Source organism: Rhinolophus sinicus, chromosome 17, assembly GCF_057876585.1.
Source record: "Rhinolophus sinicus isolate RSI-liver-muscle chromosome 17, RSI-T2T, whole genome shotgun sequence".
In the NCBI taxonomy this organism is placed as follows: Eukaryota; Metazoa; Chordata; class Mammalia; order Chiroptera; family Rhinolophidae; genus Rhinolophus; species Rhinolophus sinicus.
Genome location: NC_142517.1, coordinates 122967414 through 123038099, shown reverse-complemented (window position 1 = coordinate 123038099; position 70686 = coordinate 122967414). Strand labels below are relative to the sequence as shown.

Below are 70686 nucleotides of genomic sequence, written 5' to 3'. Positions count from 1 at the left end.
CTCCATCACTGGCTTGCTCATTCCACTTCCATCTCTAGCTTCCAGTAAATTGTCTTGCTCTCAATGTGCACCAAAACAAATCCTTGCATATCTTATTTGGAGAATTTTGAAGTTTTTACTTTTTGTAAAACTAAGGACCATTTTGTAACTTTTTTTTCATGTAGCTGTTTCATGTAGGGGAGTCTGTCCTTATGTGGGGACGCTGCACTCTAAACAGAGACATTTCCCTTCAATTCAAGCATCTAGTTCTTTAAAAACAATTCTGATGCTGGGGTTCTGTTTCTGTGGCTCTGGGGTGAGGCCCAGGAATCGGTATTTTGAACAAGTGCAAGAAGTGAGCCTGGTGGTACAGACGTCCGAGAACCTTAGAACACACTGTTCTAATCCACCAGAGAAAAATTCACGTACAGTCCTGCATGTTTGACTGAAGTTGGGAAGCTCCGTTTGCGGCTGCTCCTGAATTGCTTTTAGAGGGAGTGCGGGAAAACGTTTTAAACACCAGTGGGTGCCTGATACAGCACTTGCTGCCATGAAAGCACAACAGAATGAAAGAACACCGTTTCTGCTTTGGCACATTTAACAATCCAAAGCGGGAGGCGTGCGGAATGGGACTGTAGGCTGTGAGCCCCCGATTACGGGGTGGGACTGCAGTCCTAGGCCAGGTCTGAAGCAGCGGACCGACATATCAGAGTGGCATTTCGATACAACACTGAGTTCTTTGGAAAGGCTTGGGGGGCTATGAGAAAGCGGGGGTTCACATCCACCCTCTTCACACTGCCTCACCAGAAAACCAGTTCTCCCTCCCAGGGCTGTGTCTTGGATAACCATACCCCAACTTTCTGTCCCCTGGCACCCAAAGAGGAGCTCTGGTTTGGTGGGTGTGCTGCGGGTCTGGCATGAGGACGAGAGTTGCGGGGGCCAAGAAAAGACAGATGAGTTGACTTGCAGACAAAAGCACGGGCTCCCCACACAGACCACCTCCTCCACCCTCCCGCAGCCTAAGTGCCCCCCCCATCCGAGCCCCCCCCCCCCCCCCCCCCCCGGGCCACTACCAGGTGGGCTGTGAGCACTGCCCTCACTAGGGAAGGCACTGCGTTTGGCTTTAACATTCAGAGACTCATTGGGACTGTGCTCCTTCCTTCCTTCCCTCTCCTGCCACTCCCTGGGGATACTTGGGGTCTTTTTCCTCCTCCAGTTCAGGAGACAAAGGCTCTTCCACCGTCATGGGTAATTTCGGTCTCTTTTCAAGGCAGTTTCTCCAAGTGCCTAAGCCTGACATCCTTACTAGCCCAGCTCCAAAGATTATTCTGGGACAGGGTACGGAACAGCACAGGGAGCAATTCTACTCCTTCTGGGCAGGGATCCATTTTCCAATTATTTCTTTATCCCATTTACTTAATGACTACATCCAACATCATCCCATATTTTATGGCCATGAGCAGACCCATGATGAGGGGAAATGGCTTCACGCCACTGCCAACGACTCAGGGATGCTTCCGGGCTCCCCCCTCTCTGCTCCTGTGCACCGGCCACACCTCCAAGATCAGCTACCCCTTCCCACATTTGAATCTTCAGTTCTGCCCACTCCTGGACCCCTCCCCTTGGCAGGAAACCCAACCTCAGCCTTACAAACCGTTCTCACCTGGGCCCCTCTTAAGTAGCCTCACCTCCCAAGCCTACTGTGGGGACAGAACCCCAAAAAGCAGTTTCCAGGCTCTCGGCCTCACATAGACAGGTGCCTGGCTCAGGTAGTAAATGGCCATCAACTGTGATTGCATGGCCATCAGCTGTAACCAGTGAGACATTGGCCACTAATATAACTGCTGTGGCTACGCTAGCAGAGAGACAAAAAGAATGGGGGCTAGCAAGAAGATGGGGGCTGGGCTGGCAAGCGTGGATGGCGGTTTGCGGACAGTGTGGATCCAGCCTCCAGTGAGAGTATAGTGCCGCCAGAGAGAATATAGTGGTATGACTCCCCTACTTATGGCTCCGTGGGTGTTCCTTTTTGGTCTCACCATATCCTGCGTTCTTATGTGGGGAGAGGGAGCAGAGACCCCACAGGCCGCCCTGCACGACACCTACCCTCCACAGAAGCCACTCTACCTGGCAGTAATGCCAGCTGCCGGTGACTGGCACTCCCCACAGCAAGGCATTGTGCCAAGCGCTTTCCCAACTATTGTGTCCTTTCGTCCCTGTGACAATCACATTTTACAAATCTAGACACAGAAACCAGAGAGGTTAAGTGATTTGCCCAAGGACACACGGGCAGAAAGTAAAAGAGCTACAACCTGACCCCAGCTCTGATTCTAAAACCCATGCTCTCAATTACCAAAGGCCACCCACCAGGGGCACCCCAAACCAGACCCATGGCTGCCCTTGATCTCAAACTCCTTGACATCGAAGCAACATTTGAGCTTTTTGACTTCTGAGACCTCATGGGTTCTCTTCCTCTGTCTCTCTTCCCCTTGACCTCCCATCTTGGCCATCAGTGCCCACCTCTATTCCTCTCTTACCCCAGGGATCTTCCGCCTTCTCCACTTACTCTACTTTATCCACGTGGTTTCCTGAGTTTCGGCTCTTATCGCTAAACCTATGCCTGTCCAATCTGTGTGTACAACTCTCCCCAATCTTCTCAGCTCCTCTCCACACTCCCACCACCAGAAGTTGTTTCGGAGATAACTGTGCCCCAACCTTCCTGCCCACTCAGGCTGGAGACTCCAGGGTCAGCTTTGCCTCCTCCCACCTTGCTGTTCTCTGCACTGATGCAATTGGCTGCCCACACTCCCCTCTCTGTGAATTCTTGTTCTACACATGGCAGCTATGCCACGTGTTCCTTATAGAGCATTGGGAGCTTGTAATTGCGACCCTCTTCAGGAACCTGCAGCCTCCTGGTGGGTACCTCATCTGAGCCCAGCTCTCTGTGCTTAGCTGGCCAGTGAAGTGGGCACACCTAAGGCGAACACTGGACTCGGCTCAGAAGCCACCTCCACCTGGAAGCCACTCCTCTTATCTGGGCACTTTCTCCTCTGGGCTCTGACAGCACCTGAGCTAACCTTCATGCTGTGTCTTTCTGTACTAGGTGCTGGAGACACTGGTGACGAGAACATCCGGACCCTGCCATCCCCAAATTCCCCGGTTTTATTGGAGGAAACAGACAGACATGGAGTAAATGCGGAGGGTGTGTCCTAAGTTGGGTTTGCATGTAGGAGGTTGGCGCTTGTAAGGGAATGAAAGAAGCAAGACTGGGCAGAAGGCAAAGATAAACTGAAATGCAATCACAGCAGAGTCCTCAGCCGACCCTAGGAGGAACTCAGAGCTGGATGGCCCTTCAGAGTTATTGCAAACAGGCAAGAAGACTGGCCTGTCCCCCGTCCCGTCCTCTATAATGTGGGCTGCTCCCAGCAAGGATGTGGGTTTGGACAAGGCGTCTGCCTTCAGCTGAAGGTGATTCCCAGAGAGGGCTTGCAGCCATTCCACCATTGCAGCCACTACTCTAGGGGGACACGAGTGCCTCTGTCTAGAAGGAGGGTGTGGGTGGCCCATCATATCATCCAGTCTAGGGTACACACAGGAATGCCTAACGAGGGGCTGGCCAATTCCAAGTTGCAGGGAAAGGAAATAAGAGGACAGTCAAGAGATCTTCCCATTTGGTCTGAGTCTTGAAATACACCTATAGGTGTTTGTCAAGTAGACAATCCAAACATTTTCATTTCCGTCAGCTCCTCCTTATATAAATATAACGATAATGTCTAACATTTTCTCGGCATTTACTATGCACCAGGCCCTGTGCTAAGCTCTTCACTTGCATAGCTTACTTAATCTTTGCAAGACTCTGGGAATTAAGTACAGCAGGTCCTCAAATAACATTGTTGAGTTCAGTGTTGTTTTGTTATAATGTTGATGAGGTGCTGTAGGAACTTAACTTGTTTATATCAATTAGCCTGCGGCAAAATTGATTCATTACCCATCATTTCGCCACAGTTGCAAGAAAGTATCAATGACATTACATGAGGACTTACTGTACGGTTAATGGCCTCGTCTTACATAAAAGGAAAGCAAGGCTTAGGGAGGTAAAATGACTTATCCAAGGTCTCAGGGCAAGTCCGAGGCAAGCTCCCTCTGTCTCCCACGCCCGCCCTTTCATCCTTCACAGCTCCATCCCCACGTGCTCTATCCAGATTTCTTCATCCTTCGTAGGAAGACCATCCCTGCCCTTGGTCTTGAGAGAGCAAGCAGCCCTGGCCACACGCCTTGGTTTCTAGCTCCTTCACTGTCTAGGACAAGGCCATCTGGGAGGTTCCACCCAGATGCTGAATGTCCCTCTTTAACTGCACCCTCCAGTTGAGCCCACAACTTCAAGAACATGTGGCTTTGCTGGTTTCAGTGGGATTTCACTTCCCTAATTCTGGACTCCCGGCTTTGCTAGCACTGCATTCATCAGGGTAGGGCAGCTAAACTGTACTAGGGATGCCCTGAGCTTGTGGTGAGTACACAATCACGTCGTTCTCAGCTGTGCCCTGGAAAGCCACCGCTCCTGGCTGGTCCTGGTCATTTGGTCTACCCAACTGAAACAAAGGAGACCTGATGGGTTGCCGGGTCCCGTCTGCTGTGACACTCACCTTTGAAACAACACACTCACTGGGTTTGTTAGGGAAGCGTGAGGAATGGTCATAATTTGTGTTTTGTCCTCACTGGTTGTCAGAGGATAGGTTCCTCAGAAGCAGACGCTGAGATGAGGATTCAGGAAGTGGTCCCGGGAGCAACGGATGAGGAGTGGGGGTCAGGACAGAGAAAGGGACGGAACCAAGAAGATGGTCTGACAGGCAAGGGACAGGACGCTGTGGCCATCAGTGTGGACACCAGACACCACCACTGGCTGCTGGGAGCAGCAGTGCCACCTCAGCCAGCACAACTTCTGCTTCTGGATGTCCCTCCCTCTAGACCCAAGTCTATGGTGGGAATCTCCCGTCGCCTAAACTTAGGGCACCCGCAGACATCCAGCCGCCTGGGCCACGGAGAACAAGTCAAGGCCTTTTAAGCTTCCCTGGAAGAGGTAAGGCCTACTCGTCCCCACGACTCACCCAGTGGCCCATTCCTGAAACACGCGGAGGCTGTCTGGATACTGGGTCCATCTGCTGTGTGTTCTGTACTCGCTCGGCCTCCCCATGCCCTCCCTGTTTAGGACGTGGTTCGGGACTCAAAGAGCTCACAGCCCATGAGAAGGCAGCTGGAGACTGAGTCCCCAGGAGACAGACCCCAGCCTAGGCCGGGCCTGGTCTCTTTCATTCTGGGAGTGCTGGAGAGGTGAGGGTGACGCAGGGCCACCCGGCATCGCCAGAGAGCATCTCAGTGGGCGTTCTCATCTTAGTGCTCTGAGGCATCCCACAGAAATTCATCCAGAGAGGAGGACGTGGCTGCAAAGCGGCGGGGGCTCACTCCACCCTCAAACTCTGCACTGAGTGACTGAGGACCCCAAGACTACAAGGGGACCTGAGCAACAGTGCTGTCACTTCTGTCCCCTCTTCCTCCATAAGCAGTACCCAGTAAGTGACAACACAAGGCCGTCCCCTCCCTTCCCTCTGCGAGATACCACTATCACCAAGGAGAGCAACGATGCACAGATCTGCACCTTCCCCCCCACCACCCCCCAGCAAAGTGTCTGGAGATTGCCCCATGTCAGAGCATGCAGAACTCGCATTCTTGTGATGGCTGCAGAACATGCCCTATTAATTTATCTCCCTTCTAATGGAGAGTTCGATGGTTTCCATGCTTTGCTTTTACAAGCAGTGTTTACGGTTTGGGGTACATATATGTGACTGTATTTGCAGGTTAAACTCAGGAGTAGTGTGCCTGGATTGAATGGTAGGCCCGTTTAAAATGTTACCTGATATTGCCAAATTGCTGTTGAGTAGAGGCTATATCAGTGAGTGCTCCCCCAAGCGACGATGGGGATGAGAGGGCTTGCTCCACAGGCCAGGGTATTTGGAACGTGGGGGAGGCAGGAAAGGTAGAGTAAGTTGGGTCAGACCCACCAAGACAGCATTGCCCTATGCTTGGCTGGGGAGATATTTCCATAGTTCTCTGGCTGTGTTATAAATGTTAATTTTCTGAATGCAAAGTGGCTTTTTAGGGCTTTTCCTTTCTGATAGCAGAATTGGTCTGGAGGGCCTCTGTTAGCCCTCATGGCGGTGGCTGTCGGGGCCAAGTTGAGAGAGCAGAAACTTTCCTCTGGCCTCACGCTCCTCTGCAGTTAAAGCCGATTGGCCCTGTGGCATGCTCATGGCTCAGTCAACAGGAAGCGGCTGTGGCCCAAGAATGCCTTCACTTGCTCACTGGCCTCATCTGCCAGTTCATCCACACATCATCCATGCACCCATGCATCCATTTCTTCTTTCGTGAAACATTTATTCGCACCTGCTCTGCGTTAGGCACCGTTCTCCGTGGTTGGAAAGTTACAAGGTGATGAGAAAAGGAAGGGGATGTAGAAATGCAAATGACTAACAACACTGTGATGTCCTATGTGCTCAGGTAGGGGGAGGTTAGTTGTAATAGATCCCGCTCCTTGCGGACCTGCAGTGTGTTGGGCCCTTGCTGGGCACATGGGAGGCAGAAATGGTGAATAAAACATCTCTCCCCTGCGGAGACCAGAGCCTCCTAGGGAGGAAGGCCAGTCATGCAAAGAACCAACATTAGGGAAATGTGCTCCACACGGTAGAGGTACTGAGGAAAGGGATTAGTTCTTGCTGGGGGCGAAAGCATGTCACATTATTTTATTTGCTGTAAATCAACTTAAACTGGCTGCAAGCCCCCATTTGTCAAGATAGACGAGAAATCCATATCTTTCCTGTTTTGGGTACATTTCTCCCAGGGTGAACACTCAGGGAAAAGCCCTCTGGCCTTCTGCTCTCGGTGGTTACTCCGATACGGTGTGGTCCTTCTGCTTCCATGCCAGGCTCAAGCTGGGGGCCTTTGCTAAGGTTGGGAGCCTCAGGATGTACCGTCAGCCTCCGCAGGCACCTCCTACATGAAGTTTGCTATCTGGTTGGGCAGATGCTCAGATGAAGACACGGGACCCTGCCGTCTGCGAGACCCCACCCCCCGCACCTCTAACTGTGCATTTCTAGTCCCTGGGAAAGACTAAATCCTTCTTTCCTCCCTGGATTTCAACCTCTGCCAACATTGGTGTCCTTTCCTCCTAGAAAAACCCACTCTATCAACGGCAGGAGCCCAGACTTTGAAAACGAAAGCCTTGTCTTCCTATGGGCTGGACAGCTTCTGATGTTTGCTGGCTGGGCAACACAAAATCGTTAATGACCTAGGAACCAACGGCTTGTTATTGTCTCTGTAAAGGGGAGACAAAAATACCTTCCGTGGCTTAGGGGACACTGCTCTGATTCCCTAGATCCCCTTTACTGTGAGTGTGTGTGCACCCATGCCCTCATTTCTGAGAGCTTAATGTCGAATAGCCAGCACTTGTAACTTGCTTCAGCTGCTACGGCCACCTTGCTACACACATGCACAGCTGGCCCAGTGCCATGTGGCAGGTGGCACCCCCTAGGGCAGCCCTCAGGCAGTGACTGACTAGGGCTGGGACGGGTAGACCCTAACTCGCTCTCCTTGGCAGCTGGACGGCCACAGATGCCTGAAGTTCAGACGAGAGGGGACTCCCACCAGGACTTTGAGTCCAGAAGGAAGGACATCCAGAAGCAGGGCAGCTCAGAAGTCCTGCTGGCTGAGGTGGCACTGCTGCTCCCAGCAACAGAAGCAGCATGGCCAGTGGTGGCATCTGGTGTCTACACTGATGGCCACAGCGTCCTGTCACTTGCCCTCAGCTGTCTTTCTGGCAGCCTGTGGTTCCTGCCTGTTTTCCTTTGGCCTCCCTAGATTCTGTGAGGGCCCATACCCTGTCCCAAACAGGCAGAGCCCAGGTCTGCTGTGTTACAACCTGGAAGCTTGGTGGTCACAGAGGCGGATGTAGGGGGTCGGGGGGCGGAGGGGGGAAGGGAAGGAATAAGAAAATACAATGCTGGCAGACCCCTCTGTGGCACCTGGGGGCATTTAAGGCTGTTTCCAGTTCTGAAGCAGCCTAGACAGACTTCCTCACATCTCTCTGGTGAATGCGTGTGTTCCCAGCATTGCTCCAACATTTCTCACCGCGTATCGCTTAAACATCTGCCTTCTTCATCTGCGTCTGGGTGTTTGGAGGGCAATTCACACTTCCTCTCCCATTTAAACAAGGGCTTGGGTAAGATTGTCTCCAAGGCTGCTTCCGCTGATGATTCTATGGGTTGCTTCATGCATTCAAGTCAGTCCTCAAGCACGCCTTCCTGGAAGGCTCCAGCTGTGTTAAAAACAAGGGGAAACTGAGGCCCAGAGAGAGGAAAGATGACTTTCCTGAGGTTAGACAGAACCAGAAATGCCGAGAAGGGAAGGAGTATTCATTTGTGCAGGACTCCACATTCTACAAGAATGGACGCCCATTCTTTAAACAGAGCCCTCGTCTCCTGCATTTCAGCATTTGTTTGCAGATCAATACCCATTAACAATTGGGACAGATGAGCAAAGACTTTAGCAAACGCCCTGGTGCTCCTAGATGTGCGGAAAATGACAGGCAATCACCTCTAGGTGGTACCATGAGTCAGCACAAGTAGAAGCTGGCCCCGCCCACCCCTCCGCCTGTCCCATCCAGTCCTCTAGGACCCCTCACTGAAGCCCCCTAGGACCTAGTGGTGACATGGCTCACCTTTAGAAGTTACTGAACCTCTCTCCCTTTTGCTATAATAAAATGGGCATAGTTGCTAATGAATGAATAAATGAAACTCAGTTTTCTCATCTCTAAGTCAGAAGGTTGGACTAGCGTTAACAAGAGGCTCCTTCAAGTTTCTTCCAGCTTGGACATCTCCATCCATTGCTAAGTGGCTGTGACACCGGGTTGTGTAAGGTCCTCCAGCCTCACCCACTGTTTGATGTGGCCCTGTCTTTTCCTCACCTGGATAACGGTGTAGCTGATAGGAGGTCTTAGGCCCACACTCACTGGGGGTGTATGTGTGTCTGTCTGGAGTGTGTGGTGGGTCAGCTGTGTCTGTCCCTTGCTATATGAGATGTCCCTAGTGTCCCATCTCATACCCCCTCAGCCTCCCTTCTGACCACAGCTGTGCCTGGCCTGCCCCCTGCAGGCTTTCACTCCCTCTCCTGTCCCAGTGTCTCCAACACGGTGACATGGGTCACCTGGAGGGAGCAGCTGCTCTGCATGCAGGCATGCACAGCTCAGAGCAGCCCTCTGCCGCAGGACGGGGGTGGGGGGACAGAGACATTCCCTAGAAGCCTCTAGCGGGACAGAGATCACCTCTATAATATAGGCTGGATTTGCTGTTTCCGCATTGCAGTCCCCCAGCCCCTCACTCTGCTCCCTGAGCTCTCCTCCCAAACAAACCACACAGACACCCGCCTGAGGTTCTGCCCTTTAGTGGGTCTCCAGGCTGAGGCACAAGCCCCAGGGATCTGAGCTGGCTCCAGAGGCGGGAATGTGCAGAGCTCGGGCTGTGGTCTGTAGCCTAGGAGGGCTTCCTGGGCACTAAGTAGGATCTCGGGGAGGAGAAAAGCTGTCTAACGTGGAGCAAGGAGGAGAAACATCAAGGCAAAAACAACCAAACAAGAGATTTCTCTCAGACAGCTTTAGAGGGGCTTTGGTGAATCCAGGGTTTCTCAATCTACTAATGTTGTGGGCTGGATGCTCCTTAGTTTTAGAAGGGCTGTCCTGTGCACTGCAGCGTCTCTGGTCTCTACCCACCAGATGTCGGTAGCACCCTCCATATGCCACGATGACCCAAAAGGTCTCCAGATATTGCCACATGTCCCCTGGGGGGCAAAACTGGCCCAGATGAGGGCCACTGGGCTCATCAGAGACGATTCAAGAAACACACCCCCATGGGCAATTGGAAAGCTGTTCACTAGAGACAGAGTGATTAAGCCTATGGAATCTGGGAGTGCCTCAGTTTCCTCATCTATAAAATGGGGGTGATGATAATGGAACTCACCTCATGGGTTTGTCATAAGGGCTCGAGGAGATAATATATGTCAGGACATATATGACAGAGCCTGGCACCTGTAAGAGCCACGTAAGTGTGACCTCTCATTATTTGTCTCTCAAGAAGAAAGAACCCGAAGACAAAATAGGAGAATGGGTGATTCTTGTTAGGGGATGTTGGTTTTTCCTTACTGATTTTCCTTACAGCCTAAAGAAAAATATGTAGGCAGAGTTAGCCAACACTCAACAAAAAACAATGACGGGCTAGCCTGGGGTGGGGGGGGGGCTAAAATTCTGCCACCCAATTCTAACACGTGGTGGAGTTTCCCCCACACCACCAACAAGCAATTCTCGGACACCAGCTGGGTGTCCTACAAGTCAACTCAATTCTCACACCATCTACTTGGAAATCACATCGGATTCCTTAGGTTAAGTGTTCAGTTCTACAAGACTGCCCTTCACCAGCCAGTTAGCTCAGATGCTCGTAACACCAGGGTTGCCAGTTCGATCCCCGCATGAGCCAGTGTGAGCTGCGCCCTCCACAACTAGACTGAAACAACGACTTGGAGCTGATGGGTCCTGGAGAAACACACTTAAAATAAATAAAAGTTTTTAAAAAATTAAAAACACTGCCCTCCACTTCAGATGCCAATCACAAGTCCAGCTTGCTATCCGTATTTCTGACTGATTGGCTATAGTTTGGAGATTTGTAGTTAGGTCCTCCTTAGGTTTGATAAATTTGCAAAAATGGCTCCTCCAGCCTCTCTCTGCTCCCCAGAAATCAGGGGGTGGGACTGAAAGTTTCAAACCTCTGTTCAAAGTTGTTTACTCTGGCAATCAGTCCCCTTCCTTAGGATAAATCTCATTAACATAAACCCAGATGTGGTGGAAAGCGGCTTGTTATAAATAACAAGACGCCCACTTCACCTTTCGGGCTCTGAAGCATTTTCAGGAACTGAGAAGAGACCAAATGTTACAAGAAAAGATGCTTCCATTCCCCTTATCACTCAGGGAATTCCAAGTGTTTGGGGAACTCTGAACCAGAAACTGTGGACCAAGATCAAGTATACAAGATCTGACAATTAAGTTCTCGAACTCATCCTAGAAAAAGTGCTACAAACCTCAGTGCTGAATATCACTATGGTCACCTTTGAAGTGCTCCCCTTGGGAAGCTATGCACCGATGCCAGCGCTTAGTCCACCCTTCAAAGCAATTTTGGAACTCTTTCCTGGAATGGCCATCAGAGCTGTCATCGTATTACCCTTGATGTCCTGAATGTCATCAAAATGTCTTCCTTTCCGTATTTCCTTTATCTTCGGGTAAAGAAAGAAGTCATGGGGGCCAGATCAGGTGAGTAGGGAGGATGTTCCAATATACTTATTTGTTTACTGGCTAAAAACTACCTCACAGACAGTGCCGTGTGAGCTGGTGCATTGTCATGATGCAAGAGCCATGAATTCTTGGGGAAAAATTCAGGTCATCTAACTTTTTCAGCAGCCTTTTCAGCACTTCCAAATAGTAAACTTGGTTAACTGTCCAGTTGGTATAAATTCATAATGAAATATCTCTCTGATATCAAAAAATTTGGCAACATTGTTGCAACAAATTTTGTGAAATTAATTGCCAGACCTCATATATGAGAAATATATGTCATCTGAGTGACCAAATATATATTTCTTATAAATCACAATATTTCAGGGGCAGTAAGAGGCATGACCCCTCCTGCAAGCCTGGCTGGAGACATAGTCACAACATCCAATGGTGGGCCACCCAAATGTTCTGGTACCATAGCTTTTTGGATGTTCAGGGGCTCATGTTTTCTTGGCTGGTCCACACAGCAGCCTACTTTCAGCTGTCACTGGGGTCTCCATGTCCCCAGGACCCTGATACGGATAGGGCCTGCTCCCTTTTCCTTGACTCCTGAAGCATGCTAACTACAAGTGTTAAAAAAGGGGAAAAAAGGAACATACTAAAATGGAGTCATTTTTGCTAAGCCACCATCGCCAAACCAAAACTTAGAACCTAAACTAATTGCCATTGAATTTTAAACCAATCAGCCTGGAATTCCCTGGTCAGCACTAGTGATGTCATCTGCCTGATAAGACCCCCTGGCTTCCCCTAAGGGAAGGTGTCCTTGCCTAAAATAACCCACTTTTTTTTTTTTTTTTGGTTTATAAAAATTTATTTACATTGAAAGATGTTTGATCTCCTATCCATGAGCGTCCATCCAACTGCCTTTCAACAGGTCAGCTAGATGAGTGCCATCAGAAATGCCCTTGAAATCTTCCAAAGGTCTGCCTATTTGATGAAAAAAAGGACATTCACTGGATATTTGAATATCCAATACCCCCATTTTTGTAACTCATTTTCCATCTTTAACTTTTGGAAAAGTAATATTTAGGGCAGAGAACCTATTCTGAACCTTTCATGTATAATGGTGGATGCACTTCCTAATACCTTTGTCCAAACCCATAGAAAGCACACCACCATGAATGAGCCCTAATGTAAACTATGGACTTTGGGTGGTAATGATGTAGGATATTTTCTTTGTGCTGGGATCGTGTCTCGTGAAACTGAAGAATGGAAGCACGGACCAAGGAGAGGCAAGGAGTTGTAAAAGAGGATAGTTTATTAAAAGTAAAGAGTAAAGAGTTACAGCTCTCAGAACGAGAGGGGGTCCTGACCAAGTTGCCCAGAGACTGAGGCAAAAGTTCTTACTTTTATACCTTCCCTGCCTGCTTGGGGGAGGGGGCTGGCACCTTCTAATGGAATTCTGTCTATCAGGTTTGTCTTGTTTGCCCATCCTGAAGGAATTAACCAACCCATTCTTATCTATCAGATCTGCCCCTTTGTCCAGCCAAAAGGGATTTGAGATAATTTATTAACCTTAAGGCGCATTCTCATATCTTTGCCCTGGAGTGAAGGAGACATTCCAGAACCTGGCATTTCAGGATATGGCTGCCTTTTGTTTATTCCACCAGGGACCTCCCTGTTTACCTAACAACATGCTAACTAACCTGTCTCAGTAATGATGTCAACATAGGTTCATAATTTTAACAAAAGGTCCATTCTGGTGGCTGGGTATCAACAGTGAGGTGTGTAAATACAGGGTATATGGGAACTCAGCACTTCCTGTTCAATTTTGCTGTGAATCTAAGTGCAATATTCAATTTAATTAAAAATTAAAACAGCTGAATAACCTATTCTGGTATTATCTACAGCTTTACATATAAGCCACAAACATTTCCTCACAAACATGCAAACTGCGCTTCTCCAAATGTGACTTAATCCTGAACTGCAACAGAACGTTTGTATGAGATATGAGTTATCCAAACCCCTGAATGTTTCTCGTGGGACAATGGCTAATCCCCCTTTTTGAGGTTAGAAATGGGATTGTTGCAGCGGGCGACATCAGATAGGAGCAAAAGACAACATTGCTTCTGTTCATCACTGTTCATCTGCAGAACTGTTATCATCATTGTAATTAATCCATTCTTTTAACCTCTTAGTCCCACCCCGTTAAAAACCTCCCCTTTATACAATCCCTCAGGGCACCCTTCTGGTTGCTAGAAGGGAGGCTGCCCCATTCATAAATACTTAATAAAGCCAATTAGATCTTCAACTTTACTTCATTGAATCTTGTCTTTAACACAAGGCAAGTGCTAGAGACAAGTGCTTGCAAAAGTCTGGGAACACTGCATAACTGACATGTCAGGCTAGATACAACTGCTAGTAGCAGAATGTCCACAGCAGTTTCTAGAAAGAAGGTCCTATAACCCACATTGTTTCAGGGATCCCTTTCTTTCTAGATCTTCTTTCTGTTTGGCTTTGAACTCTGGCTCCTCTCACTTCTCTCCCAGGTTGCCTCAAAATTCAAATTCCTGTTATTTAAAATACCGGGCAATCTCTCTCATGTGTCTGGTCCCTCTGTACCAGGTCTGGGTGAGGGATTAGAGGAGAGTTTGCCTTTCATGGCAAAATGGGTACTCAAAGGTGGTGTCCTAAAGAAGCCTCTCTCTCTCTCTCTCTCTCTCTCTCTCTCTCTCTCTCTCTCTCTCTCTCTCTCTCTCTCTCTCCCTCCTTCCCTCTGAGGAATTCTGCCTTTCTCTTTGCCTAAGTGGCTCAAATTGTAGCCTATGTTTTAAAAATAATATGATTCCCCTCATTGAAGAAACATCCACATGTACCAATATGAAAGCGATGGAATGGCCCACTAAGTGGGGAAAAGCTCTGAGAAGAGCAGGGTGAGTTGGTCTGAGGATCAGGCCACCACTTACAGGTGTGTAACTGCAGCTTGGGCCAGGCCTCTACATCCCTGCATTCTGGATGCTAACGTCAGAAGGAATGGAGAAGGCCCAGCAAAGGGGCATAGCAGGCCACATGGGACCTGACCTCAGCAGCAAGGCTCTGTACCTACCAAGCTTCCCCCAGTGTCCGGATCACCAACAGGAAGCCTCACACCCTCCGGCCCCCTCTCCAGCTCTCCCCCACCATATTCCTTCCCCACTTCCTTCATTTGTCCAACATCTCCTACAAGGGCTGTCACCCCCACTCGGCCTGTGGTGGATCTTTCCCTCTGTGACTATCGCCTCTAACCCAGCAGGAAGTCAAGTTCAACTTGTAACAATCTCAGAATATCCAAGACGGAAAGGCCCACGGATGTGATCAGCTACTTCCTTCTTGGTGCTCAGATAAGGAACTAGGAACAGAGAGGGTGACCAAACCCAAAGCACCAGGCCCTTTAGGGAGCTCGGCATCCCTGAGGGTGCAGAGTGGATCCCTCTGATGTCAGTCACAGCCGGGGGAACTTGCTCAAAAAGGGCACACAGCTGGGACAGTCTTGCATCTGTTTCTCACAGAGGCCCCAGTTTATGGATCCCAGAAGGCGACAACACACCACCACAGCCACCATGACATGCAGGCGGTAACACATCCTGAGCCAGCCAGTGTTTGCAAAATTTAGTTTACAGCTTTATTAGAGCGTTCAGTCAACAAGCTTTTTCTTTAATAAGAAAGAATGAAGTGGAGTAGAATAAAACCTAAAATGTCACATTTAATCACATACCATAAGGGTAAGTTGGTCTCCTACCACTTCTGTTTCAGCTATGAATCTATAATCTATATTTGAGTATAAATGTACTGGGTCAGGGTGAAACAGCTTGAAAGCCATTGACTTATACCCGTTTGACAATTCAACCCCCTAACAAAAGCTTTCCAGTATGAGTATTTGCCAACTGAAAGGAGAGACGTTGAACCTGGGAGAAACTCCACAATTCAGATGCCGTCTCCCACAGCAACAAGAGTTGAGGCCTGATTTGCACTCAACACTGCACTGAGCTTAACTGTTCATAAGGCATAGTCTACCACAGGACTTCATTCGATTTTCTCTGGTAGAGGATCAGTGTTCTAAACTGAGAAATGGGCGTATGGAGGACCTTCCCTAGAAGACGTTAGAGAAAGTGAAAACGAGCACCAGGCAGATAAGAGCTGCCCGACAGCAGCAGGATGGTCAGTTGGCAAGTGAGGCAGACCAGTGTCAGGCAGAGGGAGAACCACAGCCCTTAGGCCCCTCAGCAATGTGTTTTCCTGGCCCCACTCATGTAGGACTTTTGACCAGGAGTGTTTGAGATGAGGCTTTTGTCTCAAGAAAGAGCCTTTGGGGGCTGACTGGAGAATGTCCTCAGAGCATGTGCCATGATGGGACAGCCTCAATGTGAGAGGGCAGAGCCTCAAAGGACAGCTTCCCAGACCTGAGAGTCAAGTGGGAACCACGCAAAAGATGCCCTATCTTCAGGGTCACTGCTTCAAATACACTCCTGAGAAAGGCTGTGTGGGGCAGATTCCATGTCTTTCTGCTCTCTCTTCTTTTCCAGAGACCAGACAGCCAGCCCTGCCCAACTCCCACGCACCTCTCGAGTCTGCATCACGCATTGGAGCACGTGAGGGGACGCTCCTCTCCAAAGTGCATTACCAAGGCCTATCGTTAATTTTTTAGCAGCCGCTCGCCTCGCTAATGGTCGGGGAAACAGACTGGGCCTCCACCCCGGCCTAAGTGCTCCCCCACCTCTGCCTGGCTTGGGCAAGAAGCCAGGTGCTACCCTGACAGCCAGGCTCACCACACTGCCACCGGTTCCTGCTTGCCCTCTGCCAAGGACTTGGGCTTGTGCTATGGGGTTTGTCGTCTTATTTCACCCAGAATTGTACCTGGTCCCTTTGTGATAAGACTGGGGAAGTGAAAAGTTGTGTGTGATTTCACTTGGGGAACCAGTCAAATTCCAAAGAAATCCCAGGACTCTGAGGTTGCAGGTAGAAAGCTTGGCTACTGGGGCTGGAGACCCTGCACTGCCGCCGGATTCTCCAACCCCCGCCAGCTCTGGCCATTCCTTCTGTCACCGTCACACCAGCCTCAGTGGGTATTGTCCCCCCACAAGGTGCATGGCCAGTCACTATGCCAGAGACCAGGCTGGGATATATGACTCTCTGACCCCAAAAAGCCTGTGACCCCAAAAAGAGAGTGCCTTTGCTTTTCAGGCTGAAATCATAACACAAGCCTCTACCACCACCTCCCCAGAAAGGTATTGCCTCTCAGAGTATACCTGCCCCACCCCCACTCCCATTATTTCTGAGTATTTCCCAGAAAACTCTCTCCAAGAGCTCCAAGTGAGGGCCTTCCTCCAGCCTCTGGTCTGGCCACCACACTACCAATAACTACATGAGACAGCCACATGTCCACTTGTGTGGGCATAGCTCTGTGAATGAAAAACAGGCCACATACTAAACCTGGCAAGCTCAGGGGAGACCAGCATGGTGGGCCCAACAAACCATCTCTGTGTGCTCTAAAAAGTGAGTTGTTAACTAGCCCGAGCCCACCAATGTGAAAGAAGTACCTGTCTCTCCATTTTACTGTTCACCCAATCCCAGAGATTTCCCCACTTTGCATTCTCCCAACCCCTTCACCTACCACCGATACAGTTCATGCAGCCCTCCTCAGGGCTCCTTCTCCGATTCTAATGCATAAAGTAAGCTGTGAAGCTACCATTTCCCAAAACGTTTTGTTACCCTTGAGATCTTGCTTCCCAGTAATTGTCCTCAGTTTAGCTCAGATAAACTCATTAAACTTCTCTGCAGGTTTGGATGTTTCTACGTGGACAGTTCTCTCCACTGGGGACCACGGACACCCCACTTGCTTTGGAGAGGGAATGGGATCCCTGACCGCCCACTGCATGAGCCGGCCCCACTGTGACCCTGAGTAAAATATCCTTCAAAGCCTATACTTAACCCCAGTCCAGCACTTTCAGCTCACACAGACCTCAGCCTGACCTTACAACTCCACTCAGTTCCTGCCTGTGCCTCTCTAACTCCCTGGAAGTGGAGAGTAGACCAAGGAGGGGAGGGGAAATGGAGGAGGAAGGAAGTTGCAGCTCAACTCCACCGTGAGCAAGAACTCTTGCTCCTGGGCAGTCAGCACCAGCGGGGACGTCCTTGCCTGAGTCTAAGGCCCCCTAACTCCCCATCCCAGAATTAGTGTCTTTCCCCATGACTGGCTAATAGAACATTCATTTCCTGAAACAAATCCCTACCCCCAGCTACCCACAGAGTGCGGTCTGGCCTAGACAAGGCCGGCTGAGGGGAAGAGCAACAAATAGCCCCAGTACCTCCCTTAAAGATGTGCTCTCATGCATTCATGGAAACATGCACCAGGCACCTCCAAGTGCCAGGTCCCAGGTCGGAATGGAGAGATGGCCCAGGGCTACCATGTTCGGTGGGCCTGAGTTCCACAGCAGGGCTCTGGAAGCTTTAAGCGACTCCATGCCCACATCATGCCCACATGTATACACATGGCATGGCAGTTAGTTGTTAGGTAGCAGAGCACTGCAGACGATGGTCATGGCTCAGGGGCATGGAATCAGGATCAGACAGCTCTGGACTAAATTCCAGTTCTGTCACTTCCAGCTGTGCGACAGAGAAATTGACCACACCTCTCTAAGTCTCACTGTCCTTTTCAATGGAATGAGGACATTATCCTGAAACAGAGGGTCTGTGCCTGGAATCTTCTCTGGTGTCCCATTGGTGCCCCTAGTGCCTTCCTATAGAATGGGACCTACCCACAGTGGGCCTTCCATCATTGCTTGTCTCCTGCCTAAGCCCCCTGAGGACAGTGCAGAGGGAAGGCAGCCCCAGGCCTCTCCCTGTGAAGTCCTTGGAAGTGGAGGAGGCATAAGGCAAAGTCAGAAGTGAAAGGGACAGGGGACACCCTATCCCCACCAGCTGCCATCCCAGGGCCCCTAGCCTAAGGCCAGCTTAATTTGCATAAATTTGCATGAACACCGTATTCCTGGGTCTTATAGCCAGTTATTTCATTTAGGCATGCTGCATCCAGAAAAAGGCACCAGCAGAGATGTGGCCCCCCCTGGGCTTTGTGTCAAGAGGACAACTAGAGCCCCTACCCCAGTGGGATACCCCCCTGGGCCTGTACCTCCCCTCCACCCCCACACACCAGCTGCCCCTAAAGCCCAACTAGGAACTACTGCCTTTGGATGCAAACACAAGAAGTTCCCATTACCGCCTGTCCTCCACTTCCCCCCCAAAGAGAAAGAAGTTCCCATTACCCCAGAAGGCAGAGGCTTGGCAGCCCCACACCTCCCCCACTCCTCAGCGCCCGTTAACCAGATTAGGGTCTTAGATTTGGAGGGTACTTTCAGGATGTCTAACTCAGGGGTGTTCAACCTGAACCCCCCCCATAGATAGGTAAGAGCCCCCCTGCTTTAGATAAGGGGTGGGTGGGCCCTGGAGTCCCACCCTTGGTCTAGGTCCTCCTTCCTCAAAGGCATCTGCAGGGAGCTCAGCCTCCTCAGAGCATGCGACGCCCCTCATCATTTTATACCTGAGGACACAGAGGCCCAGGGAGGGGAGGGAAGGGTCTCAGCTAAGGTCACAGTATCTGCAGCAGAGCTGGAACCAGAACCTAGAGGAGCTGGTGTGCCTGTGCATTCAGCAGGAGTGGAGGCCATGCCCAGGAGGCTCCAGCCTCACAGGGCAGCTTCCAGACTCAGAGTAGCCAGCTTGAGCTGTCAGGAGCAGAGGCCCAGCGAGAAGCAATCCCGCGATCAGCCTGAGGTAGGGCATCGCCAGGTCTCCTGATTCCCATGCAGGGTGCCCACAGAGCAAGCTGACCACTGGGACGGGGGAGGAGAGGGGAGAGGGGCGGCTGGCATTCTTGCCCAGCGGGGTTCTTGGCCACGGGGGCAAGGGGAGGCCAGAGGAGCCCTTGTTCCTGGGGGCTCTCAGAGTTTAAGTCAGGGCACAGGATGAGGAAGAAAATGTTTCCAAGGGGCAGGAAAGGGGCCTCTCTAGAGCTGTATTTCTGAGGAACTGGCTTTTTCAGTGTTCTCCCTTCCTCTCCCTGAACATCATTTCTTTTCCTCTCGGATTGGCTCACTGCCCCTTAAAAACACTTACTAAGTGCCCAGCACTTTCCTGGTAACGTCTCACTCAATTCTCACACTCACCTGAGGAGTTATAGACTCTCGTCTTACAGAAACCAAAGTTCAGTGGGGACACCACCTTTGACCCAGGTCAGTGTGTTTGTCCGACAGTGCCCTCCAGAGACCAAGGCCCGGCCCCGCCCCCGCCCTGCAGGCCTCACGCCTGCTCACTGTAACCCTGTGGCCTTGGCGCGTGCAGCAGGTCGCCTGACCTTGATCTCCCTTATCATTTCCTGCAGGGCCCTGGCATTTCACCTGCTGCCAGCGACCAGCAAACGCCTGAAGATGCCTCTGAGGATGATGGCCCACGTATGCATGTGTCAGTGACATCAGGCTGCACACCTGAAGGTAGAACCAGACTCTTACGGTAAAGACCTACCTGACATTCTGCAGAACTTCTTCCAGGCTATAAAATATCAGGTAGATAAACCCTGGAGATGCTGCGGACAGCTGGCAGTGTCTCCCCTAGGCGGGGCAGGGGTGCACTGAGAAGCATTTGGGGAAAAGGTCCCCGGTTCATCTGGTCAAGCACAGAGAGTGCTCCTCCTCTGCCGTTGCACAGAGCTAGCCCCAGTCCTTGGCTCTAACGGAAGGAGGGGGTGTCACGGAAGGTGTGTCAGCCTCTGCTCACAGGAGCCCCCAGCTAGTGAGGCAGAGGTAGTGGAAAGATCTGGGAGTCAGGTGAGCCTGGCTGAAATCCCAGCTCTGCCATGTTTATAAAAATTCAGAAGCAGATTAAATCAGGCTATTTGGCTCACAAAGACAATTGAGAAAGCAAAGGGTGTACATAATATTAAAGTGCAACCCAGTGAGGATGGGTGTGGTCCAGTATAGGTCATCTGCCTTGGCCCAGGTATTCAAGGAGTTGTGTGTTTCCTCATTTGTAGTGTACACCAGCGTTTCTCAAACTTTAATGTGCATACAATCTCTGGCAGGTCTTGTTAAAATGTGGTTCTAATTCAGGAGATCTGGAGTGAGCTTGAGAGTCTGCAATTTAAAAAACCTCCCAGGCCAGCTTAAGTAAACTCTTATAAATATTTTTCAAAAAATCCTCCCAGGCCATCCTGTGCACCACCTTTGGAACAAGGGGCCAAAGCCCAGACTTCTCTAGTTGTGTGCCTTTGCAATCTCCCCCAACCAAAAGGCAATGAAATGCTACAAAAAAGGACTAGACAAAAAGGACTTACTCCTGGGCTCACTAAACACTCCCTGGGCCGGCTTCCTACATCCCCATTAGCCACTGATGGCCTCGTCACAAGCCAAGACATTTGATCCTGCACAAAGACTTATTCTGTACTGTGGACAAAAAGGGAGTTCTATGGAAAGTAACCTTACAAGGTGATCTAACCATAAATTCCAAACGGAGCATCTCATGGGAGGTAGTCATGCCTGAGGCTTATAATTTCTTTAGTAAAAGGTTATTCTTGCCTTACAGGAGCCCTGTCCATTGTTTTGTGCATCTAGGCTAACACACCTTTGAAATGCCTCTTTTCTGACCCCTCAAGCAAGCTGCCAATCAACAAGAGAGCACAAAATCTTGTTAACTATCCTGTGATCCAATCCCCACCTTGCTTTCCCCTACCTTCAGGGAATCTTCCTTGTGTTCCGTCCTTAATTCGAAATGCATAAAACGAGCTGCAAACTATTATTCTAGGAAGCATTTTTCTCAGTCTGCTTAGATCTTACTTGCAGGATACACAGCTACTCATTTCACTGAGCTCAGAGAACTTTTCCTCTCAAGAGAGTTCATGTTTCAACAGAGGACTGGAAAGGGGGCAGCCTTATGCCAAAGTAGAGTACCAAGCTCTGGGGTGCAGGGAGATTTGGGGCAGGCATGAGGGATCTCAGTGCCTTGTCTGGAAAGAGAGTGCCATGTGAAAACAGAGTCTCTGAGCTTAAACCCCAAGCACCCTTTGGCCAGCTTACCTCCCCATTCAGTGCCCTGCCTTCACAGACCATTCTCTTCGTCCGTGCTGCCTCAGCTCTAGGTGGTTCTGACATGGCTTTACCCATCGGATCACACAGTGGCGGACACAATCCCTCCATTTTCCCGAATCACCCTCAGGAAACCCCACCTTGAATTTGTGGATGGAAAAAGGGGTCACACACTAAACCTGACAAGGTCAGGGGAGGCCTGCATGGTGGACCTTAAAAACTCAGAGACCGGAAGCAACCACTTAGGATGGTCTGAACATAAAAATTCCTAACTAAAAGCAAGTCATGGTGGATCGTGGTCATGTCCGAGGTCTGCAGCTTGCCGAAGGTCAATCTTTACTTAAATTAGTCTGTCTATTGTCTTTTTGCATCTAAGATAACATGCCCTTGGAATGTCACTCATCTCCTTTTCCAGACATGTCAGGGCACCCCCACCGCACCAGAACACGAGACCACAAAAGGCTTCCTGTTATCTTGTTCCTCAAATACCATCTCTAAGTGCTGTAAAGGTTAATTGTTAACTAGCTTGTACCCACCAGTGTAAAAGAAGTTATGTGTCTCTCTGTTTTACTTTTTTATCCAATCCCAGATGTTTCCCAGTTTGCTCTCTCCTGCCCCCCTTTATCTACCGCCAATGGCTCTCATGTAACCCTCCTTACATCTCCTTTTATTCTAATGTATAAAATAAGCTGCCGTTCTCTAGAGCATTTTCTCATCTGTTGAGGTTTTGCTTCCTGGCAATTGTCATCAGCTTGGCTCAAATTCATAAAAATTCTCTCTAGGTTTGGATGTTCTTAAGTCAACAAATTGCAGCCCCACTCCCTCCCTCACATCGGGGAGCAGCAACCTGTTCCCAAGCTTGGAGGAGTCTCACCACACCTGGGTGAGTGGAAAGGCAAGACAGGTGAGGGGCCCCTTCCCTGGGGCTGCTACCCCAGTCCAGGCAGGACTAGGGCTGGGTGGGCTGGCTCCCAGCCAGGGCTGTCAGAGCACATCGGGGCACGTGGCTTCTCCTGGCCATCTCGTTTTAATAGTCAATTAGAGTATTTATTTTGTGAAATGGATGTGCTGTGTCCCAGCCTATAAATGTTGCATCAATCTGAGGAGCTGAGACTGAACAACAGCCCTCTCCTCTAACCCAAGTAGAAGATGACCCTAGACTCTCATCCAAGATGCTCCTGTTCTCTTAACCAAAGAGCTAACCTTGTCGTCAGGGAAAAGGGCAATCTCAGGAGGCTGATAGCCAGGGCTCCGTAAAGAGAATACTCAGCCAGTCCAGGTGCAGACATCCGTCGGTGTATGCACTGAGCACCTCTGCTGTACCAGCAGCCTGCTAGCTCTGGGGCAGGCGACAGAGACCAGAGGTGGGTGGGAGCCATGCGGGAAGCTCCGCAGAGATGATGAAGGAGGTGAAGAAGGGTGAGAATGAGAGTGCATTCATCCAATAACTACTTACTGAGCACCTACTATGTGCCAGGCACTAGAAACACAGAAGTGAATGAGACAGCTAAAACTCCGTGCCCTGCAGCAACTCACATTTCTGTGAAGATAGTTAATAAACAGCAAACGGGGTGTCGACATAAGAAACCTCCAAACCTGGAGATAATTCTTATGAGTTTATTTGAGCCAAACTGATGACATATTCCCAGGAGCAAGACCTCAAATGCTCCTGAGAATCACCATCTGCAGCTTATTTTATGCATTTGGAATTAAAGAGAGAACGTAAGGAAGATTACAGTGGGAGAAAGCAACTGTGGGGATCAGGTCACAGGATAATTAACAAGATTATGTGCTCTCTGGAGGGTGGTTACAGCTTATTTCAAAGGTGTGTTAACCTAGATGCACAGAAACAATGGATAGGACTTGGCTTAAGGCAAAGATAAGCCTTTTACTAAAGAAGTTACATGCCTGGGGCGTGACTACCCACCATGAGCTGCCCAGTTAGGGATTTATGATCAGATCCCCTATGAGGTTAATTTCCATAGAACCCCCTTTCTTCCTCCCCAAGAGAAAGTGTGTTTTATAGTGTGTTAGGAGATAAAGGATATGCAAAAACATAAGAAAAAAAGTAGGGCAGGATACACAGGTGAGAGATGGGGATAATCAGGGCGGGTTTCATGGAGATGATGGTATTTCAGCAAGGACCTGAAGGAGGGAGGAGGGGAAGGCCATGGGGACGCGTAGGGTCCAGCAGAGGGAAAAGCAAGGGCTGCCTGAAGACCCTGCCTAATCTATATGAGGAGAAGGGGAGGCCAGCATGGCAGCAATGAGTGTGAGTAGAGAGAGGGGCCCTAATGAGAGACGAGGTAGGAGCGCAGGCAGATCACACTGGGCCTTGTCAGCCATTGCAAGGACTTTGCTTTGACTTAGAGACCAGATCGGCCAAGGGAGGGTTTTGAATGCAGGAGTAACACAGTCTGCCTAATGTCTGGGCAACATGGCTCTGACTGCTCTGTTCTTAGCTTGGCCATGGACATGAGTCTAGCAGAGGAGGTGTTCAAGCAACACTGCTCTCCCTCCTGAGTCAGAAAGTTCATCTGCTGGGAGTTTAGACCCAGAGGTACTGAGGAAACATCGGTCTCTCACCCACACCACACCCCATGTAGTTGAGACAAGCTCCACTCAAGGCACTCCCAGTCCAGAGAGAGACAGATGGGCAAAGTACCAAAGGCCAATAGTGTGGCTGGTGCTCTGTCCATCAAGGTGTCACACGGGGTGACCTGCGGGCCTCAGCTCCCGCTCCCCACATAAGAACGCAGGATATGGCTAGGCCAAAAAGGAATACCCACGGAGCCATAGATGGGGGAGTCATACCACTACATTCTCTCTGGCCGCCGGGTGAGACACACGCAGTAGTAGCCACCCGATCCGCAGTCCGCCATTCACTTCTCTGCCTGCCAACCAACCAACCAACCATTCAACGCAGCCCCGCAGTTACATCAGTAGCCAATTGGCTAACTGGTTACAGCTGATGGCCAACCAATCACAGTTGATGGTCATTCACTACCTGAGCCAGCACCTCCTCATGCGAGGCTGAGAGCCTGGAAACTGGTCTCTGGGACTCTGTCCCCACGGAAGGTGCTTGGGGCTTAGCAGGGTGTTCCCTTACCTACTTTCTGTACTTTTCAGGCCTCTCCATGTTCCCCTGCAGAAATTCATGCTCCACTTAGGACATTCCTTTGTACACCTGTCAATGTAAGAAACATCCAAACATGCAGATAAATTTTATAAGAGTTTATTTGAGCCAAAATTGACAACATATGCCGGGGAGCAAGGTTTCAAACGCTCTGAAGAATGACAGTTTTGCAGTTTCTTTTATGCATTTGGAATTAAGGAGGAAATGTAAGGAAGATCACCTGAAGGTGGGAGAAAGCAAGGCAGAGATTGGGTTACAGGACAGTTAACAAGATTGTGTGCTCTCTGGAGGGTGGTTACAGCTTATTTCAAAGGTGTGTTAACTTAGGTGCACAAGAACAATGGACAGAGCTTGCTTAAGGCAAAGATAAACCTTTTACTAAAGTTGCGTATATGCCAGGGGTGTGACTACCCACCATGACCTTCCCAGTTAGGAATTTATGACCAGATCACCCTGTGAGGTTATTTTCTATAGAAACCTTTTTTTGTCCACAGACCTCTGTCAGTCCAGCCTTTAGATCTCTCTCTCCAGCTCATGGGGAACCCCGCAAATATGCCCACCGAGCCTCTTTAGAAGAATGCTGGATAGGTCCAAGGATCCTCCCAAGAATGCTGCAAGATCTCTTATCACCTCCATTTCCCAAGCTTGATCTCTTTGCGCTGCCCATTGTAGATGCAGGAAGGATGCTCAGAGATCCCCATCAGCACAGAGCACATATCTGAAGAGCACCTACTATGTGCAGGGCACTATGCTAGGTGCACCAAAGGGGACAAGGAACTGGTTCCTGTCTTCCTAAAGTTTGCAACTCACTGCAAAGGAAACTCATCATCCAAGGGCAGGGGCCAGACAATGGACAACTGGGTCTGCAAGCAACTCTTGGAACACTGTGGCGTGGTGGAGCTCCCTGAGTGTTGAATGGTAAAAGACTTAGAGCTGCCACAGGAGCTCAGAGAGGGTGTTGCGCTGGGGAAGGAGGGTCCCTGAAGGAAGCAGGAGAGGATCTGGGTCACGGGGGCCAGGCAAAACAGGGAGCTAGGGAAAGAGGATATTTTAGACAGGAGGAAACCCATGGAGGTGAGAAAGCACAAGATACTCATGGGTGGGTCTCGGTGGGGGCATGGAGGAGAGGCCCCTCAAAGCAGCATTCCCACTACAAGGCTGTCAGAACCCTGCCTCTTCACCCCCCACCGTGCTCTTTGGGATCCAATTATGGGGCCATTCCTAAGGCGTACCCCCCACCCCCCACCCCCCAGTCTCTGGCCTCAGGGTTCAGATAACCCCTGTCAGGGTTTATCTCTCCAGCACCGAGTGGCTTCTTGAAGAAATTTTAAGCTTTTTATCAGGGGTTGGCAGAATACGCCCCCCAGGAATATTCCAGAAAAAGTCCCAGAGAACAAGTAACCCCCAGTCAGCCTCCTAAAACAGGAGTGACATTGGTGCCTAACTCAACCATCACAGCGCCCATGTCCTGACCTGTAAATGGAGGGGAGTAACTGTCGGTAAGTAAGTAGCACGTGATGTGAGGTCTTGGGTGAGACAGGGCTTCAGATGAACCCACACTCCTCTAGGAAGCTCCCAGAAGATATCCTACCCTCACTTCCTCAGCTGCCATATCTGTGATGCTGTGATGCCGTGATGCCATTCAGCATGGGGGAAGTGAGCGCAGCCAGCAGTGTCCGAGGCCATTTCTGAGGCGGGTGGTGGTTTGGAGTCCAGGAAGCCTAGACAGGGAAGCAAGTTCCAACATCCCCAGCAGCTCCTGGAGGCCCAAGAGCCTTGAAATCTGAGGACTACTGGGAAAGGTCAAAGGTCTGCCCTAAGGGTGGACAAGGGACAGAGAGGTGACAGGACCACAAAGGCCTGGATGCAAAGGCTTGTTGAGGAGACTCTGCTGCCTGCTTCCATTGCACCAAGGAAGGAAACCAGATCCAGTCTGACGCCTTGGCCTCTTACCATCTGTGCCTGTCACTTAACGTCACCGGCTATAAAATGGACGTGGATTGGCAGTGCCCCTCATATTAAGGGAGCGGATCTCAGAAGTCACGCTGGCCTCCATGCCTTCCTTGTCATGACCAAGAGGCGGTCCCGGAGCTCTGTACATGTTAACCAAGGGGTGGGGGTGACAGGCGCAGATCAGGGAGCTGCGGGACTGACTCCGAATCTTGGGCCAGGATAAAGGGTCGTGGGTTATTGATGCTGCCTCCGGCTGCAGGGCCCGGCCGGGATGGAGGACCCTGTGGCTTTGCGATTGCCGCCTGAGGGGAGGTGGCGGACCCGGATAAGCGGTAGCAGCAGCCTGGCGGGCGGCCACCTCCCCCGCAGGGCGGGCCCCGCGGGCAGCCTGGCAGGCGGGCGGGGCGCAGGGGCAGGAGGAGGAGCCTCGGAGCTGGCCGCTGCCTCCGACGCGGAACCTTCAGCCGCCGCGGGTCCGGAGAGGTGAGTGATCCTTCCCCTGGGTCGCTGCGGGTCAGTGGGCTGTTTCTGGCCCCTTTGCCCCTTTGTGCCATTGCCCTGCGGCAGCCAGGCGCCGCCACACGTCTGCAGGCGACCACGGCGTACACAGCTGGTACACAGCCACGTGCTCCCGGCGGCAGAGAGTCCAGGTCCTTCGTCCCAACTCCGCGCGTTTTCCTTCCCCAGGGACGAAAGCCGGGTGCGCCCTGCGCGGGGGGCGGGACTGGGGGGAGCTGGACTCTGGGGGAGCTGGCGTCGGAACCGGGCGATGAGCCTGAGCGTCCCTTGCGCAGACCCGCCTGGCTCACAGGTCCCTGTGCCGGCAGCTCTGGCCCGCAGGTCTCTGGGAGGGCGGGGAGCAGTGGGCTGGGTCTGCCTCGCAAAGTCTCCCAGCTCCTTCGCAGCTCCCGCCCGGCAGGGGCGGGGTCGCCCGACCTTGGTCGGGAAAAGGCTGTGCGGGCCTCTGCCCCGCGGAGCTCTCTCCTGGCAAACTTACTTCTGCCTATTTACCCGAAATTTGGGGCAGGCTGCCTAAAGAGGTGTGGTTGGAATTTGAGTCGCTCTGGGTAAAGGGAAGGGTACGCTAAGCTAATAGGTTGTTCAGGAGCTAGGAAGCGGAACCCGCGAGGAAAATTAAGGCAGTTCCCGCTGAAGCGTTGGCAGAGGGCACGAAGAGGCCTCCCAGGTGTCCAAGGCCGCTTCTGAGACAGGCTCCATAAGTGCTGGTTCTGGAAATAACCCGAGGGAAGTATTTCTGTCGATCAGAGTGCGGTGATATAATTAATACGTAGCGGGCACATTTAGTTATCTGTGCCAGGCAACTTGTTTTGCACACAATATTCCAATTAATCAGGACCGGAAGACACCATTATTATCTAGTTAAAGATGGAGAAACTGAGCCTTACTTAGATAGCATTGGCATTTTGCAAAGATATACAGGTAGCAAGTCGCAGGAGAAGATTTGTACACAGATTTATCTGACTTGGGAGACCGAAGGAACCTACTAATGGGAAAGAGGCCAAGTTCTCAAAGGATTGTGGTAGCCCAAAGAATGCAAGTGTTGGGGGCAAGAATATCCACAAGACCAAAGGGTCTCACTTGGATGTGCCCCTTCAGTCACCTGGGTCCCACCCACAGCTGATGGAATCCGAGTCTGCAGAGGGAAGCCCTCCTCGCCTGGCATCCAGCCAGGAGTACCTGGAGGCCTGGGACTTGTCTTCTCTCATCTCTATCTCCATCTCTATCCCCAGTGGCCTGCAGAGGGTCTGGCATGGAGCAGGTGCTTAATCACTCACCTGGTAGATGAGTGGACTTAGTGGGGTAGGGGGGCGTCACTGGGGTAGAAAAGATTTCCTGAAGGAGGCCTTGAATGGTGGACAGGTGGCCTCAGCCAGGCAACCTGGGAGGAAGGCCTGGAGTTGGCATAGGGTGACGCTGGCCTCTGAGCCGTCACGGAGCTAGGCGGTTTGACAGCCACTCCCAAGCCTGCTCAGCTCCTCAGGACCTGGCCTGGTCATGCTGGGACCACATCTCTCCAGCCTGGGGATATGAAACTGGTGAATCCCTCTTCTGTTCATGTTTCCATCCTTGCCCCATGGCTCTTCCCTCCTTGGACTTATTAGAGTATTGGGCAGGGCTCCAGGTAGTTAAAAAGTGAAAGTGAATGACAAGTCAGAAGCTGCGCACCTAAGCGGTGGAGGAGGGAGGTGCTGAACTGAGTGACTGTAGGGAACAACACCTGGCTTTGGAGTTAGATGGACCCGAGTCTGAATCCCAACAGCTCTTTGCCTTGTGACCTTGGCTGACTCCTCAGCCCTCTGAACCTGTTTCTTCGACTGTAAAACCTTTCCAAGGGCTTTGCGCCTGTTATCCCTATAAAATGGACTATAATACCTGACTGGAGATCAATTGTGTGAAGTGCTCAAGTTTTAGGAGGCAATAAATATCAGATCCCTCCCCCCAGGGTGTGAGTGTTAATCTGTTGGGGACTTTCCAGACTCATTGCTTTCCTAGTACGAACCCCTCAGTTCACTAGAGAAGGTAACTAAAGCCCAGAGAGTGGCCTCCCTGGTCCCCTCCTCTGTTGCGGCGCTGGCCTCAGGCCCAGCCTCAGGACTGCATGCTCAGTGTCCTAGGCTATGACTCGCACACTGGGACAAGTCTGTGCCTCCTGTTTCATACAACCTGGGCAGGCTGGGGTGATGTTTAGGTAACCTGGTGACAGGGCAGGCTGTGCAGTGATACCCAGGCTCCCTGGGCCCCAGCTGAGGCTGGATCCACCCCCTTTTGCCCTCCCCACCGAGCACAGTGGTCAGGTCTTCCTGGGCTGGGCAGTCTGAGCTGCACACGTTAAGCACTCCATGAAATTGCTTTCTAGCATCTGGACCAGGAACAGGCCTCTTAATTTAAAAAAGGAAGCCTGCCAGTTTAAGCAATTATGAAAATCTACAGCCAGGCCAGGCTGTCTCTTTTCCTCCCTCCTAGGGGTTGGAGGTGTGAGTGCCTCTTTCTTCCACTCTTATCCTACCCTCACCAACCCCATCCCATTCCAGGAGACTGGAGATTACGGAACTTGGAGAGGGCTGGGGATGGGCCATTCTAAGTGGTTTTCAAACATTGGGCTACAGAAGTCTCACGTTCTCCTCTCTGCGCCCTCCACCTGGGCCCACCTGCCTGTGCAGCCTGAACTGCTGCTGATCCCAGGCCTCTGCATGTTAGCCCCGCACATCCTCGGCCTGCCGTGGGCACCACTGCCATCACACCCAAAGTGACAGTCATGACTGAACTCTCAGCTTCCCACATGCCAAGCCCTGGGCCAAGCATGTTACATGTATGAGCACATTTGAACCTTCTGACTTTATTTTAATGAATTTTTTTTAAAAATTTTATTGGGTAACAGTGTTTTTTCCAGTATCCATCAGCTCCAGGTCAAGTCATTGTCCTTCAATCTAGTTGCAGGGGGTGCAGCCCACCATTCCATGCGGGAATTGAACTGGCAACCTTGTTGGTAAGAGCATGTGCTCTAACCAACTGAGCTAACCGGCTGCCCCCTTCTGACTCTTAAGAGGTAGATAATGTTGTTCTCCCAACCATGTAACTTTCCTGAGAACACATGAGACTCTAATCCATTCTTTCAACCCCAAACTTGAGGCTCCTAAACACTGACTACATATGTTTGTCCAAATTCTGCCTCATCATTTATTCATTCAACAAACATTTACTGAGCGCCAACTTCGTTCCAGGCACTCAAGAGCTAGCTGAGTCCTGCTTCTGGCAGGATGCGTGTCAGTTGTCATTTATAACCCTGCAAAAACCCATGCCCTGCGCTTGTTTCTGAGTACAAGTGAGGGCACTTGGCATCACCGAGGCCCAGGTCCCACAGCTCACATGAGCCAGGGTGCAAAACCAGAGAAGGCTTCCTGCTCAGCTGGAGGTACTGACCACTGTGCCTGCTGTCAGGGCTGGATTGGTAACTGCTAATACATGTGAGACCATGAACTCCTGAATTGTCACTTCACCCCAGGGCAGCATGTGTCCCTCCTCCTCAGGTGTGGAACACTGTCACTGGAGAATTAGCTAATGCTCAACTCTTCCTAATCAGTCTGTCCTCATAAATCACCATCATCCCCTCGGGAGAACATGTTACAGGTGAGCACTAATTGTCCTGCAATCAGGCAATAACTTATTCTTGTCTCCTTCTTCTGCTTCATGAGAGCCAGGTGGGATCTAAGCAAACAACACATTTTTAAGCTTCCTGGAGCTATCAGATAAGGAAATTAAACTGTAAAATATAATAGCCTCAAGATTATACAATCAGTCACAGGTAAATGTAAAGGAATTTGGGGACAGGCGAATGGGCCTACTAAGCTTTCCATGGTGGGGGTAGGTCGGCTCAGTGCACGTGTGGACAGCAGGTTTCCCAAAGCCAGCATGCTGGCGTCTGTGATGGAATGACCCTTCCTGTTACTCTAGCATGTGACGCTTGTGGTGTGGCTGTCGGACTGTGGGGAGGCTGTTGTGCTTTTACTGTTGGCTTGGGAGGGTGACAGCATGCCCTGCAGTCAGAGTGAGGGTCCCCCCGAAGGTGAATCACTCAGGGCCCATAGCTGGAGGATGTCAAAGGAGCGTCAGGTGGCTATGAGGTGGCCCTCCAGGTATAGTCTGCCAAAGACAGCATGAGCAAATGCAGGGCCTGAAGAGTCACATGTGGCCTTCTGGCATACGAGGGGCCTATGCTGATGCTTTCTGGATGGCCAGCCAGGCCTGTACATGGGTCAGTAATGCATTAGACACAGTGGAGGGGGTGGGGTGTCAGTCACCATTGTCAGGCGAATCAACCACCGCCTAGGTGTGGGGCTGAGCAGCCGCAGGAGGTGTGACGAGGACCTCTGTGGCTTGTCCGTGGAGAGGCTCCAGGACCGCCAGAAATATGGTGGCACCCTGAACTGGAAGGACAGGAAACAGCATGGTGCTGAGCCCAGGCAGCCAAAGGCTGTGATGGGCGTTGGGGTGCTTTGGTCGGGAAAACCCCGCTCTTTGGCCTTCCTGCAGGTTGGAGACCTGACAGCATGCTGCTCTTGTGAGATCTGGCATGGCTGCTTTTTGTCGGCCTGTAACCTTTGCTAGAACTCTTCTTGAATATTCTGATCTGGCGTGGCTGTGTGTGGTGAGGGGCTTTCCAAGATTGGGGGGACCTCAGGGGGACCTGAGAACTCCAGGGGACAGGGAATCATAGCTGACCTGGACCCCTCCAGGAACCATGGGCATGCTCTTGGAGTTCCTGTCCGCTCGCGCCTGGAAGGTTTGCTTTCATAAGGAAGTGTGGTTTCCTGACAGCTCAGCTTCTCCAAGGGGATCAGACCACCCAGAAACAGTGATAGGAACAGTGAGTGATCTGGTGTTCACCACCTGAGCCCTGTTGGCCCAACAGGCATCTGTGGACCTCCCAATGAGCAGAGCACACTGTGTGGGGCTGTGTGTATACACGGGTGGAGGGCACACAGGTCCCGGCCCTCCAGAGGCTTAGAGTCTAACTGGGAAGCTGAGTGATGATACAGAACACCACCAGGCAGCAGAGAGGAGTCCAGGCCCAGAGCAGAGCACAGGAAATATGCAAACAAGAGTAGTTCTAAGGTGTGGGTTAGGGGGCTTTCACAGTCACTGTTTGACTAAACCATCACAACAGGAAGTATCCTGCCCAAGTTCACACTGCAGGTTCATGGCTGAACCTGAATCCATGCCCAGGTCTGTCCAACTAGATCCACTAATAAACACAGCTGCTTCTCTGAATTCAGAACAAGGAGAGATGGTTGTGGGGCTACAGGGTCTGTGAGGGGCCTAGGTGCCCAAGTGCTCAGGCTGGCTCGTCAAGGAAGGGGGATTTGGATGGCCAGGAGGATGTGAGGACTTCAGGTGGAGGTAACAGCATTGGCAGAAGTGGGGAGCAGCTAGGACTGGAAGGAGGGGGGGTGGAAGATGAGCTAAGGAGGAGAGAGTCAGTCTGTACATTCTGGACACTGCTGGACTCCAGGGAGATTCAAGAAGATCCCTGCCCAAAGGAGATTTCTCTGTAGCAGAAGGGACACGACATAGAGGCCACAACTTGTAGTCAGAAAACCATGTGGGCCCTGTTCTACCGTGGTAATAACAGAGTAAAGCTGTCTGGAGCCTGTGGTATATATTCTGGTTAACAAATGAGAAGGGTTACTCAGAGCTAGCGTTTTCCAAGATCACCAGTTTTCTTTCTTTCTTTTTTATTGGAGAAGGGGAACAGGGAACAGTGAATTCAGGTTATTGGGCAACAGTGTGTACTTCCAGGACTGGTTCCAAGTCAAGTTGTTGTTCTTTCAATCTTAGTTGTGGAGGGTGCAGCTCAGCTCCACGTCCAGTTGCCGTTGTTAGTTGCAGGGGGCGTAGCCCATCCCTTGTGTGAGATGAACCTGCAACCTTGTGGTTGAGAGCTCACTGGCTCATGTGGGAATAGAACCTGCAGCCTTTGGCGTTAGGAGCATGGAGCTCCAACCGCCTGAGCCACCGGGCCAGCCCCACCAGTGTTCAAACAAGTTGGAAACAATCAAATATACTTGTCCTAAGACTAGACTTGGCATGATTTACTTCAATGGTACAGAAGCCTCCAAAGGGACCTCTGGCATCCCTTTGTGCTGTCAGTGTGATCTCCAGTCAACTGGGAAAGCCCTCTGCGGCAGGCAGGCACACGCCCATCCGTGCTTTGCTCTGTGACAGTGCTGTCTTCTGTCTGTGGGTCCTTCTGTCTGTCTCTCTCTGCACTGTGGGCGCTGACTAGCAAGTAAAGACGATCAGAAAGCCTTTGTTGGCACAAAATGCGGAGAGAATTATCACTAAGCCAGTGACAGCCACAGTGATTGCAATAAATTACTCCCATAGCAATTGATAAATTGCCACTTTCTGCAGCCATTATGTTTGGCTTTGTATCCTGAAGCATAAACGCCTCTCTCTCTCTCTCTCTCTCTCTCTCTCTCTCTCTCTCTCTCTCTCTCTCTCTCTCTCTCTCCATGGTGAGGCAGTCTGCCCTGCCATGGATGACATTTATTCATTTTTATGCATCCTGGGTTCTGCTGGCTGTCCTGCCTTAGTTCCTGTAGCAAAGAGACTTGAGTCTGAGCCACTAATTATCACCAGGGAGGTTTCTTCCCCAAACAGGAAGTATCGAGCCAGAACTGCTCTCTCGCAGTGTGCTCTGTAACCGATCATCAGTCACCACTCCCGGACCAGTCCTGTGGCCAGGAGCTGGAGTGTAGGCTGAGGGGGCGGCCGCCGGCTGGCTAAGCCCCTGGCAGGTCCCTCGCTTTCAGAGGGTCAGCTGGAGTCCTGCTTTCAAAACTAAAGTCAAGCTGCCCACAGGTCTGAGGGAGACCCAGGCAAGAAGTTGTGGCCCGGATCCCAGTGGAGATGTCAAGGACTGGTGCTTCAGACCCTTGCGTCGGCCAGACGTTGTGCCAGCCTGTTGTTGGTAAGTCTGGTTAGGGCACAGATCCCAGATGGCATGGGAGCGTGCGGGCTCCTCCCACCAGCCCTGCCAGCCCCTGGCCTGGCTCACATGTACCCTGTCGTCTGCGGGATCCAGGAACCAGAGCTGCATGGCCTCGTTTCAGGTGCTGCTGTTTTGGGACTGGCGGCAAAGAGCGCAATATAATTAACTTCTTGCCAAAATAAAATGGGAAATATTATCATCTACAAATTAAGTCAGGAGCCTTTTTAAAGTAAAGGGTTCAAGGATTTATCACGTGCAGAGCCTTCCGTTGGTGAGAGCCATGGCACTGGAGGATTTGGTGTGTTAGAGAAAACAGATGTGAATGTTTATGATTCACTTCTGTGGAAGGCAGGCCCATTGGGAATGGTAAATTTTATTTATTGGTAACCATTTCTGGGTTGGTTTATCACAGAACTGCTGCTGTAAGTAGTCAAACCGGATTTCTCTAGAATTATTAGAAAATCTAGATGTTTGTAAAAAGCCCTATAAATTATTCACTCACTTCTATTTTGCAAAAACAGTGTGGTAATAAACTTTTCTTTTCTTTCAGACCAAACTCGCACGTATGTGTATTGTGTGAGGATCGGCTTGTATGTGTGTATTTGTGTGTGTGCCCGAGCTTTTTGCAGTCTCTTTTGTAGGAACTTCTCAGCCTTCCTTTTAAAAATATAATGATTTTTTTATGATGTCTAAATAACGATTCCAGGCAGCATTACAAGAAATGTAACAGTAAAATGTTTGTGAGCGTCCATCAGAAAGGGAACATACCACAGAGAAAATAGAAATGTACCAATTAAGATGTGTGTGGCTGTAACCCGGCTGTTACACCCTGATTTGAGACTGGCATCCTCTATTTTGTCTCCCCTCAGGTCAGTTGTGGGCACTGGGGTTGGGAGGAGGACTCAGGTGAAGGCTCCTCTTGCCTCCTGGACCCCTCAGCTTGAGAGGGAAGGGGGTCCTGGGGCCTGTGCGGCCATGGTTTGGAATCTAGGATAGAGGGTGGCCCTAGATTCATAGAAACATCCTGAGAACGAGAGGCTGGAAAGTATGGGTTCGTGCAGACAGTAAGACAGAGGGAAAGCTGAGACTAAGGGAGCAGACCACCCGAGAGCCCCAAGGGGACCAGGTGACCAGCTGTTAATTTACATGCTCACAGCAATGAAGTGCCTGCCCTCACCACTCTGGAGGCAGCTTAAATGCATGGACTGCACGGGACTAGGGCCAGAGCTAACTTTGGGGCCTTAAAGAAGGCCTAATGGGGCCTCAGTTTTCCCATCTGTAAAATGGAAGTAATGATAGTTTTCTATATGTTAAACCCCGAGTGTACAAGTCCAGTCAGAATCTCTCTGTGGTGTGTCTGGCCTCGCTTCACAGTAACTGCTCTTCATGTGACTCATAAGTGCAGATGTGCCAGATACTTGCTGGGGGCTGGGATGTGACTTGCCAACTGCCTCTCTGTAGGGCAAGGCGGACCTTCACAGCCCTGGGGAGGCTAAGGATTTCTACATGGAAGGAAGAACTAGGGGACTTCCCTGAAAGCCGCCTGGCTTCTATTTGCATAGTAAATGGCCTGATTTTTACTAACACTGTTTATTTCAGATCCATAAAATGGGAAAGATTATACAGAAGCTGTAATTCATTTTACCTGGCTGGGAAATGTGAATTATTCATATCAAAAAGTTACTAGTTTTAATATTAACATTAGCACATGGGGAGGGGTGATGGAGATTATGGGGGCTAGGAACCACTCCCCCGCCCCCACCATCCACCTCTTGGACCTCTAAGGGAAAGTATCTGGTACCATCCTAGTATGCTAGTTCCATCTGGTTACCTGTGCTACAGAGAGCCAATGAAACCAGAGGAGGGGGGATTAATCCCGCTTCGAAGACAAGGTAGGATGAGGGCTTCACAGAGGAGGTGGCCTTTCTGCCGGATCTTGAAATTCATCAGTTGGAGGGAAGGGACTTGCCAGGCAAAAAGATTAAGTCTATGACCTCTGAAAAAGCGTGAGGCCTGGGCAGGGTGGCCGCAGACAAGCCCTCAGACCAGACAGCCCTCAGTTGGGGAAGGCTAAGGAGGCCATCTACCAGTGGCCACAGCTGGGCCTCCCCTGCCTGTGGACACCCCTGTCTAATGGAGAGTGGGCAGACCCCTCTGAATTGCTCCTACCCCCTGGTTCAGAAGCCCATGGGCCTGGAGCCACTGACCCAGTGTCCTGAAGCCTCCTTCTGTGGGTACCCACGACCAGGCTGTACTCTGATGTGCCTCAGATATGGTGTTTGATTTTCCACTCTGGACAGAGCTGCATGAGTCTCTGTGTGTTTTTCTATTTATTTGCAGTGTTTAAACACATTCGTGCATTAGTCTTCTGTGTTACTGAGTTTATCAAGTAAGGAGATGCCTGGCCAGGTGTAACGCTATGGCCGGGCTGCAATAGGGATTAGAAACTAGTAATAGTTAATCACCACTAGGTACAGGATGGCCCGAGCCAGGTTCTGTGGAGAAAGGCCGGGACTCACAAGCACACCCTGCCCTCAGGCAGAGCCTAGCAGTGAAGTCTTTCAAGCCACAAATGTTAATTGAGTACCTACTTAGAGCCAGGCCCAGGCTAAGTGCCAGAGACATGGAACTGAGTAAGAAGTGGTCCCTAGCCTGGTGGGGGACAGAAAAGTGAAGCGGTGGGTAGTCAGTGGTAAAGTGGCAGAGTGCAGAGTGAGTCCCAGACTGAGGGCCCCGGAGGAAGCCAGGAGGTGCTCCTGGGGCTGCTGGAGCAGCCTTTTGAGCTCTCGGGGACTCTTACAAAGTCAGAGTTCTGCATGGAGCTGGCCTGTGGCAGAGCTGGTCATGATTGGGAAATAGTCGCATGATCCTCCCCCACAGCAGTGAGGGGCTGCCAGCGTAGAGGCTGGCATCCAGTGACCCTAGGAGTCCAGAGGCCACTGCGAGTCAGGGGAGGGCCTTCCTTTCCCCCTCAAAGGCTCCCTGGAAAAGCTGGCTCATCAGCTGGGCAAAGCAGAGGACGCATGCTGCTTTAAGCCCAGGACTCAGACCACGTAAGGCAGGCAGAGCTCCTTGGCAGAAGCCCCTGCAGCTGCCCCTGTGTGTCTTGGCTGCCTCTGCCCCGTTCCCTGCCCCCATGTCTCCCCCTGCTCAGGAGCAGGGCCTCCACCCCTGATTGTGCAAACCTACACCACGGCAAGGGGAGGGGGGAGGCAGCCACAGCCCACAAGACCCATCTGTCCCCAGGGTTTACAGCTCCAAGAGTCCCTGGAAAGCAAGAAGCCACCCAGCCCCAGACACTGAGGCTGCAGAATCAGTTGCTGCCGCCTGGTAGCCTCCAGCCTGGCTGGATTAACCAGCCCAGAGGGAACGAGCTGCCCCCACATGCCAGCTCCCTGACCCCACTGGCCAGAGGTCAGCCACTGTTCCCAGGCTCCCATAGCCCTAGGCATGCCCTCATTTCAAGCACTTTTTTCCTTGCTGCAGTGTGTAGCCAGCCTTTCCCCTAAGAGCCCCAAGAGGACAGGCCATCGTCTGGCCACCTGCATAGCCCTAGTGCCTTGCTCCATGCCAGGTACATACTAGTAGGTATGCAGGGAATAATGAATGAGGAAACTTTTTGGATGAGGGTTGTCAGGACCAACTATTGCATAAAACTGCACAGGCTGTGTGCACTGCACAACTCCAGAGGGTTTATTCACGTGGATTGCGATGTAAATGATGGTTCCCTCAGCCCCCAGGTTGTGCAGCATGGGAACCATGCTTCAGGCCCCTGGCCTTGGTGCTGACCACTGGGCCTTCGGCCTTCCCTCTCCCAACCAGCACTGACCACCGCTCTGCCTGTGTGATGTCCGTGGGTAATGACTTGTTCCAATGAGCAGGTCTTCCAGGCCCAGCTGTCAAATTGTGGTTGTGAAAGAGAGTCCTGGATGTGGAGTCAGGCCATGTGAATGGTCATCCAGGAAACTTGGTCCTTGGTGAAGATCTCCTTAGTTGCGGGGTTGGGCGCTCCTGGGTCCCCAGGGTTTGTGTGGTGTCCCAGTACCACGCCTCTTCTCCCTCAAGCTGCAGTGGGCGTGGTGATCCATGCACAGGAAGGGAGGGGCTGTGGCTCAGTGAACAAGGCCTCCGTGGCCCTGACTGCCTTCTGCTCACCAGAAAGACCCAGCTCTGACCCTCATGACCTAGAGGAGCACAGGAAGAGAGCACTGATGCTGGGGCTCCTAAGAGTCAGGGTGGCTTTAAGCGGGTGCACTGGGAGAGGCCTGAGGGAAGGAACCCGGGAAAAAAGTCTCATCTGGAGTGGTTCTTGCGTGCAAGTGATTGGTTAATACATTCACTCCTCGCACAGACCTTTACTGAGCATCTGTCTATTGCAATGGTTTTCAAAGTGTGGTTCAAAGCAGCATCGGAGATTCTGGGGATGGAGCCCAGAAACACATTGAAACAAGCCCTCCAGATGACTCCAGCGCAGCTCAAATTTGATAATGGTTGCCAGGTACTGGGCTAAGAACTGAGGTTGCAAAAGTGAGTGCAGCTCAGTTCCTGCCCTGGCAAAGCTCGGAGTTTGGAGAGGAGACAGGCAGGAAAGAGAGAAATACTGTCAGTGGATAAGGGGTTGTCGTTCTCGAGGGGTGTGGAGGTAGAGAGGTCGCTGGTGTGGGTTTGATCCAGGAGCTGGGAATCCTGGCGAGGAAGGGTCCTGGGGACCCCAATGGCGTAAGGACCGTCATTGGCAAGGAGCCGGATGTTGGAACTAGCAGCCCCTAGAGGGCTCAGGGAGCCCACGGCCAATTCCAAACCACCCTGGAGCCCTACCACTGACTACTTGCCTCTCTGTACTATATTCCCCTGCCTGTTCCACCGTCCCCTTTTCCCACCCCAAGTCCCAAACAGCAGCAAGTCATTTCCTCCAGTTGTCTTGGCGGGAAATGTGTGCATACCTCCAGGCCATTATCTCGGCAAGTTTTTAGAACATTTCAGAGTATGTTTTTCCATTTAGCAGAGAACACCATGTATTGATTTAGGTGCACCTATTTCTGCTTTACACAGACAAAAGGGTTTTAAAATTTTTTTAGGCAAAGAGGAACAAAAGGAAAAAGGAGTGAAATTAATAGGTTCAGACCATGGCAATTGGCTTCTCTCATGTCATCCTCGTTACAGCTCATTAAAGTAACATCACTCCATTGTACAGAGGAGGAAACTGAGACTCAGAGAGGTAAAGTGACTTGGTGAGGCCACCCACCTTAGGAGTGGGGGGGCTGAAATATGAACGCAGCTGCCTCCGAGCCTGTGTTCTTGCTGGCCTACCTCGCAGTTTACGAGGCAACTGATGCTGAGTAAATCCAGAACATCCAGATGTTTTCCCGAGCCCACAGTCTGTGGCAACATTGCGGGGAGCCATCCTGGCCTGGCTGGGCAAGATCCCACTGACCAGTGATGGCTCTCAGGCGCTGATTCGCTGCTTAATAAGGAGGCGATGAGTTTGGTGGCGAAAGTGTAATGAATCAGACCTACGGCCCCACCTAGCAGCTTTGCAGCTGTGTGCTGGTTTCCAGCTGCATGTCCTTATGTAAACCCTCCCGACTTGGGTAAACAGCAGATGAGGCCTCCCTGCTACCTCTCACCAGAACACATCTGCCTTGTTTGCTGACCCATCCTGGAAGCGGGTAGCATGGGCCTCAGACTTTGGCCGCCTTCCCCGCAAGCCTTCCCATGTGGCCCTGGAATAGCTGTGTGCTTGTGAGGGGAGGACTGCGCAGAAGTTGCTGTGTGAGCACAAGTTTCAGGGCCCACTCAGCAGCCCAGAGGACTGTTTAGCTTATGCTACCATCTCCCCCACAACAGTTACGAGTGTCAGTTACATAAGCCTCACTTGAATGGAGGTCATGGGGCTTAGAAGCCTCAAATATGTGGAAAACAGCTAGAAAATAACTTTGAAAGGTTACAGAACCACCAACATTGATACCACAAAATCCATGCATTAAGCTCGTGAAGAGTCCTGAAACTCAGTCAAAGCACGTTTACTCTTAGTTTACACATATTAATAACAGGCTACAGTATTTCAATTTCCTTTTTTCCATAACAAATTTTTTGTTATAATTCACCCATTTGAAGTATATAATCCAGTGTTTTTTAGTATATTCACAAGGCTGTACAACCATCACCGCAATCAACGTTACAACACTTTCATCACCAAAAAGAAACCCCAGGCCAAGGAGCAGTCACTCCTCATTTTCCCCGAACAACCCCTCCCTCCGTCTATGGACTTGCCTATTCTGGACATTTCATATAAATGGAATCATACAATATGGGGCTTTTTGAGACTGGCTTTGTTTCATCTGGCATAATGTTTTCTTTTTTCTTTCTTTTTTTTTTTTGAGGAAAGTAAGTTTGTTCAAGACGCCACCATAGAAGTTGCTGGGGCAGACGATTGCCAGCATCGAGTTTTCAAGGTTCATCCATGTTATAACATGTATCATACTTCATTTCTTTGTATTGCTGACTATTATTCCATTGTATGGATAGACCACATTTTGTTTATCTGTTCATGCGCTGATGGACATTGGGTTGTTTCCACTTTGGGCTTTTATGAATAATGCCACTAGCAACATTGGTGTACACATTTTTGTGTGGACATATGTTTTCATTTCCCTTGGGTACACACCTAGGAGTGCAATTGCTGAGTCACATAGAAACTCTGTGTTTAACCCTTTGAGGCACTGCCAGACTCCTTTCCACAGTGGCTGTACCATTTTACATTTCCACTAGCAGTGGATGAGAGTTCCGATTTCTCTACATCCTCACCAACACTTGCGATTATCTCTCTTTTTTATTATGGTGTCCTAGTGGGTGTGAAGTGGTATCTCATGGTTTTAATTTGCATTTCCCTGAGGGCTAATAATGGTGAACATCTTTTCATGTGTTTATTGACAATTTATGTCTTCTTTGGAGGAATGTCTATTCAAGTCCTTTGCCCATTTTTATATAGGTTGTCTTTTTAATATTGAATTGCAAGAGTTCTTTATATATTTAGAAACAAGTCCCTTATCAGATACATGATTTTCCAAAGTTTTCTCCCATTCTGTGGATTGTCTGTATTTCTTGTCCACAGTAGCTTAGCAGGACCTGGAGGGGGTGGGGCCTTAAGAGGCAAGCAGTCAGACAGCTCTGATAAATGTCCTGACAACAGGGAGGATATAAACTTCTAAACAGGTTCTATAAAAACAGAACCCAAGACAAGACCCAAGAACATCCCCTCTTGCAGCTCAGGGTGACCGCTGGGACCTCGGTGAGATTTTGACTGCCTTCTCTTGAAATATGCACTGCATTTCGGCAGGATTTCTGCCCCCAAAGGATAGAGTAAGTTGTGAAGTTTTAAGTTCCGGGGACATGTGCCTTCAGTCAGAAATATGCATGGAACCCCTGCAATGTGCCAGGATGGTGCTGGGTGCCAGATGTACAGCCGTGGAACACCACACGGTGGTCTCGTCCCTCCCAACGCTGACAGGATGGTGGGGAAGGCGGATGAGCCTGGGAGCCAAAGCCACCAGGCAAGGACTTCCAGAGAAGGCAAAACAGTGCCCCAGTGTGTGCAACCCTCAACTGCCCTACCCACTGAGGGCAGCTGAGCTGCTATTAGCATTCTCATTTCACAGGTGAGGCCAGAGAGGATGGGACTTGTGGCGTCTCCAGGTGAGAAAATGATAGAATAGGATCAGGATAGAACGCAGAGTTTCAGCCTCTCACGTACGTCCTTCCATATCTACACTTTTTAGGCTTAGAAAAAGAGTTCTGTGCAAGAATTTGTGTTTTCATATATGGCTTGCTAAGTCCCTGGTGCGGGCTGTGGGCACATAAGTAGTTTGCCCCGGGCACGTGAGCTGTTGGTGGGTGCCTGCACACTGCCGTTTCCAGCCTCCCGGCCCCTCTTTCTGGAATGCTTTTTCTGGGTTCACTCTCATATCCTTCAAGGCTCACCTCAGTCTCACACCCTGCAGGAAACTGCCCAGCTCCCCCATCTGAAATGAGTGCTCTCTTCTCTGGAGACCTTGTTCAATTTCGTGTTGCGCCTGGCACTCCCTCTGGGCACAGGTCTCCAGGGTGGGTGTAAACCCCCCCAGAGATTAAGACAACTTAGAGCTTCTACTTGTATTTAAATTTTAGCCTTATCCCTTTACATTTGTATTTTTTTATATGATTTATTTTATATATAATGTTATAGTGCACATATAACACTTTAAATACATTTAGTTTATAAATAAATACAGTAGTAATAGGAATGTGCCCCCCCGCCCCCAAATTTAATTTAACTGACCTGATAAAATTTAAGAATAAAGTTTGGAGATAATTGGGTCATGTCAGGACAAGAACCGTGCCATGTTGCTCTCAGTGCCTGAGGCCAGCCTGGGCCAGCAGGGTTAGCTTAGGCAGCCTCTGCCTGGGAGCGGGTGGAAGGCAACCCAGGTGGCCTGCAGGCCACCCCTTCCCCATATAGCTGCAGGATGCAACAGCCAGCCACCCTCTGCCCCCACCCACGACGACCTCACGGTGACCCTTTCTTGGCCATGGCCTGCTCCAGCCACTTGAGTGAAGGGTTGTCTACTGCCCGTGCAGAAGAGGCCACAGGGCTGTCCGTGTTGTGATTGCCCACCATCAGTGGCCTGCCTGACAGCAGGCAGGAGTTGGCAGGCAGGCCTGTGGGTCAGACATGGCTCCCAACCACAAACAGCTCACGCCGTGGCTCTGCCGGGAAATAGGAGAGGACCGGTGAGCCTGCGCAGAGACCCAAGGGGCCCCTGTGGTTTGTGCCCACTCCTGCACGCCGGAGCCTCCATGGTTGTTTTGCAGGAAGCTTGGGAGGGAGAGTTGGGCAGGCCTGTGTGCAGACTGCAGGCCTGGGCCCACCCAGCTGCAATTTGATCCCTTCCCCTCCCTTCCCCAGATCTGTAAATAGAACCACCAGGGAGCCAGGGCCCAGCCAGGATTTGTCACTCTGTCACCTTCAGGCCACATGGATGGGCATCAGGGGCTCTGCTGGACCTCCGGGGCCTCCAGGACTTGTGCCACCTGTCCTGCCCTTGTGCTGGCCTTGTGCTGGCCACTGGGAGGGCAGAAGAATTTTGAGACGTGACCACTGCCCAGGAAGCACCTCAGAGAACAGCACACACAGACGTGTGTACACTCACACACGCACTGGTCAGAAAAGATGGCTCTGAACACTTACAAGTATTAACTCATTTCATCCTTACAACAACCTATTTCATCCTTATAATACATCATATATAAACAAATATAAATGATATAATTTGTGCACGATAGTGTTATATACAGAATAAATCATATATAACAAATATAAATGTAAAAGGACAAGGCTAAAAAGGCCCAAGGGAGAAAGGTACGATGGTGTCCCCATTGTAAAGGTGAGGGGACTAAGGCTCAGAGGCACCCAGCTAGTAAGTCATGGCTATGATGTCATGGCTATGATTTGACGCAGTCCACAGCGGCTGTTTCTATATCAGAACTGCAGAGGAAAGAGCGCCCCTGGGGGTTGTTTCCACTTTGGGGTATTATGAATAATGCTACTAGGAATATTGATGTACATACCGACGCATCAGGATACGTTACAACCTGGAGGGTTCCTGTCCTAAGGACAGAATTTTGGTGGCGAGAAGTGCTTTAGAGGTGCATTATGTTTCGTTTCCATCCATCCTGCGGCTGAAAGCAGGGCCCCTTAGGACTGTAAGTCTGGGACTTCTAATAGATTCCTAGACTACCGGGCTGGGTGGAGCTCAGAGAGAATCAGGTGTTAGAGAAGCCACTCAGAGAGAGGCTCAGTGAAGCTTCCATGTCCCAGGGTCAGCTCAGGGCAAAGCTGGGACCAGTCCCATGTCCGCCCAGCCTCTGGTACAGTTGCCTCCATCTCAGCTCCTCAAAAGGAAGCAAATACCGAGTTCTGAGCAATGAGCCTCGAGAGCCAGCCCCAAATAGTTCCTTCCCACATCACGCTGCTAAATCTGGGGTTAAACATAGACAGCATTCAAAGTCTGGGTCTCTTTGTCTTTTCTCCTTTCGGTGGTTGGGTTTTGCTCTGAGGCTGTGTAGCATTTGGGGTTCTTCAAGGGCCAGCAGATGCCGTGAAGCCCTGCCTGGCTTCCCCTCCAAAAGTGGTGTCTGCCTCCTGGGCAGGGGCCCCAGTGTGGCTGGGCCACTTCTGCACCCCATCCCTTGCTGCCCTGTGTCCTCTCCTCTCCTGGGTGAGTGCACCTTACACCCACCTCCCTCCCTACACACACACACACACACACACACACACACCATTGTAAACCAGACTGTAAACCATCTGTGGTGGGGACCACGTCTTAATCATAGTTATACTCTTAGGAGTGTTTAGCACATAGTAGTTACTCAGGAGCTGGGAGAGAGAGCAGAGAGCGAGCAAAGATGGAGGGGAGGCTTCGTTACATTCCCATCAACAGCATACAACACAAATGGATCCCTTTTTCCACTGCCTTGCCAACACTTATTATCTTTTGACTTTTTGATAATAGTCATCCTAACCGGTGTGATAATAAATCATCCTAACCACCGTGATTAATGATATTGAGCATCTTTTCATGTACCCGTTGGCCATTTATATGTCTTCTTCGGGAAAATGTCTGTTAAGGTCCTTTGCCCATTTTTTAATTGGATTGCTTTTTACTATTGAGTTTTATGAGTTCCTTATATTTTTGGATATCAGCATATATATAATACACACACACACACACATACGGTGTTAAAAAATGTATACACATTTTAACAAAGGAAAAAACGATTAAAATTGTAGTACTCTAGAATATACCAATAACAAAAGAAGAATACAAGTCACGTTTGACTTCTGCAATTACAAGAGGCGCTCAAAGTGGTTACCATCAGCGTCCAGACACTTCTGACTACGGCGAACTACTGCTTGAGCAACGCTGACCAAAGTGTCCACTTGTGTACATTTATTTGGCACCCCTGGTATGTATATGTGTATATATACATATATACCCTTATCAGATACATGGTTTACAAATATTTTCTTCTATTCCATAGGCTGTCTTTTAGCATTCATTGTTTCCTTTGCTCTGCAAAAACTTTTTAGATTGATGTAGTCCCACTTTTTTTTCTTGCCCGTACTTTTGGTGTCAAATCCAAAAAAAATCATTGTCAAGACCAATGTCAAGGAGATTTTCCCTATGTTTTCCTCTAGGAGTTATATAGTTTCGGGTATTACATTTAAGCCTTTAATTCATTTTGAGTTGAGTTTTGTGTATGGTGTAAGATAAAGGTCCAATTTCATTCTTTTGCAGGAGGATATCCAGTTTCCCCTACACCATTTATTGAAGAGGCTGTCCTTTCCCTATTGTGTATTCTTGGCATCTTTGTCAATGATTAGTTGGCCTTATACATGAGGGTTTATTTCTGGGCTCTCTATTCTGCTCCGTTAGTCTATGTGTCTGTTTTTATGCCAGTACCATATTATTTTGATTACCATAGCTTTGTAATACAGTTTGAAATCAGTAAGTGTGAGGACTCCGTTTTGTACTTGCTCAAGATTGCTTTAGCTATTCGGGGTCTTTTGTGGTTCCATACAAATCTTAAGATTATCTTCTCTATTAGTGAAACATGTCAGTTTTGATAGAGATTGCTTTGAATCTGTAGGTCTCTTTGGGTAGTGTGAACATTTAATTCTAATCCATGAACACAGAGAACTTTCCATTTATTTGTGTTTTTTTCAATTTCTCTCATCAATGTTTCATAGTTTTCAGTGTGCAGACCTTTCACCTCCTTGGTTAAATTTATTCCTAAGTATTTTATTCTTTTTGATGGTATTGTGAATGGGGTTTTTAAAAATTTCTTTTTCAGATAGTTCATTGTTAGTATATGGAACTACAACTGATTTTTGTATATTGATTTTTGTATATTGATTTTTGTATCCTTTAACTTTACTGAATTAGCTTCTTAGTTTAAACAGGTTTTTGGTGGAGTCTTTAGAGTTTTCCATATATATAAGATTATGTCATCTGCAACTAGCGACAGTTTTACTTCTTTTCCAATTTGGATGCCTTTTATTTCTTTTTCTTGTTTGATTGCTCTGGCTAGGACTTCTAGTACTGTGTTAACCAGAAGTGGCAAGAGTGGGCATCCTTGTCTTGTCCTGACATTAAATGAAAAGTTTTCAGCTTTGTACTATATAGTATGATGTTACATGTGGACTTGTCATATATGGCCTGTATTATGTTGAGGTATATTCCTTCTATACCTAATTTCTTGAGAGTTTTGTATCAGGATGTTAAATTTTTTCAAATAATTTTTTCTGTATCTATTGAGATGGTCATATGATTTTTATCCTTTATTTTGTTAATGCTGTATATCACATTCATTGGTTTGTATACGTTGAACCATCCTTGCATTTTAGAGATAAATCCCACTTGAACATGGTGTAGGATCCTTTTAATGTGCTGCTGAATTCAGTTTGCTAGTATTCTGTTGAGGATTTTTACATCTATGTTCATCAGGAATATTGGTCTATGATTTTCTTTTCTTGCAGTGTCCTTATCTTTGGTAGCAAGTTAATGCTGGCCTCATAAAATGAGCTTGGAAGTGTTCTGTTCAATTTCTTGGAATAGTTGGAAAAGGACTGGCATGAATTCTTTAAATGTTTTGTTGTAGAATTCATCGGTGGAAACTATTCAGTCCTGGGCTTTTTCTTTGTTGGGAGATTTTAAATTACTGATTCAATCTCCTTACTCATTTTTAGCCTGTCAATTTTCTATTTCTTCATGACCCAGTCTTCGTAGATTGTATGTTTTTAGGAGTTTATCTATTTATTCTGAGTCATCCAATTTGTTGGCATATAATAGTCTCTTATGATCCTTTGTATTTCTGTTGTATCAGTTGTAATTTCTCCTTTTGTTTTTTATTTTATTTAGTTATTTTGTCTTTTTTTTCTTAGTCTAGCTAAAGGTTTCTCAATTTTGTTCATCTTTTCAAAAACAAGGTCTTAGTTTTGTTTATTTTTATCTATTTTTTTCTAGCTTATAGTTCATTTATTTCCACTCTGATCTTTTTATTCCTTCTTTCTGCTAACTTTGGACTTAGTTTGTTCTTTTTCTAGTTCCTTGAGGTATAAAGTTAGTTTGTTTGAGATTTTGTTTGTTTGTTTGTTTGTTTGTTTGTTTTTTAGTGTAGGCATTAAATGTCCCTCTTAGAACTTATTTTGCTGCATCCCATAAGTTTTGGTATGTTGTGTTTCCATTTTTGTTTTTTTCAAGATATATATATATATTTTTTTAATTTCCCTTTGTTTTCTTCTGTGGCTCATTAGTTGTTTAGGAGTGGTGGTGTTTAATTTCCACATATTTGTGAATTTTCCAGTTTTCCTCCAGTTATTGATTTCTAGTTTCATACTGCTGTGGTCAGAAAAGATACTTAATATGATTTCAACCTTAAATTTATTAAGACTTGTTTTATGACCTAACATATGATCTATCCTAGAGAATATTCCATGTACAAATGAAGAGAATGTATATTCTGGTGCTGTTGGGTAGAGTGTTTTATTACATACATATATCCTGTTAGGTCCATTTGGTCTGAAGTGTAGTTCAAGTCCAATGTTTCTATACTGATTTTCTGTATGAATGATCTATCCATTGTTGAAAGTGAGTTACTGACGTCCCATACTGTTATTATATTCCTGTCCATTTCTCACTTTAAATCTGCTAATACTTGCTTTATATATTTAAGTGTTCCTATCTACCATGATTTTGAATTGGTGATGAGTTTTTGGAGAACTCTTTCACAATTAAATCTGTGACATGACATTGGTCAGTATGGGTGACAAACTCACAGGTACTGATAATGTGACTGTGGTTTGTTTCTTATATTCATGCATAAAGGAAATAGCAAATTTCAGTTAGAATTTGGTGACAATTAAAATATAATTTTCCCAATAAGTTTACTGTAAACTCCTGGTCCCACTCCAGGGTTTCCTCCCTGTCCATTTATACCTCAGGCCCAGTGAAGAAGATCACAGGGCACCCACTCAATCTCGGGCCCATTTATGTCATGACCCACCCCAACCCTATCCTCAGGGAGTGGGATTTCACTATTCATTCATTCATTCATTCATTCATTCAGCAAACATTGAGCACCAGCTCCTTGTCAGCCCTGTGAAATATGATGAGATCCAAAGTGAAATAAGGTCCCTGCCTTCAAGCTGCTCAGCATCCACTTAAAGAAGGGCATCAGAGGTACCATTCTGAAATGCAACATGTAAACAAGCAGAGGAACATGTCTGCCTTTCCTGGTAATCAAAGGTGACACCCCACGATAAGGAGGTTGTGGTTAAATGGTCACTACTGGATAGGTTTACCAGATAATCCTTTTGAAAATAAGCAAGGCATTGCATAGAATCGCTCATGGAAATTCCATACCCTTCTTTCTGAGCATTCCTACTCCTGCAAATTTGTCCTGAAGAAATAATGTAGCAGGAAGAACAAAGGGTGGAGAGCAGAGTCCTTCCCCCGCCTCTTTCTGAATCTGTGCCCTCTCAGGAAGGGGCCAGGTCTCATTCAGCTTGTCCCCCCCGCCCCGTGCTAGCACTCGTGAAGGCCCAATTGACCACCGTGCAATGGACAAGAGACAGAGATGGTAGGAAGGGCAGACCAACCGCCCTCCACTGACTGGTTCCTGTTTTCTCTTCCAGCCACCAAAATGTCAGGAGAGATGGACAAACCGCTGATCAGCCGCCGCATGGTGGACAGTGACAGCAGTCTTGCAGAGGCTCCCAGCGAGGCTCCCAAAGTGGGCATCCTGGGCAGTGGAGACTTTGCCCGCTCCCTGGCCACACGCCTGGTGGGCTCCGGCTTCAGCGTGGTGGTTGGAAGCCGCAACCCCAAACGCACAGTCGGGTTGTTCCCCTCAGCAGCACAGGTGACTTTCCAGGAGGATGCAGTAGGCTCCCCTGAGGTCATCTTTGTGGCCGTGTTCCGGGAGCACTACTCCTCGCTATGTGGGCTCAGTGACCAGCTGGGCGGCAAGATCCTGGTGGACGTGAGCAACCCCACAGAGCAGGAGCACCTTCAGCACCGTGAGTCCAATGCGGAGTACCTGGCCTCCCTCTTCCCCACCTGCACAGTCGTCAAGGCCTTCAATGTCGTCTCTGCCTGGACCCTGCAGGCTGGCCCGAGGGATGGGAACAGGCAGGTAGGTGCCGGGAAGCAACAACCATCATAACAATAAATATAAACGGCTAAATTTCCTTGAGGGCCTTCAGAGTGCTAGGTTCTTTATGCTCATTGTCTCAGCTCATCTCACATCACTGCCAAGTTCCGTTTTATGGAGGAGGAAACTGAGGCTCAGAGATGTTGATGAACTTACACCAAGTCCCATATTCTTTCTTCTATGGTAACTTGGGAGCAAGGAAGAAAAGGTTGATGGCTTTCTTTTTATATTTAGAGTCAAGAAGGGAGAGACTTTGCTTTCAGAATTGTACTCAGAAGGAAGAAAGTAACACGCTTATGTGCCAGGCCCTGAAGAAGAGTGTATGTATATGTCCCAAACTTTATCTCATTTATTCCAAGGTCTTCCAAGAACTGGGTGGATTTCTTAGAATAATCAACCACAGGTTTTTCTGGGGGTGGAAAACGGCTGCAGAGAATGGCCAGTGCTACCTGCAGTTCTTGGCAGGAGGCGCTCTCTCAAGACAAGGTGGTTTTTAATGCCAAGAGGTCAAGCATTCTCCTGGAGGAAGAAGCCAGGTTCCACAAGTATGTGAGAACTTCTACCAGTGAGTCCAGCCCAGAGGCCTCCTCTGCACAGCTCATGCCAGGTTGTGGGGGAGCACACAGGTGCCTGGCCACTCCTGTCTGCAGGGACTCCCACATGTGGACAGGCCAGGAACAGTGGGTGAGTGTTGGGTGGCAGGGCGTGAAGGGAACAGAACTAGCGGCTGGCTGGAGAAGACTTGGAGGTCAACCTTGGCCTTGGCCCCCCTCATGTTGTTAGGCACAGGGAACAGCAGGGCATTCCAGGCTGAGGGGACAACCTGAAAGGCTCAGACCTCAGTTTCCTCACCTGAGAAACGGGAACAGTAGTACCTGCCTGAAGGCTTGTGGCAAGGCTGGGGGATTACACCTGCAAAGCCCAGTACACAGAGCTGAGTCAATGTTGGTAGACTAGAGTGACCACAGCAGAGTCAGCAAGGCCCATGGGGTGTTTGGGGACCTGAGGACACCAGTGTGCCTGCATGAGAGCTCATGGTGGGGAACGGTGGGCTACGAGACTGGGGCTGGCTTGTGGAAGGCCTGTTGTGTTGGCTGAAGGCCACGGGGCGGGAGGGGGCCGAGGGACATGATTGAAGGGACATTTCTGGACTGAGTGATAGAGCTGCACCCATAGCTGCACATTCTGGGCCATTACAAGGCCCAATCATTGAGTGACTCCTGGGGCAGACCACAGTCCTCGAAGTACCTATTCCAAGGGGCCACGGTGGTTGCCTAGGTGGGCATTTTGCTTGTGGAGGCTGGTGGTGATGAACTGGGCAAAATACTCCCTGCTAGGTGACCTCTGGGAGCTCTCCTTGAATAGTGGGCATTACTGGGCCAGAGACTGGGAGGCTACAAGGGGCCAGGAAAGACCCCTGGTCTGAGAGTCAGTGCCGCCTCTGCTCCCAGCTGTTCCATTCACTGGCAGCTCAGTGGGACTCAGTTTTCTCAGCTGTTCAGTGAAGAGCTTGGCCCTATTGTTCTCTGCGGCCCTGCTCACTCCTCTGGCCTGTGAGCCTGTCTGAGTCCCCTTCTCCTTCCTCCCACAGGTGCCCATCTGCAGTGACCAGCCAGAAGCCAAGCGCATGGTGTCAGATCTGGCACATGCCATGGGCTTCACGCCCGTGGACATGGGGTCCCTGGCCTCAGCCCGGGAGGTGGAGGCCATGCCTCTGCGCCTCCTCCCTGGCTGGAAGGTGCCCACCATCCTGGCCCTGGGACTCTTCATCTTCTTCTACGTCTACAACTTTGTGCGGGATGTGCTGCAGCCCTACGTGCAAGAGGGCAAGAATAAGTTCTACAAGCTGCCCCTGTCTGTGGTCAACACCACGCTGCCGTGCGTGGCCTACGTGCTGCTGTCGCTGGTCTACCTGCCCGGCGTGCTGGCGGCCACCCTGCAGCTGTGGCGTGGCACCAAGTACCGGCGTTTCCCCGACTGGCTGGACCACTGGCTGCAGCACCGGAAGCAGATAGGCCTGCTCAGCTTCTTCTGCGCCTCCCTGCATGCGGCCTACAGCGTCTGCCTGCCTGTGCGGCTCTCCTACCGCTACGACCTGGTCAACCTCGCCATCAAGCAGGTACGGCCACACCTGCAGCCCCGGTTCCAGGACCAGCCGTGCCCCTGGGCGCAGCCCGTCAGTCACTGTGTTATCTGTGGATTCTGTCCTGATTGGGCATTGCCTTCGTCCTGCTGCCCAAGATTTTGAGTATCAGTGAACAAAACATGACAATCCCTATGCTTTTGGGCACAGCCCAGGCAGGGGAGACTTAACCAAATACAGCAGTAAGTTACAGAGGGGTTTCAGAAGCTCGTGAACGCTAAGAAGAAAAACCAAGCAGGGGGGAGCAGTGGAGTGCAGTTGGAAAGGGTCAGGGGAGGGCTTGCTCGGGTGGTACATAAGTAAGGCAGGAGGGAGGAGAGAGTGAGCCCGGGGCTGGCAGGGGAGCAGCAAGGGCAGAGGTCCTCGGATGGGAGCTGCCTGGCACAGGTGAGGAACAGCACGGAAGCCCTTGTAGCTGGAGCCGAGCCAGGCAGTGGTGAGTCCTGACCAGGGCTGAAGACTGGCTTTGGCCTTAGACTCAGGGAAACAGGGAGCCAATGAAGGCTTTTGAGTAGAGGAGTGATGATCTGTATGATGTTTTTTTTGGTTTTGTTTTTTTGTTTTTTAAAGATTTTATTGGGGAAGGGGAACAGGACTTTATTGGGGAACAGTGTGTACTTCCAGGACTTTTTCCAAGTCAAGTTGTTGTCCTTTCAGTCTTAGTTGTAGAGGGCGCAGCTCAGCTCCAGGTCCAGTTGCTGTTGCTAGTTGCAGGGGGCACAGCCCACCATCCCTTGCGGGAGTCGAACCAGCAACTTTGTGGTTGAGAGGACGGGCTCCCACCAACTGAGCCATCCGGAGCTCAGCAGCAGCTTAGCTCAATGCGCCATGTTCAATCTTAGTTGCAGGGGGCGGAGCCCACCATCCCTTGCGGGAGTTGAGGAGTCGAACCAGCAAGCTTGCAGCTGAGAACCCACTGGCCCATGTGGGAATCAAACCGGTAGCCATTGGCATTAGGAGCATGGAGCTCCAACCACCCGAGCCACCGGGCCGGCCCTGTCTGATGTTTTAACTGGCTCACTCTGGCTGTCCGTATGGAACAGACAATAGAGGGTCAATGGCAGATGCTGGGAGATCAGTTAGGGGTCTGTGCTGAAACCCAGATGAGAGGCGATGGGGGTTTAGAGTGGAGTGGGAGCAGTGGAGGAGCTAGAAGGTATCGAAGCTGGAGTACAGAGAACCACACAGTAGATGGGAGATGCTGAGGATGACGCCGAGGTTTTGGCCTGTGCACCTAGAGGAATGGAGTTGCCATCTGCTGAAATGGGGAAGGCTGCAGGAGCAAGATGTGGGAGCCAGGGGGAATAATTATTCATTTAGGAAACCCATATGGTACTCTTTTGCCAGCAGGATTCCTGGGAAATGAGGGGCCTCTGGCCAAGCCAGGTAGCAACACAGGCAGCATTAGCTGGTACCTGTACCCACAGAAATAGGCCCCCATGATGCTACCTTCTCATTTATAAGCTCACAGGGCCTGATGTTGAGTCCTAAGCTCAGGTCTGCAAACAACACTGCTTAATGCCACCTCCAGTCCACAGCCCCTAGCCAGGTATATGGGTCCTGCCTACTCCAGGACACTAGTCACCCAACAGTTTGGCCCAGGTACCAGTGAAACACTTCTCATCCACCCCTCTTTCTAGCCCAGATGGCCGCTGCAGTTTCTATTCCTGCTTGGGAGATACCGGGATCCTGGTGGAGCTGGGCCCTCCCCAGGTACACTCCCCAGGTATAGGCACCATGCAGTCATCCCTGGAGGCTGGACCACCTCCCAGAGCAGGATCAGGAGGCAGGGTTGGCCTGTTGCCTGGGAACCACAGACCTCAGCCCCTACTCTCTCTCAGGGCCCTTGCTTCCCTGCTGGCAGCTTCTCAAATGGCCTCGTCCTTCCCCACCCACGGACACCTGGCATCATGCATCTGTTTGCCTGGGCTTTCATAAGAGAAAAGGCGAAACCCAGACTTCAGGCAGAAAAGCACGATGTCTGCTGGAAATAAGAGGAAGGGAAAAAAATAATAGTCACAAACTTTAAGAAAAAGAAAAAGCTTACTCTGTTCCAGGTACCATTTTAAGGGCTTTACATATTCAGTGTGAATTCATTTAACCCTTATCTCATCCCTATAAGCCAGGTGCTATGCTACCCTTATTTTACAGATGAGAAAAATGAGCCACAGAGAGGTTAAGTAATTTGACCAAAGTCACACCGCCAGTCAGTGACAGAGATGGGATTCAGATCCAGCCATTCTCCAGATCCATACTGCTTTCTCTAGGGGAAGCAACCCTGATGAACAGTTGAGTAAATGATCCCAAAGCTCAGGTCATTCACTCATTCATTCACTGAACACCTATTGTACCAGGCCCTGGGGTCCCAGAAGAGGGTAAGACAGACAGTCTTGTCCCTTCCCTTAGCGGATGTGGGGAGGTGTGGTGCTCTGAAGGCCAGAACCCTCGGCTCTTGTCCTCCAGCATCACTGATTGAAACAAAGACCTTGACCTTGAGCAATTCACAGCCCCTCTTTTGTCCTCAGCGCCCTGATGTGTAGCTCCAGGTCTCTCCCACTGCTAATTTTTTTGATGCTCTTTGATATTTTCTTCTAAAAAAAGCCAGCCAACTAGGCAGGAGGCTCTGTGTGGTTCCTCAGGGACTGGCACTGTTTGCTGCCCAGGAGGTGGCAAATCTCGGTGGCAGGCATTTTAGGTAGTGGGTGGGGAAGAAGGAAACGCCCCTCCCACCTAGAGCCCAAGGCAAACCCCTACTCCCCTCACCACCCTCTGACAGCCTTTCTCTAAATTCTCTGCCCTGCCAAGGCGCTCCTTGATAGTATGTTAACCCAGTTTTGCCATGGTGCAAATACCAGGCCACAAAGGGGCACATGCCAGGTAGTTTCCTTGAGTTCCAAAGCCCTTTAGGGCTGTAGGCACCCCTCGTGGAGGTTGCCAGGCAACGATCACTCCCGCAGGACAGAATCATTCTCAAAGACAGCGAATACTTGCCGTACAAAGGGGCTTAAACTTGTTCTACAGAGTTCTGGAGAGCAGATCCAGGGCTGATGTGGGTCTGTCAGGGCCGGGGGATGGTTAGAGGAAGGCAGGGGGTTAACACAGCAGAGCAGCCCAGAAGTGGTGAGTTGCCCAAACCTGGAGGTGTTCAAGCAGATGCTGGACAGATAGTCTGAGGGTCAGCCATGCTCTCAAGCTCTGAGATTGGGCATTGGAGGCTAGTCTGCATTTAGCTCCTAACAGCGGGGCCTCCAGGGCACCTGATGTGTGGCTTTCCCAGCCGGCCCTTGGGCCACCCTCTCAGGGCCTCTGGTGGCTGCCCTACTGGGCCTTTGGGACCGTGTTAGGGAGGGCACAGAAGACTCTTTCTGCAAGGTTTCCTTTAAGCCCCTGAGTCTGCAGACTTGGAAGCAGAGCTGTATACCAGCTGTAGAGAAAACTTCTCTGACCATGTTTAGGTAGTGGGTGGGGAAGAAGGAAACGGACAACAACTAATAGTTCTATAGTACTTTCTGATTTGGTTGTGTGGTTCCCTAGAAGTGCATTTCAAGATCAAGGTCAAGATCAAAGAAAATGTTTAACCCCCACACTGTTTTCTTCCCCTTGACCCAAATCTAGTCTAGACTGTCAGAGAGAACTGTCTAAAAGTCACATTTGGCCATGTCACTGCTGAGATGCTCTCAGTGACGCTGCCCTCAGAATAACGATAGATTGCGATGCATCCACTCTTGTCAGCCTCATCTCCCCACTGCTCCTGGGCACGTCACACTCTGCTCCCAAATTGTCCCCTGAATGGGTGAAGCTCATCCCTCTTATCCTGGGCTCCCTACCCCAGGACACTTTGACAGCCTGACAAACTCCTATTTATCCTTCAAAACCCTACTTCTGTTAAGCTTCCCCAGCCTGTCTCCCTCATTCCCATGCTCTCCTCTATAAAATGTCTTTTGTCCATACTTCCATGATTTTGCTTATGCAGGACTTTGTAATTGCTCTTTGCATGTCTGTCTGCTGCCTGACTCAGAGTTGTGACTGGGTCTTCCACAGCTCGAAGGTTTCTAATACCGATTCCCAGCACACGTGCGCACACTGAGTGGCTGATTGTGAACTGGGCCACTATGGAGCCGATACCAGGCATCTCTTAAGAGGAGTACACGTAGAAACTGGGGCAAGGACCAATCTAACTGCCCAGCTGCCATTAGGAGCTACAGCACCAGCAACTTATATTAATCACCTAATCTGTGCCAGTCACATGCTACTCATTCCACACACATCCTCCTTTTCATCTTTGTAATAACACGGGGAGAAAGAGCGATGCCTTTAGCCGGGGAAGGGACTGCCTGGGTCCCATGACTGCCCCCATGGCAGAGTCAGCATCAGAATCCAGGCCCTGGGACTGCAAGGCCATTTCCACCCCCTCCAGCCCTCCCTTCCCCCCTCCCTGCCACCCACACACACAGGCTGCTGCTTTCACATCCTGCCTCCCCCATCTCCAGGTCTGGCTGGTTGTTGGCACCACCCTCTCGCCACCCACCACCCATCCTTGGGACATGGAGAAGAGCTGGCCCTGCATCCTTCAGTGTCTAACCTGCAACCTCCAGGGAAAGGAAATCCCACATGAAGGCCACCGTTTCAGCTCCTGTTGACAAACACTTTCCTTGTCGTTCTTGACTAGCTCTAAACATGGTAGAATTACTAGAGGAATGGAGAGCTGTTAGATCTACGTTCCAGGCGGCCGTGTGTGACACTGGTTGTGGGGAGCCCTGAGTACAGTACTGGGGTTCGGTGGGTTAGGTAAGACTCTCACAGGCTACGGAAGGTGGTTGGATCCAGGCCCCTCACCACCCCCTTCCTAGTGTCCCTGCAGAGTGGAACTATTAGAGGAAAAAAACAAGACATTTTGCAAGCAAATGTGGTATGTGTATAATCATCCAAACTCTGACTTGTGACATTAACTGCCTGATCTCACCAAACAAAACACAGAAAGCAATGACTAATGAAGTATACTTGACGAACAAACAACTTGCTATGAGGAGATGACTTAGTTAGCAGCCGTTGTTAAGGCTGCGAAGGTGTAAGACTCTTTCAGGCTCAGTTATTCAGGAGCCCTCTCTGCCCTCTGCGGGTAATAGCGGCCGCACCTTTGTAGCTAACACTGACATTTGCTTAGCACGCTAGCAGGATCAGGATTTTACACATGACCTTACTCGCTCAGGTGGAGAAACGGAAGCCCAGCGTCACACACTACTCGTGGTCAGGGTGAGACTCTGGGTCCTCAGAGTCCTGGTCCTTTTTTGAGGCATAAAAACACCAAAGTGAGCCAGCCTGCCCTAAAATAGAACAGAGGCAAGCATTTTTCTCAAATCGCAGGAAAACTATCCAAAGGATGGCATTTTCTCAGTTTTTAAACTTTCTCTCATAAGCTTTTCAACCATTTTGCTCAGCCCACTAGATTCATTTTTAATACTATATCTGATAACTGGGCTTGGATTATTTTCTTCCTGCTGAAATACTTTCTTAAAAACCTGTATGAGGGGCCGGCCCAGTGGCTCAGGCGGTTTGAGGTCCATGCTCCTAACTCTGAAGGCTGCCGGTTCGAGTCCCACATGGGCCAGTGGGCTCTCAACCACAAGGTTCAATTCCTCGAGTCCCGCAAGGGATGGTGGGCAGTGCCCCCTGCAACTAAAATTGAACACAGCACCTTGAGCTGAGCTGCCTCCAGGATGGCTCAGTTGGTTGGAGCGCGTCCTCTCAACCACAAGGTTGCCGGTTCGACTCCTGCAAGGGATGGTGGGCTATGCACCCTGCAACTAGCAACGGCAACTGGACCTGGAGCTGAGCTGCGCCCTCCACAACTAAGACTGAAAAGGACAACAACTTGAAGCTGAACGGCACCCTCCACAACTAAGATTGAAAGGACAACAACTTGACTTGGAAAAAAGTCCTGGAAGTATACACTGTGCCCCAACAAAGTCCTGTATCCCTTCCCCAATAATAATAATAGTTAAAAAAAAGAATAAGCTCTTAGTTTCATTGGTCTTTAAAAAAAAACAAAAACCTGTATGAGTCATTCTGTTTTGTGAAGCAGACACCTGCCCTACTAAAGCACTGTCACATTTCCTAATGGAAATACTCTTCCTCATTCTGCTGGTAGAATTAAAGAACCAGCATTTCATGGTGTTTCTCCGACAACACCTTGACTTCCAGGAACTCCGCTACCCGGGCTCTTAGGGAAATGGTGGTTCTAATGGAAGGACCTTGATAAAAGTTCTTCCTCATGTGTGTGCTGTATGCGTTGAGTGTTGGCTGGGCTGGGAGGGCAGCTACAAGGACACTTGAGGTGGGAACGGAGTGGGTAGAAATCTCTGGGCCCATAGGATCCCTATTTGTGTGTCCCTGGAGCTCAGTGTGGGATCCAGAGCTTTGTGAGGGCAGATAGCCTTGTTCTCTGCAGCCTAGGGCCCGGCACACAGTAGATGCTTTACAAGAGCTTGCTGGTCTGCGTAGTGAGTGGACGTCAGTTTCTGTTGTCTGACAGTGGTAAGCCAAAGCTACATGCTTCAGACAGAAATGGAGAGTTCAGTGGGTGCTGGGGGCTTTGAGTCAGGAAATGTTAACGGGTTTAGGGTCTGTGTGTGTCTGTCTTTGTGCCCTGAATGTGAGGCAGTGGCGAGGGCAACTTGGGCGACCAGGAAGGCAAAGGGTCGGGGGGAGGCAGTAAGCAGGCAGCAGAAGCATGAGCCCATCTGGCTGAAGTGATTCTGGGTTAGGAGAGCTCCACCCTCCCTCTTTTTGGGGACTGGAGGACCAAAAAAGCAGGTGATGTGGTCATGTTTGAAGGGTCTGTATGTCTTGTTGACTTCGGACTTTTCCCCAGCTCATGTGACCATCTGGTTGGCTGGCCCCAGGCAGATCTGTGAAAGCCACGGGGAGCGAGCCCAGCCCTTGGAGCCAGACGGCCTGGGTCCTGATCCCAGCTGTGCCATCTCCTAGCTGAGCCTGACTGTGGGGAAGGTACTTGATCTTTTTGCCTCATTTTCCTGTTCTGTAAAATAGGGATAAGAGTGACCTCTAGGTATTCTAAATAGGGGTCACTCTAAAATAGGGATAAGTGTGAGGATTAAGTGATCTGATACCTGAAAGGAGCTTAGAACAGAGCCGGGCATGTGTTACGTGCAGTGGAAATGTTGGTCGTTCTTGCATCCTACAGTACTTGCTCATACTGCCATATGCTCATGGTTTTCCTTCCATCCACATCAGGTCTTGACTAACAAGAGTCACCTCTGGGTTGAGGAGAACGTCTGGCGGATGGAGATATATCTGTCCCTGGGAGTGCTGGCCCTTGGCACGTTATCCCTGCTGGCTGTCACCTCGCTGCCATCCATTGCAAACTCACTCAGCTGGAGGGAGTTCAGTTTCGTTCAGGTAAAGTAGGTCTGCCTCCGTTAGTGAGCCTCAGCGTGGCCTTGGCCTCGCCTCGCGTGTGCAGGCGCCTTCCCCACTGCAGACTGCCTTGGCTTTGATCATCAGTGTGACAGGACCACTCAGTCAAATGCCAGGGGCTTCTGAACCCTGAGGGCCCATCCACGTCCCCTGATAAAGGGGCTGCCTGGGACAAGCTCATTCTCCTGACATCTGGGGCAGCCAGATATACGCATGTGAAACAATTAGGCAACAACACTGAACCCTGGGGTAAACAGCGTCAGTTTCTACAGTTCTTGCACTTCCTGAACAAAATCCCATGATGTGCAGTCATTGGGCATTTCACTGGTCTAATTGGGAATAAATGAACCAGTAAGTGAGCCTAGCCGACCACCCAGCACCCTCTTCTCAACCCGGCCCTGTTGGTCCCTTAACCTTTTGATTCCAACAGGGCAGATGGGAAGTGAACATTGGGATCACCCGTATGTAGGCAATGAAACACAGCATTTCCCAGAGGACACCATTCCTGTGAAAAAATCCAGAGAAAAGGAGGTCTGTAGTCAAATGAATCTAAGTAAAGATTTGCATCTCCCTAAGCGATTCACAACGCTCTTTGGCACATCAAAAATTCTAATAACGTCTACAACAACAAACCTTGTTAACCAAACTTATTTGTGCATTAGCACTCTTCCCCTGCCCCCCTTTTGCCCCAGATAACAGCTGTCTATGCTCCACAGAACACACACTGAGAAACGCTACTAGTGACAAAAGGTTCTTTATGCATTTATTCATTCAATAACTATTTATTGAGACTTACTGCATGCCAGGCATCGTGCTAGGCCTGGGCTGCGACAGGGAACAAGACGGGCATAGCCACGTTTCAGTTGTAAGGACAACTGAGACAGAGACCTGTTTTACACTTCTTTTCGCACCTGCCACTGTTCACCATACAGCGCGCATGGTCAGCTCCCCAGTGTTGACAGATGAACTCACATCCCCTCCCATGGATGGGCGCTGACTAATACTGGATTCTGCCACCGCTGTTGTGTCAGGGCAGAGAACAGCTATCATATCCACCCCCATGTCAACAACAAACTGTTGCAAATCTCTGTGTATCGAGGACACAGTGCAGGATTCAAAGAGGGACGCTGATGGTGCAGTGCTCTTATGTAATACAAATTAATTGCTCTGATTGGGAATGCTTATATACCTTAGAATAAGACAGAGCTGTGGTTTTTTGTTTTCGTTTTTTTTTAAGTATGTCTGTTTCTGAATCTCACTGCCTGCACTCATCTTGGAAAGTCCCTGGAGGAGTGCTCAGGGCTGACACATGACGGCATTAGAGGGCAAAAAAAAAAAGAATTTTATGTCTTGGCCACTAATCCTCGTGTGTCGCACACCCAAATCTAGGATTTTCCTGTTCCTGCCTGGAGTATCCCAGGGTGCATGGTTTATCCACAATTAAAACAGACTGCAGGTTGCTCCCCTCACCAGAAATTTGTTTCCTTAAGCAGCTGCAGATTACAAGCCGGCCTCTGGCTGCCTGGAAAAGCTAGAGGATTTGGTTTTGTTAGCCAAGCTGACTGGGACCTGTGCAGCCACACTCTCTGCTTTACATATTGAAGGAGTCGAAAGACAGCTACAAAGTCCTCCTGTCACTGCAAGAGCAAGGGGCTCGGAAGGCTGAGAGGTGGGGAGAAAGGCAGGATTTCACTTGTGGAAATCAAGTGCCCACATTCTGTCCACAAAAACAGGTGCTCCCTCTCCCGGGAGTGCAGACAGGAGGAGGCGCTGTGAGCGCCAGGGAGCCGTCCTGGGCTGTCCCTGTGGGTAGATCACACCTACTTCCGCAGCCTCTTGTAAAGTGGAGTAAGTGCCCTGCAAGGATGCTGTGAGCCGGTGGGAGAGACTATGTGTGAACCAAGGATAGAAAGCATTTTGCTATTATTCTTAGAGCATGTGGCCACATTTCCATTATCCCCGACTACGCTGCCCATCAGCCATTTCTGAGTTCAGTAGGAAGCAGCGAGAGAGGAGAGAGGCCCAGGGACTCTGGGCGTGAGAATGGTCCAGGTCAGTGTTTCCAAACTGGACACTCACGGGTGGGTCATGAAATCAATTTAGTGGGTCACAGCCAGCTTTTTCCTTTTTTTAAAAGAAGGGCGCAGCTCAGTGGCCCATGTGGGGATCGAACCAGCAACTTTGATGTTAGTAGCAACGTGCTCTAACCAACTGAGCTAACCGGCCGCTCACAGCCAGCTTTTTAAAACATGAATGGAATAGAAGGGCAAAGAAAACATCAGAATGCTTTGCATGCTATAAGGATAGATACTTTTTCAGTCATGTTGATTTAGTAGTTATATATACATATGTGGTATGCCTGGTTGTGTCCTGGGCACTAATGTAAAATGTGGTTCTTACTATGAGCCACCGTCAAAAAAGTTTTCTTAGAGCTCTCTTGGAGAAATACACATATACAGGCCCATCCCTGACCTATGGACTCAGATGCCTGGGGATGGATCGGGGGGGCGGGGGGGCCTCTGGAAGTCCGTTTTGGGCAGCTGCTCAGGTGACTTAGGTGTGCATGATGCAGTGTGTGGCAGCCGCTGGGGAAGGGCCCTGGGTTTGGAGCCAGCAGACCTAGGTTTCAGTCCCAAGACCTCCACTTTCTAGCCCTTCAGACAATTTTTTAGCCTCTCAGAGCATCTTATGTCCTCATTTATGTCTGTCCGCTTGCTGTGGTCATCGGGATTTGAGTTGAGGACACGTACAATGCACGGCACATGCACCCAACAGTGGCTGTCTGATGTCTGAGCTAAGCTGCAGTCGTCCCTCTAAACTTAGCACTGCCAGTGAGGGGCACCCCGGACCCCGTTTCCTTCCCCTGCCACACGTGACCGCAGCAGGTCAACAGGATTACACACTGTCTGCGGAGATGCCCTGGTTCTCAATGGGTCTGGCCTGACCCCTGGGTCTTCAATGATGTAATGATAGCTGAAGGTGTGTTGGTTCCACAGAGGCGACCTGTGCTGACGTTTATCCTTTTGTTCTCGATGCTGTTTTCAAAGTTTTTAATTTGGGTTTTTGTTTGTTTGGGTGGTGGTACTATTGTTTTGGTTTGGTTTTGGCTGTGGTAACTGCTCCTAATTAAGCCAATAAAACAGCATTAGACTGCAAAATACCCAGATCAGCGCAGTTTACCTGGACAGAGAAATTAGGATTCAGCCCTTAGCACCTTGGTGCTGCCCCAAAGTCAGAGGACTTCCTGACCTTGCCTGCTCCAGTCACCGGCCTGAAATAATGACAGAGACCAGCTCGGGCCGAGCCTCACGAGCATCCATGCCACAGTAATTGGGCACCAGTAGGAGCTACCTGAGGACCTGGCTGCTTCTTTTTTGCTAACAAGCTTATAAATAATAAAAATGGCCCTAGCTTGGGGCAGGGTGGTTATTAATTGCCCCATAACAATGCCTCCCTTTCTTTGGGCCTCCTTTAGCTGTTCTGGGATTTTTAAATTGTTCCCAAGGAGAGGTTTTGAAAACAAACTTGCTGGAATCCTCCAGGCTCCCATTGGGATTGGAAAGTCACAAGGCCCTTTGTTACTGGCTGGCCCGTGGCTGGCAGCGCTCCCTCTGTGAACCACTGCCCCAGGCTGGGGCTTCCTGCCATCTGTCACCATGGGACTTGGGGTGGCAAAAGGATGAGGATGTATGAACCAGTTCAGCAGCTCCATACTCCAGTGTATGTTCCGCGTGCCCAGCGCAGTCCATCACTCGCCAAATTAGGGGCTGGGGACGGTGGCTCCAGGGCATGTCACTGAAGGAGGCACTAAGGCCTCACTAGGGCCACCAGGGCTAGGCCCCTCTGCCCGGTGGGTTCTCACTGCTGCAGCATCTGGGAAGCCCCACGATGCAGAGTGTGGGTACATCGAGGCCCTTGTGGGTCTTTGTCAAAGGAACAGACAGGTCCAGGTTCACGCCAGCAAATGGCCCGGACAATGGGGCCATGACGACTCCTCAACTTGAAACTAGATGTGCTTGGGTGATGAGAGCCTCCTAAATTAGTGGTTCATAGTCCTGGCTGCACATTAGCATCATTGCTGAACTTCTAGAAGCTACCGATGCCTGAGCCCTAACCAATTCAATCTGCATTTCTGGCACTGCAGCTTGGGCATTAATATTTTCCCAAGATCCTCGGGTGATTTTAACGTGTAGCCAGATTTGCAAACCACAGTCTCAGGCTGATAAATGATAAACTCTCAGGGACAAAAGGCACTTCCCAGCCATTTCAGCAAACCCCGATACATCCACGCCAGTAGGCTGAGCAAGGGTTTGCAGCTGGGCAGCTGGCTGGGGAGCATCGGGATGGTTGTCAGGCTTGTTCATATTTCTGATGGTCAGTGCTGGGACCTTCTCCCCGCCCCCTAAATTTTTTTCATTGTGGGAAAATGCACATAACCAAATTTACCATCTTAACCATTTCTAATTATACAGTTCAGTGGCATTAAGTGAAATCATATTGTGCAACCATCACCACCGTCTATCTGTAGATCTCTTTTCATCTTGCAAAACTGAAACCCTGTATCCATTAAATAACTCCCCATTCCCCCTCCCCCTGCCCCTGGCAGCCACCATTCTATTTTCTGTCTCTATTATTTTGACTACACAGTTGCCTCATAAAAGTGGAATCATTTGTCTCATAAAAGTGGAGCGATTTGTCTTTTTGTGACTGGCTTATTTCACTTAGCGTAATGTCTTCAAGGTTCATCCATGTTGTAGCATTGCCAGAATTCCTGTACTTTTTAAGGCTTAATAACAGTCCGTTGTATATATATGCCACATTTCCTTACCCATTCATCTGTCAGTGGACACCTGGGTTACTTCCACATTTTAGCTACTGTGAATAATGCTGCTATGAACATGGGTGTACACATGTCTCTTCAATAGATCTCTCTATATTCTAGATATTAATCCCTTATCAGATATATGTTTGTAAATGTTTTTTTCAGTGCTGGGGACCTTTTAAACCCCAGTCTTCCTCACTATCAATAGATCAGAACTTGGAAAATGTTGGTGTGGTTCAGAACTTGCTAGATTTGGAATTCTTGATAGACGTGTCTGAAAATGACAAGGATTTGGTTATATGTGACTCACAGTCAAGGAGGCCTCCGTTTGGGGGCTGGCCATATTAATATGACATAAGAAGCAAGTGGCCAGTGGTACAACCAACCATGGCCTTTCGCAGTGGGCTGTGTTGAGCCAGGATGTTAAAAACGGGATGAAAGGATCCTTGACATGGTCACAAAGCCAAGACCATCCGGAGGTGGCTAAGAAGGGTAGACTGGAGATCTTTGGCAGCTGGTATTTTAACAGGGGTCAAAAATACAGTACTTGGGAACCTGTCTTTGAACTTATAGTGGATAGTCATTAGAAAATGTTTATTATTGTTTTAAATAAAAGCATTACAAGCAATTTTTCCAAACCGTGTTTTTCCACTGACTGAGGTTCACCACCCTAGTGTTTGTACTAGAGTGAATACAAGCAAAGCAGCCCGCACACGAGGGAGGAGTGAGAATGAGGCATGGTGGCAAAATCAGACCCACTTAGCAATGTGTCTGAGGGGAATGCAAACAAGACAGTGTCTCTTAGCCAAGCCTCTGTATTAATGCTGACAAGCTGGGCTGGAAGGAAATCCAGGAAGCCCAATGGCAGTTTCTCTGTGGAAAGCTCCAAACCAACCTATAAAGAACACGCTGAGGTGCCGCCATGCTGCCGCATTTCAATGAAACCCTTGCATTGAGCCCTTGGAGAAGATGCGTGTGTTCTGTTCATTGCTTGATGGGTCACTGCTTTTTTCATTTCCTGTGCAATAAAATAGGTTTCTTTTGCCCCTAAATCTCTCAGTGGTTCTAGGTGTTTACAGAATCAATCAGACCTGCCCTTTGCCCCCCATAAGCCCTAACCCTCGGTCCCCTCTGCTCGCCATCTAGGGGCTGGAGAATGTGGCATCTGTAGAGCGCTGCCCCTGCATCTCTGATTTTAGCTTTTGGAATCACTTCTCACTGAGGCTGATTAAGCGACTTGCCCAGGGTCACAGTGCCTGTCGAGACCAACACCAATTGTAGCATCTAGAGTGCTTCATTTATAGTCCACAAGAAACCTGACATGCAAAAGCCTCCCCAAGGCTGGAGTTGCCAAGCAGCTCTTTCCAGCTATTCTCACGTACATTTCCCAGAGAGCCATCTGTGTATAGGGCACTTGACAAGGAGCTCACCTTAGCTGGAAGTGACCTGTACATGGCTTAAGGGTGGAGCGCTCCGTTGTCAGATGACGTGGACTGTTTGTCTGGATTTGCGATGGCCTTGATCTCCCCATGGTCATCAACGTCCTTCCAGGCAGGCGAGCAATCCTGGTGGGCTTCCCACCTGGTGTTCATGACTCAGTGTGTGGGCAGGTAGTAAGGGACCAGCACCCTCAGAGAGCATCTGCATGGTGTCCTAGGCTTTATATTCAGTGTCGGGTCACCCAGCCTGCAGGCCCTGGCAAGCCACCTTCACTATCGATGCCAAATCCACGTGTCAAGCACATTTTTTACTTTGTGTTTATCTTTGAATCAACTTAAAATTCATTCACTTTTTTATCTGGCCTTAGGCCAAATATTATCTGTGAAAATTACGATTTGGGTATGCTAGCAGACACTTGTTCCTTTAATATACATTAAAACACACAAACCCAGTAAAATGTTTTTAAACGTCTTTGAATATTTAAAGTCCTCTGGCAGCCACCAAAGGCATAAATAACAGTTATTTTATCGAATCCTCATGAATCAGTTAATCCTTCTATATCTTCAGGGTAGAAGGGTTTTTCTGTTGGGAAAACTGAGGTTCAGAGAGGTTAGGTAGTGATAAGATCATGCGGAGGGTGAGTAACAGGACTGGGATTTGAACCCAGAGCCCTGAAGGCTAGAGCCACACTCCTTCCTTCCCCTCTGCCGGGCAAGCAGAGGAGCCATTGGTGGAATCATGTGTCCATCATCCCTGGGCCCTCACTCCAGCCTTCTTTTCTCCCACAGTCCTCTCTGGGTTTTGTGGCCCTGGTGCTGAGCACTCTGCACACGCTCACCTACGGCTGGACCCGTGCCTTCGAGGAGAGCCGCTACAAGTTCTACCTGCCTCCCACCTTCACGCTCACGCTGCTGGTGCCCTGCGTCGTCATCCTGGCCAAAAGTCTGTTCCTCCTGCCCTGCTTAAGCCGCAGACTCGCCAAGATCCGGAGGGGCTGGGAGAAGGACAGTGCTGTCAAGTTCACACTGCCAATGGACCACAGCCGGGCCCAGAAGACGAGCCACGTGTAAAGAGCCCGCCGCGCCTGGCTCCGGAAACCAGATGCAGGGCCCTGAGCCTGCCAGGGATTCTTTTCTTGATCGTGCAGTACGGTGTAATGTGCGCAAATTGGTGGTTTAAAGTCCAAATTCCTGGGATGCAAATGTATTCAATAATATTCAGAACGACACACATGTGTGTGTGATATATATGTTCATATATATTTCATATATATAACAGGATTTGCAATTATACTTATTTAACTAAAATGTTGAGTCCCTGAGATTTCAACGTGTAGATTTAAAAGCAAGTGCCAGATGTTAGGAGAACAGCAACTCACATTATTGTGGCATTTGCAGAGAAGGCAGTGAAGGGCTTGTATCTTGGTGGAGTCGACCCACTTGTGCCTCCCACTCCCCTTTTGCTACCTTCCCAAGGCTTTTGCAGAGCTGGGGTTCTAAGGTGGCACCGCAGACAGGAGCTCTGCCTGGAGCCCAGCCTTGCCAGGCTGCACCAGGCTGAAGAGTCACCAGGGAGCAGGAGGTGCGGCTCCCCCCTTGCTCTGCCAACCTTCAGTGGGAGCGAGGAGGTGAGGGGAGCCTGGTGTCTGTGCCCTGAGGGTTCTTTGCTAGGTTGGGGGGGGGGGGGGCGGGGCAGGCCGGGAGGGAGTTTGGAGCTGAAGTTGCTCCCCCCAATCCTCCCTAAGCTGGGGAGATTTTTTCCTTAGTCAGAAGTCAGCAGTGCCGCTGCAAATTGATCCTCCTGTGGGAGTGTGAAGTCACCTCCTCCCAGAGCCACTAATGAACCCTGTCTTGAGAACAAGTGTAATTTCTTTCCCTCCTTTAAGTTGGTGATGACCGTTCTTTCGACCGCTGTGCCTTCTCACATTTTAGATCATTAGTTTGAATGTCTCCAGGAAGGCCTAGAGCAGACCCTCCAACAGTCCAGAGGGAGGGGAACACAGGGCAGAGCTCACAGAATCACAGCCGAGCCCTTATGGGGACCCGGCCCAGGACCGATCGTCTTCATGAAACTGGTCCTGTGGAAAAACACTGGGGATCTCTTCGGATGTCCCCTGCTGCTGCTGGGCAGAGAACCCGCCTTCTGAGCACCCAGAAAACCACACTGGCTCCAAGTTCTTCTTATTGGAGGGTCAAATTTCAAAATAGCTAGGAGGCTCTTTTTCCATCAAAGCTACAAACTTGAAATGCTGCTGCCCCAAAGCATAAGAGGCTGGACCACAGCCAGGGCCACAGGACGTGTGCCCTTGAATCATCTGCCATCCCTCACTGATTCATACTGAAACTGTTTTCACTTCCCCTGTGGACACACAGTTAGTTGTTCTCCAAGCGCTCCACCCACCCACCAGCTTCTGGCAGAATCAGGGTAATATGTCATCTCCACACACAAAAAGCACCTTTGAACACAAAGGGGGTGAGGTCCTGATGGAAGACATCAGTGAGATGCACACTGAACTCTACCCTGAATGGGGGATGTGGGTCCCACTCATATTTCGTAGGTCTCCTGGGTCAGAGGTCCTCTTAGGATGGAACAGAGAGTCAAGCCGGCAAAGGCTACAGTGCTACAGGGCACTGTACTACAGGGAGATAGTGCTACAGGGAGAGGCTGCCCCTGCCTCCCCGGGGAGGCTTCATGAGCTCATATCTGTGGAGCACATTAGGGTCCTTTAGTGAAAAAGGAGGGGGAAAAAAAAAGCCAAGGCTAAGACTGTCTCATTAGGCCAGTGACTGATGGAGGGAAGGCAGTGCAGGCAAAGCGATGGCTTCCTGCAGGTGTTTTTCATCTGCCATTCTGAGGCTGGGCGGCAGAAGCCTGTCTCCTCTATTGGCTCTGATGGAGCAGCAGCCATGGTGCTCAGAGAGGCTTGCTGCAAAGGAGGGAGGGAAAGCAGAGCTTTTGGCACTTGCTTGGCAAAAGAAGGGCCCAGCAGTTTCCTGCTAACAGGCAGCAGGGAGAACATGGGCAGCTGGAAACCACCCAGGATCGCCAGCCCTAGTCAGTACTGGCTGCCTTCCCTTCTCCCAGCCTCCCCGGGCCTGGGGATGGTTCTTTACACCAAAGATGCTGACACAGGGCAAAGTCCAGTGTGCTCTCTCCCCTTCCCTGCCTACCTCCTGCTGCAGGTGCTCCTCAGAAGGGAAAGGATGCCAAGGTGTGTGGCAGGAAGGGACAGGTACAATCGGGGACCTGCCCACTGGATAACCAACTCCTGAAAGGCAGGGTGGGCTATGGGCTTGGCCTTCATCTTGTGTCTGCTGCTGCTCTTCCTACCTCACCAGGCAGCTGGCAACAGCATCCCCAAGAGAGTGAGTCAGTCCCTTAGAGCCTGGGAAATTCTGTGTGCCTCTGGGTATGAAAGTGCCTGAACCAGCGTACTCTGGGAATCCTAAATGCCACAATCAGAGGTGGACATTTAAAATGTATGCCATTGAAAGAGTCTGTGTGTTTTGACATTATAGAGTTTGTCTAAGAAGCAGCAAAAATAAACACCTAACCATCTGTGAATTTCAGGCTTTTACGAGTATTTCTGTCGTGTCCATCACCTGCCCACTGAGTCGTTCATTGGCTCAATGAGCCTTCTGACTGGAGCTTGCTCTGAGTTAGGCAATGTTCAAGGTTAGCGCAGAATGACCTGGGCTAGAGCTCACCTCTGCAGAAGGGCAGACATGCAGACCAACATCTACAGGCCAGTAAGGAAACCTGCGAGATCCAGGTGACATGAGCAGGGGGACATGAATGGAGCACCAAAGCCCACAGAGGGGCGGGAAAGGCTTCCTGGAGGGAGCAGTGTCTGCACTGTGGTTTACAGGCTTCAGCCTTGCATGTAGATTAGAGAAACAGTGCTTCTAGAACTATAATGTGCACGAGAGTTGCATAGGGATCTTGTTCACACAGGGTTTGATGCGTTGGTCTGGGATAAGTTTTGAGATTATGCATTTCTAATAAGCTCCCAGGTGTCACGGATGGTGTTGGTCCTCGAACACTGAGTAACGAGGACTTAAATGTTCCCTTTGTGTCTGCTGGGCTATAGCCTACAGCCCACACGCCAGTGCAAACAGATCTCTGCCCCATGCATCTCCCCTCATGCCCTTGCTGTCCTGGCAAGCCATGCCTCTGCACGGCCCATGTAGGTCCATCACCCCTGCTCTTTTAGGAAGGAAACACTCCACCAGAGCCAAGACCATGTGTTCTGTGCTCCATGCAGGATGCCCTTGGTGGTCCCACACATCTGCCCTAGGTCCGTCAGGAAAACAGTAACTCTCTTCAGAGACCACCCACCTGTCATGCAGTCCAGCTTTTCCACTGACGCAACCAGAACTGTCTTCCTGTGCAGGGAGGACAAAAAGAAACCTATGTGCAGAAAGCAGTCTAACGGCTAAAAAAAAAAACCACTTCTTGGGAACAATAACCAAAAGTTGGCCTTGACGTTTTGAGTCCATGATAACGGTTTTTCAAAGAAAGAACCATGGCCAGAAAACAACTTCATTACAAATAATTACCAACAGGGAAATAAATCTTGTGCTTGAAGGTTTGTTTTTCTACTCTGTATCTTCCCACACAACACTGGGAGAGTTAACTTTCAAAGGAACTGGTAAAATAGATGAAAAATCACTATTCAGATAGCTCACATAAGAACTAAAGAGCAACCAAAATAACTCATATTAAAGAGTTGAATTATCATTCAGCTATTTGACAAGCTGAATCATTTCCAAAAGCAATGAAACGGGCCCTTGGTAGCGCAGAAGCTCTCTGGCACTGGGTCACTTCCCTGAACTCTACACAGAGGAAGTTGGCACCACTAGTGTAGATATTCAATCCCACCAGACCAGCACCAACTTTTTCTAACAAATACGTGGAAAATCCCTTTTTACTAACCTAAAATGAAATTCAGAAATAATATAACCTACCTACATGTATAGTTTTTTAAAAATCAATTTAAGGTCTTTGTTGAAATACAAAGTAGAATAAAGTAATTCACACTAAAATATATATAGTACTAAAAATGAATGGCAATTATTATAGGTAATAATTTTACACTAAATAAGTTGGCTTTAAGAGAAATACAATGATATTCAACTAAATATCATTGACCCTATTTATAAGTGACATTTTAAAAGAACGGCTAAAGAAGTGTGTGTGTGTGTGTGTGTGTGTGTGTGTGTGTGTGAGAGAGAGAGAGAGAGAGAGAGAGAGAGAGAGAGAGAGAGAATATGCAGGCACTGTGAGTGTTTGAAACTGCTGAATACTGTGGAGAAGTCAAATAGGGCAAAGACAAATGTCCACTGTATTTGGGAATATAGAAACTGGTGAGAATTTCAACAGTGTTGGGGGTAAAATCAAGAATGGGAATGAGTGAGAAGTGAGGAAATGGAGACTAATTCTGAATAACTTGAGATTTGGCTGTGAAGGGGAGAGAGAGGGTTGGTATCTGGAGAGCAATAGAGGGGTATAAGGCAGGTTGGTTATGTTTTTCATTGCGTGAA

The 70686-nt window shown here is 49.7% G+C and overlaps 1 protein-coding gene and 1 non-coding gene across 5 annotated transcripts; one reads left to right on the top strand and one right to left on the bottom strand.

Annotated features, from left to right (window-relative positions):
* Positions 1-13430: 13430 nt before the first annotated feature.
* Positions 13431-13514, bottom strand: LOC141568088 (small nucleolar RNA snR60/Z15/Z230/Z193/J17). Its single transcript, XR_012491096.1, has one exon. It is a non-coding gene; the product is annotated as a small nucleolar RNA snR60/Z15/Z230/Z193/J17 (small nucleolar RNA).
* Positions 13515-26746: 13232 nt separating this feature from the next.
* STEAP3 (STEAP3 metalloreductase) lies at positions 26747-68707 on the top strand. 4 transcript variants are annotated; one of them, XM_019714914.3, is made up of 6 exons: positions 26747-27019; positions 33920-34028; positions 48784-49283; positions 50893-51420; positions 58699-58863; positions 65932-68707. In XM_019714914.3, the coding sequence occupies exons 2-6, from the start codon at positions 33968-33970 to the stop codon at positions 66211-66213; spliced, it is 1536 nt and encodes a 511-aa protein (XP_019570473.3). In that variant the 5' UTR covers positions 26747-27019; positions 33920-33967; the 3' UTR covers positions 66214-68707. The 4 variants fall into 4 exon arrangements, with proteins under 4 accessions (XP_019570473.3, XP_019570474.3, XP_088649933.1 ...); XM_088793807.1 differs by lacking the exon at positions 26747-27019 and adding an exon at positions 27218-27236; XM_019714915.3 differs by lacking the exon at positions 33920-34028 and having other exon boundaries at positions 26748-27019.
* Positions 68708-70686: the final 1979 nt, after the last annotated feature.

What these genes read in the sequence shown, in the direction of transcription:
- STEAP3 (XM_019714914.3), top strand. Translation starts at nt 33,968, where the DNA reads ATGTCAAGGACTGGTGCTTCAGACCCTTGCGTCGGCCAGACGTTGTGC. An exon ending in GTTGTGCCAGCCTGTTGTTG is followed by an intron (nt 34,029 to 48,783) that starts GTAAGTCTGGTT and finishes TTTCTCTTCCAG; the next exon opens with CCACCAAAATGTCAGGAGAG. An exon ending in TCAACCTCGCCATCAAGCAG is followed by an intron (nt 51,421 to 58,698) that starts GTACGGCCACAC and finishes CATCCACATCAG; the next exon opens with GTCTTGACTAACAAGAGTCA.